At 37.0% G+C, this 72,089-nt stretch overlaps 3 protein-coding genes, 4 long non-coding RNA genes and 1 pseudogene across 38 annotated transcripts; 1 reads left to right on the top strand and 7 right to left on the bottom strand.

Moving 5' to 3' along the window:
• Window positions 1-7,610: 7,610 nt before the first annotated feature.
• On the bottom strand, window positions 7,611-10,089 carry LOC130469448 (protein MAINTENANCE OF MERISTEMS-like). Its single transcript, XM_056838771.1, has 6 exons — window positions 9,279-10,089; window positions 9,038-9,196; window positions 8,635-8,952; window positions 8,412-8,552; window positions 8,233-8,340; window positions 7,611-8,148 (listed from the first exon to the last, which is right to left on the bottom strand). The coding sequence occupies exons 1-3, from the start codon at window positions 10,044-10,046 to the stop codon at window positions 8,665-8,667; spliced, it is 1,215 nt and encodes a 404-aa protein (XP_056694749.1). The 5' UTR covers window positions 10,047-10,089; the 3' UTR covers window positions 7,611-8,148; window positions 8,233-8,340; window positions 8,412-8,552; window positions 8,635-8,664.
• A 3,742-nt stretch (window positions 10,090-13,831) lies between these two features.
• Window positions 13,832-14,671, bottom strand: LOC110776183 (uncharacterized). The gene has a single exon (XM_021980741.1). It carries the CDS (start codon window positions 14,669-14,671, stop codon window positions 13,832-13,834), a length of 840 nt encoding a protein of 279 aa, XP_021836433.1.
• Window positions 14,672-15,971: 1,300 nt separating this feature from the next.
• On the bottom strand, window positions 15,972-37,143 carry LOC110776181 (uncharacterized). 29 transcript variants are annotated; one of them, XR_002530039.2, is made up of 15 exons: window positions 36,991-37,143; window positions 32,902-34,164; window positions 30,021-30,096; window positions 28,760-28,838; window positions 25,670-25,797; window positions 23,674-23,743; window positions 23,397-23,546; window positions 23,215-23,309; window positions 23,027-23,072; window positions 22,307-22,389; window positions 22,090-22,241; window positions 21,650-21,707; window positions 21,472-21,566; window positions 17,241-19,332; window positions 15,973-16,268 (listed from the first exon to the last, which is right to left on the bottom strand). It is a non-coding gene; the product is annotated as an uncharacterized lncRNA (long non-coding RNA). The 29 variants fall into 29 exon arrangements; XR_002530040.2 differs by having other exon boundaries at window positions 22,090-22,246; window positions 22,328-22,389; XR_008931182.1 differs by having other exon boundaries at window positions 22,328-22,389; window positions 23,027-23,309.
• A 3,090-nt stretch (window positions 37,144-40,233) lies between these two features.
• On the bottom strand, window positions 40,234-41,294 carry LOC110792774 (uncharacterized). Its single transcript, XR_008929994.1, has 3 exons — window positions 40,804-41,294; window positions 40,412-40,594; window positions 40,234-40,319 (listed from the first exon to the last, which is right to left on the bottom strand). It is a non-coding gene; the product is annotated as an uncharacterized lncRNA (long non-coding RNA).
• Window positions 41,295-41,622: 328 nt separating this feature from the next.
• Window positions 41,623-48,871, top strand: LOC130470128 (COP1-interactive protein 1-like; annotated as a pseudogene).
• Window positions 45,157-46,261, bottom strand: LOC130470551 (uncharacterized). The gene is made up of 3 exons (XR_008931162.1): window positions 45,728-46,261; window positions 45,335-45,517; window positions 45,157-45,242 (listed from the first exon to the last, which is right to left on the bottom strand). It is a non-coding gene; the product is annotated as an uncharacterized lncRNA (long non-coding RNA).
• Window positions 48,872-49,409: 538 nt separating the features above from the next.
• On the bottom strand, window positions 49,410-50,992 carry LOC130470550 (uncharacterized). Its single transcript, XM_056840866.1, has 3 exons — window positions 50,508-50,992; window positions 50,282-50,333; window positions 49,410-49,558 (listed from the first exon to the last, which is right to left on the bottom strand). The coding sequence occupies exons 1-3, from the start codon at window positions 50,806-50,808 to the stop codon at window positions 49,540-49,542; spliced, it is 372 nt and encodes a 123-aa protein (XP_056696844.1). The 5' UTR covers window positions 50,809-50,992; the 3' UTR covers window positions 49,410-49,539.
• A 330-nt stretch (window positions 50,993-51,322) lies between these two features.
• Window positions 51,323-56,422, bottom strand: LOC110776182 (uncharacterized). Of its 4 annotated transcripts, XR_008931159.1 has the most exons (3): window positions 56,144-56,405; window positions 54,472-54,746; window positions 51,371-51,705 (listed from the first exon to the last, which is right to left on the bottom strand). It is a non-coding gene; the product is annotated as an uncharacterized lncRNA (long non-coding RNA). The 4 variants fall into 4 exon arrangements; XR_008931160.1 differs by lacking the exon at window positions 56,144-56,405 and having other exon boundaries at window positions 51,323-51,705; window positions 54,472-55,705; XR_008931161.1 differs by lacking the exon at window positions 56,144-56,405 and having other exon boundaries at window positions 51,323-51,629; window positions 54,472-55,705.
• Between the last annotated feature and the right edge of the window lie 15,667 nt (window positions 56,423-72,089).

The raw sequence follows: 72,089 nt of genomic DNA, 5'->3' as shown, positions 1-72,089 counted from the left end.
AATGTTTAATCCTAGACAAAGAAACATGCCCCAATCTAGCATATAATACACTTAAATTTTGCTTCATACTAGTCATTGCATTATTACTGCTAATCAAGCTACTCTTCACTTCATTTCTCCCAAAGTCCAGCTTATAAAGCCCTTCTTCACTTCTTCCTTGAGCTATCACATCCTTACTGATAGGGTCATGTATCACACACCCATTTTTGTCAAAATTCACCAAGCAAACTTCATCCTCTATCAGTTTGCTAACTGACATTAAGTTATGTTTGAAATCAGACAATAATAACACATTTTTTCAGCATAATTTTAGGAGTTAATCTAATTGAACCCATCTCCTTCTGTAGACACCTACTTTTGTCCCCATTCCCGAAAGGGAAAGGTTCGATGATAAAAACATAAATCTCCACTTGACAACGCATCTCCTATAAAAATAACGAATCTCAATTCCCCTTTTCATTTCACCCGAAACTTGCTATTTATAGAAACCTGTTATTTATGGAAACCTGCTAAAAATAGTAACTGTCGTAAAAAGGGTAGCTTCTAAAAGTGGCAAGTCATAAAAGATAGAAACCTGTCAGGATTAGGTGTTGCACTCCAACATAAATCCTAAATGACATAGAAAACTGCGAGAATCCTATTCCTAGTATGATTCGGAAATAAGAGTTATGTATTAATTAAAATCCTAACGAGCCTAGAGTTCGTAACGGGCCCAGACGCATTCCGTCATGAAATTGATACGCACTAAAAGACTCGATTAAGTCTCAAACACTATGGATTTCAGGAATCCGAATCTGACTAAGAAAACAGCCCAGACCCTATTTTCAACGCCTGGCTCTGGGCGAAGAAATCTTCGGCGCCCAGGCCTGGGCGCTGGAAATACCTGGGTACGTGTTTTTCCCTAATTCTTTGTGGATTAGGGCTCTGCAATTCTATCTTTCCACAAACTCTTCCCTATAAATATTGCCCCAAATTCGACGTGAAAAGAAAACACACAATTCATATTCTGAGTATTGACTCCAATCCTTAGCCTAAGCCTCACACTGCGAAATTGTTCACGCGTTCTGTCGCAATCGATCCATAAATCGAACAGAACGTATCCTGTCCCATAATTTGAGATTCGTTAAATAAAAAGGAGAAATAGCAAATTCAAAGTGGTTAGTTTTCTGAGAACCGTGACGCACCTCTCAAGGGTGCGTCGTAATGTGTCCCTTTTCGATGATTTAATTGCTTTCCTCGCCCTTTTTATGAACTGTTAAACTAACTAAATCTGATTGTTCTATCACGCCTAACAAATATAATATTTTTGGGAAATCGGATTATCATGCTAGGTCCCTTAATGCTATTTAAATCAGATAATCGCGATTGATCTAGTATTATATGTTGCATATTGCTAAAATCAACTCAGATTAGTTTAATAGTTAACGCATGTCCCTTCAATTATTTATGCTGAGCTAGTAAGGATATCCTGCCTCTGGAGTTATCGACGAGCGAGTACTCCTCTCGGTAGTTACAGTCCCCCGAACCCTCAATCTCTACCTTGCGGGTGTATGTTGAGAGATCCCCACACCAGGGATCACAAGGGAACCTACGGCCGCCGTGGTCAAACATAATTGCACTCCCTTTATGTCACGATAACCGGGTTTTGTCAGTTTTTCTCATTGTCGTTAAAAACTGAATGGCGACTCCTATATTACTATTCAATTGGGTGTATACTCACAGGAAATCCAATTACACTTGATTGAATAAAAAAGAATCGTCACACCCACGAGGGACGAGGTCACGCATTAGCCTCGTGCTTTTTCGACCCCCTCACAGTGGCGACTCCACTGGGGATAGTGAAGGAAATACTCGTGCTTGTAGGTAATCAAAATAGCCGAAGGGTGAAACGATCCTACCCCGCGTTTATTTCCCCATCAAGTTGGGACGACCTCAAAATCAGCATATTAATGTGAACGGGCAGAACAGCATAACGAATCTCGGCTCCCTCGGGAGTTGGGACTAAGGATACCTTTTTCGCGAATAGGGGGGTGCATACGCCGCGCATGTTGCCCACTCGGTACTTGTGCAGGTGGTACACCTATCCCGAACCCAGTCGCTCGCTCATTAGGTCCCTCTCGCCTGCATGCCCCCTTGGCTTGCACTTGCGGGTTGGCCTCTTGAGCGAAATTCGTCTGTTGAAGACACTACCTCGACCGGGGCATGTGTTGGATCTACGATAGAAGCGGTACCAAGCCAGGCGCAAATAACTACCCATAGAAGCCTATCATAAACTACATGACATGTTATTATCGCCTCATGATGAATGTTAGTTATGTGTAGCGAAATATGTGATTGTGTGTGACAAACTATCCTAGAAAACCAACGACCTTAAAAATTGCCCAAACATTCATAGACTAATTTGCCAAAGAGTTATACCGAAATACGTGTTCCGCAAACCCGAATGATCGCCACAAAAATAAGCGACGCTCGGGATGGCCTGTAACGAATCCCACAAACGCTGCACAATGCGTAAAGGACGTTATTAGGCAAGCAGGCAAATCGAAGTCGCATAAACAAAAGTAGACGCAAACAGAAAACGAGAATCAACCAGGGACGCATTTTCAACGCCCTTGGCTGGGCGCCAGAATTTCTCACGCCCGACGCTGGGCGCTGAAGTTGCTGCTTGGCCTTCTGGTCAGGCGCAGCAGCCTCGGTGCCCGCGCGAAAGGAAAATACGTAGCACAAAAAAATGTTCGTAAAAAGAATTGCTACGAAGGCGTAAGAAAAGCACTCGATTTCAAAAGCGACTCGTAAAAAATCAATAACTCTTTGCATCGTTGTTAGGCCTCCTACGACGACAATGCTCGGCACTAAAAATCGAACATGCAAATAATTATGAATGTCACACGGGAAAAGATTTTCGAAAATATAAAGAGTTCAAAGTGCACACATAGCAGTCCAAATATACTAGTCCGACTTAAGGGTAGTCATAGAATGTCTAAAAAACCGACTCACGAAACAAACTAATGTGTCTCCTACTCCACAACAATAATGCAGGGCCCCTGAATACCTGCCCGTGATAGCCATCAAGGAACGCGATGGAAGAAGCATATCCCGAACATCAATACCTAGAGGTCGCGCAAACCCAAGAGATGCATGCTCTGGGACACGACCCTTTACGTTCTCAAGGGCCACTCGCCCCAAAGAATCGTGCTATGCCAAAAACGCTCCCCAACTCACATGCTTTCGGGCTATTGTTTGGGTTAGAAAAGAAAAGAGCGAAGAATGAAACAGAAATTATGGCATTAGCTCTTCAAGATGAAGTGTTCGATCCTACTAAATTGATCGCTCCATCACCCTCAAAAGATGACCAAATCCAACGAGGGTGGCGCAAGACTTTCAAATGGACTAATGCTCGTGGGATGAAGTCAAGATATCTGCGGGAGAGGGTCCGATGTACGAAGAATTAGAGTCTGAATCCGAGTCTGACTCCGACTCCGAACCTAGCAAAATTGTAACCCCTCCCAAAAATGGTTTAGACCCGGAAATCTCTACTCCGGGAGATCTTTTTGATGTAATGCTTCATGACTTTAATAAGATAAACAAAACTTTTGAGTATATGCCACTTAAAAATCCGAGTAATAACGCAGAATGTCTCGCCACTAATGAGCACAAAAAAGAGCCAGAAAAGGAATATACCGAACTAATAAAAGCTGTAAATGAACAAGAACTCAAAACTCCTATAATTGAGGACACAGAATCGGTAAATATTGGAACAGAAGAAAATCCTAAAATCATTAAAATTGGCCTCACCTTAACTCCCAATGAAAAGGCCGATCTAATCTCCACTTTGCGTGAATTCGAGGGTGTCTTTGCTTGGTCCTACAAAGACATGCCAGGAATAGATCGAGAAATCGCTGAGCATAAAATTCCGCTAGATCCCAAAATGACGCCAGTAAAACAAAAGCTACGGCGGCTCAAACCAGAGATAGCCTTGAAAATAAAAGAAGAAGTCACTAAACAATTAGATGCCGGCTTTATAAAAGTCTCCAACTACCCAGAATGGGTGGCCAATATTTTCCCCGTAGCTAAAAAAGATGGACGAGTGCGAATGTGCGTAGACTTTGGAGACCTCAACAAAGCCAGTCCCAAAGATGACTTCCCTCTACCTCACATTGACATACTAGTAGACAACACCGCAGAGCACGCGCTCCTCTCCTTTATGGACGGGTACGCCGGATATAACCAAATACTCATGGCAGAAGAAGACATGGAAAAAACAACTTTCATTACCCCTTGGGGTACATATTGTTACACTGTAATGCCTTTTGGTTTGAAAAACGCGGGGGCCACCTATCAAAGAACAGCCACCACGTTACTCCATGACATGATACATAAAGAAATCGAGGTCTATGTGGACGACATGATCGTCAAATCTAAAGACCGGCACGGTCACCTCCAGGCACTTAAAAAGTTCTTCACCCGAATCTTGAAATATAACATGAGACTAAATCCACAAAAATGTGTGTTCGGGGTGACCTCTGGAAAATTTCTAGGATATGTTGTTAGTACGCGAGGAATCGAGATTGACCCATCCAAGATCAAAGCCATTACCGAAATGCCCCCACCAAAAACTGAAAAACAGATAAGGGGCTTCCTAGGAAAGCTGCAATACATTAGTAGGTTCATTTCCAAGCTTACTATGACTTGTGAGCCAGTATTCAAAAAATTAAGAAAAGAAGAAAAAGTCGAATGGGATGAACAATGCCAAACTGCCTTCGATAAAATCAAAGAATACCTAAGCAAACCACCCGTCCTCTCCCCGCCTTTGCCTGGAATCCCTTTACGTCTATACCTAACCGTCACGGATACTGCAGCGGGAGCTATGCTCTCACAGTGTGTACATGGATCCGAGCGAGCCATTTACTACTTGAGCAAGAAGTTCATACAGTACGAGACGAGATACACAGAACTTGAGAAAACCTGCCTCGCCCTCGTCTGGGCATCCAAAAAACTCAGACATTACCTATTGGCCCACATTGTTCATATAGTGTCACAACTAGACCCCTTAAAATACATGTTCGAAAGCCCGCCCTAAATGGTCGCCTGTCCAGGTGGCTAGTCATGCTCTCAGAATTTGACCTAAAATTCATGCCAGAAAAAACAATCAAAGGAAGAGTGGTAGCCGAATTCTTGGCCGAGCATGCCACGAATGAGGAAACCACGGAAGCTTACCTCCTCCCTGACGAGGAACTTCTGATGATACGAGATGACTATTGGACACTATACTTCGATGGCGCGTCCAACCAGAAAGGATGCGGCGTCGGAGTTCTCCTAGTCAGTCCCGAAGGGGCCCATATACCAATTTCTGTCAAACTTGACTTCGAGGCCACAAACAACGCCGCCGAATACGAGGCCTGCATAGTTGGGGCTAGAGGCCGCAGTTAGCCTCGGAATCAAACATCTACAAGTCTTCGGGGATTCTTCCCTAATAATAAACCATATATCCAAAAGATGGAAGGTCCGAAGCACTAGTATCTCAAAATATCAAGCTCACTTAGACCAAATAGTCGAGCAATTTGAAAAAATCGAGTATACGTACTTACCAAGAGACGACAACCAATTCGCGGATGCACTAGCGAAGCTAGCTTCAATGCTCAACATCCCGAATGAATGGGACGGGATGACCCTTCGGGTCGAGCGAAGGAAAGAGCCGGCTTATTGCTGTGCCATAGACTTCGAACCTGAAAACACCGAAGAAGAACCATGGTATACGGACATCCTTCGTTACAAAACAAGTGGGGAATTCCCCCCAAACACCTCCCCGCGAGCACAAAAGGCCCTACGCCTCCTCGCTTCACAATATAGCATAATTCTGGGAGAACTATACAAGTACACGCCGAATAAAATCAAGTTACTTTGTGTCCACCAAAACCAAGCCCAAAGACTAATGGAAGAATACCATAACGGCGTGTGCGGACCCCATATGAACGGAAAAATGCTATCCCAAAAAATATCCCGCTCAGGGTACTATTGGACCACTATGGAAACCGATTGCCATCACTTTGTAAAAACTTGCCCAAAATGCCAAATCTTCAGTAACCTTAACCATTTGCCTCCCTCGGAACTATACACCTTCACTTCTCCATGGCCCTTTTCCACCTGGGGTATAGATATAATCGGCAAGGTAACACCAACAGGTGTAGGGGGACACGAGTACGTTTTAGTCGCAATTGATTACTTCACTAAATGGGTAGAGGCAGTCTCCTATGCAAAATTAACGACCAAACATGTCGCTCGATTCCTAGAAAAGAACATATTCTGTCGATACGGGGTTCCACATGAGATCATAAGTGACCAAAGTTCCCACTTTAGGGCCGAAGTCCAAGACCTGCTCGAAAAATATCATGTCAAACACCATAAATCCTCTCCTACAGGCCGCAAATGAACGGCGCGGTAGAGGCGGCCAACAAAAATATTAAAGTCATAATCGAAAAAATGGCCGAAAATTATAAGGATTGGCCCAACAAATTACACTTCGCATTATGGGGCTATCGAACGTCAATTCGCACCTCCATTGGAGTAACACCCTACTCCTTGGTATACGGAATGGAAGCCGTTCAACCGATCGAGTTGGAAATTCCCTCCCTCCGGATCGTCCTAGAAAGCAACCTACCCGAGGCTGATTGGGTTCAAGCTAGGTACGACGAGCTCGTCCTTTTAGACGAACGGAGGTTGAGAGCTTTACATCACGTGCAAGTGTATCAAAAGCGCATCGCAAGGCAATTCAACAAAAGAGTCAAACCTCGAAATATCAAAGAAGGCGATTTTGTATTAAAAGAAGTCCGCGCACCTACTACGGACCCTCGAGGAAAATTCCGGCCTAACTGGACAGGACCATACTTTGTGAAGACCATCCTACCTGGCGGAGCAGTCCAACTAGCTGACATAGATGGAGCGGAATTCGCTAACCTCACGAACTTAGACCAATTGAAAAAGTACTATATTTAATAAAATTCAGTCCGGAGTTAAGGCATCTAATAAAACACGTTAAGACTCATAAGCAAGCATTCTGCACATTACTCTAAGCAAACGGCATAAAACTCGATAAAGTAGAAAAAGGCGAAGGACCATGTTTTAACGCCCAGGATTGGGCGCTGTTATTTTTCACGCCCAGGCCTGGGCGCCGATATTTCCTATGCCCGTGTATGGGCGTCATTCTCTCTTGCCACCTATCCTCCCGCTTCTGCAAGTGTTCGTACTCCTTTTTCGAACCATCAAAAGAACCACGAACACTTGGGGGGGGGGGGGGGGAAGCAGACGTGTAATGAACACCCTTTCAAAAAAATTTCAAAATGCTAGAACTACGCGCGACCTGATTCTGACAAGATACGTAGGCAATCCTTATCAAGGATTCGGTCCAATAAAAATTAAAAAATAATAAAGTCATGCAACGCATCAAGAAGAAAGGATATTGCAAAGGGCACTATACCCTAACCCATGCACGGGCAAGATCAAATAGAATGAAAAACAAAGCCACAAGAATCTTCAGGAACAAGCCCAACAAAGGAGTATGGCACGAGTCGGCAAAAAAATGAAAAATAGTGAACATGCATATGTAATATCCAAAGTAGTCGGTTAGTCTAAAAATATGTGTGCACTCTTGTATGAACTCATTATTTTTACGGAATTCTTTCTCTTTTCAAAATTCGTCGTTGGTTTAGAAAGCTAATATTACTATAATATGTTAAAGAAAAGCCCACGGAAGGCTCAAAACATTCTTGCACCAAAAAAAAAATCGCAAAAAATATATATACATGCGGAATACAAGAATGAATATATACAAAACAGGAGGTAAGCCTAACACTCGTCATCGGCTCCATATCTCCAAGCCTCGCCGGTCCATCCACTCCACTCCCCATGGTATGAGGGCCCCCAGCCAGAATCACCCCAAAAATGAGGCTGTGACTGCAACTCGGGGCTAGGCTCTCGGGCCATCGACACGGAACGTCGCCTACGCTCCGGCTCGGACCTCTCCCCGGAAGAACTCACCTCCGCGTCGGAACGGCGATGCCGTAGGGGCGAGTGCCGCGCCCTCTCTCTCTCACGACCGTGTCCCCCGCCCGAGGGACCCGCGTCGTCGGCCCCGGCTCGTCCAGCACCCGTCTACAAGAAAAGACAAAAAGAGGGTGAGTAACAGAAAGCCAAACAAAAGGTAAACAGATCAAAAGAAAAAAGAGGGCACACTACCCGAGTATAGTGGGGGCTCCTGCAAGAAAGTGCAGATCGGGCCCGAACCAACGCGGACTTCAACTGGTTGATCACCCCCACCATCGCGTTGGCCGTACGGGCCGGAACCTGAAACAGGAATGTTAGTAATAAAAGAAAAAAAAAGATATAAGAAGAGTGCACAAATAAAAGGTGCATACCGCCTGTACTCCCTCGGGGAGCGGAGCATGGAAAACCCGGTCTTCCGGGAAGGTCTCCACAATCTCGGATCCACTCTCTCCGGTATACGAGATCCGAGCATCGGGAAGCACCCATCCCCCCAACGAAGGGTCAGGACACTCCTGCACAAAACACAGTAGACATAAACACATGGGCACGAGCATGAAAACACTAAAATCAATATGAAAAGAGAGGGCAACTTACAGCGCCAGGCTCCGGGAGACGAAGAGAATCCTAGATAAACTGATAATAGCTAGCTCCCTCTATCACCAACTCCGTCGCCGGCACGCCAGTCCTCGAGTGGACCCTCCACGACTCGCCTATCGAACGAGTAGACAGCATGGTCGCAGGCGGAGGCCTAGGCACCGAAAAAGCCCCGTCCGTCTGCATACGTACCCGCTCTCCCAGGTACCAGACAGGGTCCCGGCGGCCGACGAACAAGACCCGCATCTGGCTCAGGGCATGACTATCCCTGACCGAAGCATAAGTACCCCTAAAAGAGAGCCATGGGGTCCAAACCACCTGTTTTTGTACAAACACGGTCAGATCTCGCACATAGAAAATAAAAAGAATGACGAAATACGAGATAGAGGATAAGATTCTGCACATGCTCAGGGTTCCCGTCCCGAATGAGATCCCACACGGTATCGGGCGGTGGACGCACTGTCAGCTTCTTCTTCCAACCCCAACGACGACTGGCAGGGTACTCCAAAGGCCTCTGCCCCTTTCGGGGAGCCAGCCAAGGTAAGTGCTCAAAGGCCCACAGCTACAAAAGGAAAAGACAATAAAACATCAAAAAGAAGAGGCCCGGTAAAAGCGAGAAAACAAAAGAAAGTCTAGGCACATACCTCGATCAAACGCGGCACTCCCGCTAATGTAATGACGAAGTGACGTCTACTCGGGTCCGAGTCGCGCACCGCCAAACTCATCTGGCCGACGAGCGTCGCATAGCCCAAATCGCCCCAGCGATAGTCACCCAGTGTAGACAAGTCCTCCACCATGCCTATCCACCTCGGGTCAAAGGTGTCAGTCGGACCCGATAGAAAAGTGGAAGTAATAAAATGGAAGTAGAACAGTCGAGCCTGTCTCGAAGACGACTCCTCTACCCCATGCTCCAAGGCCCACATCAGGTCAGCGAAAGGTATCCCACGGGGCTGGTACGAAGGCAATCTCCTGCCCATCCACGAGCCCAGGAGCCTGGTGCCATCCGACCTCAGACGAACGGGGTTCCCTGTAAAGGTCAAGCCCGTCAAAGCCGTGTAGTCCTCGGGAGTGATCGTCATCTCACCCCAAGGAAAATAGAAGGTGTTGGTGGTATCCCACCACCACCTCATGAACGACCGCAGAAAGGACAGGGAGATGTTAAGCCGCAGTATCTCCCAGAAGGTCTCGACCACCGGAAATAGTGAGCTCGCCCTCACCAAAGCCTGGGCGTCCGAGCTCAGGAAACTAAAAACGGTCTCACTCGTCGCTGCGTCGTAGCCGCGAACCGTAGTCTCTCTCCTCGCGTGAAGGCGGGAAGTCACGTGGTGCTCTAGGTCGTAGTGCAGATCACGACCGTCGTAGAGCTCAGGGCCCACCCATAGGGGACCCGCGCCAGTAGACTGACGCGTCATGCCACGCTCCTCGTGGCCACCAGTAGGAGGTGACGACTCGTCAGGCATGCTGATCAATAATACAATAAGGCATTATACCTTTAACAAAACTGGCACTCACACCAATCATTAAAGGAGTGCATTCCACTCATAAAATGGAGTCATACAATTTTTTGTTCCCTAAGACATGATACTAAGTTCATATCGAGCAAAAAAATTCCCTAAGTGAAATTTTTTTAATTAACTCCAACGAAATGAAAATTCTTCCATAATTTGTCATTCATGAATTATGAGGAGCGCAAGCAATATACCAAAATACCTACATTGCAAGAAAACACTAGAGTCGTAGGTATACTTGGGGGCTAGCATGAAAATGCCCAAATTCAACAAGAATCAACATACTTGCGAAAATTAACATGCACAAACTAATTAACATGTTATGAGGAACATTTCCAACTATCTAATTGAAGGAAAGGGGCACAAAATCAAAAACCCCCAAATCAATTTCATGCATAAAAATACTTGACAAAAATACTGAAATTGACAAAAAAAAAGCTCAAAATTACTGAAAATTACTTACATTGGGAAGACTAGGAAGTGATTTGGAGTAGAATTCGTAAACAAAAGTGAAGAAACGCGCAAGAAATCAGTTGAAAGAGGTGAAGAGCTTGAGCGAAAATGGTGGAAATGGGAAAAGAAGGAGACGGTCCGCGAATTTAAAGACCCGTCTCCCCTTCGCATTTTCAACGCCCAGCTCTGGGCGTTAGAAATTCTCGCGCCCAGAGCTGGGCGCTGAAAATGCTTCCCAGGCAGCGAATATTCGCTGTCGGGCACGCGCAATCCTCTATTTTGTGTAAAATATCTGTTATCTTGATATTTCTTTCCCAAGAACGGTATTTTGCAATATCATTAAAAATATACACAGTGTGGACCCACTTATAGGACACACCTGATCAGGAAATATTGCGACCCACCAACAGTTTGTAATCACAAAAGCCCTTCTACATAGGCAAAATAAGAAATTCAAAATGGGCTCGCCCACCCGCAGCGGGCGGGGTCTGCGTCACTAGCCGCGCAGGTCCTCAGTTTTCGAAAAATAGAATCTTCAAAAAACAAAATGAAATAGGCTCGCCATCTTCAGCCGGCGGGGTCTACGGCGCAAACCACGTAGGTCCTTATTTTCGAAAAAAATAAACACAAACAAATTTCAAAACAGATTCGTCCACTTCTATCGGACGGGGTGTCCACCCTTAGCGGACATGCTCGTCATCTTTAGCCGGCGGGGTCTGCGTCACTAACCGCGCAGGTCCTTAGTCGCTGCAGCGATAACTTTTTTTTGGTTTTCCGTTTTTCCCAAAAACGATGTGGGTAGCCTTTGGTTTTCCGTTTTTCCCAAAAACGATGTGAGTAGCCTATGGTTTTCCGTTTTTCCCAAAAACGATGTGAGTAGCTTTTGGATTTTCCGTTTTTCCCAAAAACGATGTGAGTAGCTTTTGGTTTTCCGTTTTTTCCAAAAAAGAGCGATGTGAGTAGTTATTGGTTTTCCGTTTTTTCCAAAAAAGAACGATGTGAGTGGTTTCCCTCTTTTCCAAAATTTAAAAGATTGGTTTTCCGTTTTTCCAAAAAGAACGATTTGTTGAATTTTCCTTCGTTTTACGTCCCATAAAAACAAGAGGGTTTTCCCGTTTAGCTAACCCTAAAAATGAGAATCTTTAAAAACATTTTTACCTCGTGATTGGGCTTGGCCAGGCCCAATTACACTTTACAGCTTTGATTTCGAAAACATCTGTAGCTACTCCCAATGACAAAGTGAGGGAGTTTCTACGCACCTTTAGATCCTTCCAATGACAAAGTGAGGAAGTTTCTATACTATCAGTTGACAAATCCCAATGACACGTGAGGGATATGTCGACACTTCAAAGTGATGACCCTTAAGTCAAATGTTATCACTCGGGGGCTCGTGAGACCCTCGCAAAATAGGTCACATACACCATGGCTTGTGTGACGCACTCCGTCTAATACTTTGACCATCGTCTCATCCCGAGACTCAGTCAAAGTGGGGGCTAACTGTAGACACCTACTTTTGTCCCCATTCCCGAAAGGGAAAGGTTCGATGATGAAAACATAAATCTCCACTTGACAACGCATCTCCTATAAAAATAACGAATCTCAATTCCCCTTTTCATTTCACCCGAAACCTGCTATTTATAGAAACCTGCTATTTATGGAAACCTGCTAAAAATAGTAACTGCCGTAAAAGGGTAGCTTCTAAAAGTGGCAAGTCATAAAAGATAGAAACCTGTCAGAATTAGGTGTTGCACTCCAACATAAATCCTAAATGAGATAGAAAACTGCGAGAATCCTATTCCTAGTATGATTCGGAAATAAGAGTTACGTATTAATTAAAATCCTAACGAGCCTAGAGTTCGTAACGGGCCCAGACGCATTCCGTCATGAAATTGATACGCACTAAAAGACTCGATTAAGTCTCAAACACTACGGATTTCAGTAAACAGCCCAGACCCTATTTTCAACGCCTGGCTCTGGGCGCCGAAATCTTCGGCGCCCAGGCCTGGGCGCTGAAAATACCTGGGTACGTGTTTTTCCCTAATTCTTTGTGGATTAGGGCTCTGCAATTCTATCTTTCCACAAACTCTTCCCTATAAATACAGCCCCAAATTCGACGTGAAAAGAAAACACACAATTCATATTCTGAGTATTGACTCCAACCCTTAGCCTAAGCCTCACGCTGCGAAATTGTTCACGCGTTCTGTCGCAATCGATCCATAAATCAAACAGAACGTATCCTGTCCCATAACTTGAGATTCGTTAAATAAAAAGGAGAAATAGCAAAGTCAACGTGGTTAGTTTTCTGAGAACCGTGACGCACCTCTCAAGGGTGCGTCGTAATGTGTCCCTTTTCGATGATTTAATTGCTTTCCTCGCCCTTTTTATGAACTGTTAAACTAACTAAATCTGATTGTTCTATCACGTCTAACAAATATAATATTTTTGGGAAATTGAATTATCATGCTAGGTCCCTTAATGCTATTTAAATCAGATAATCGCGATCGATCTAGTATTATATGTTGCATATTGCTAAAATCAACTCAGATTAGTTTAATAGTTAACGCATGTCCCTTCAATTATTTATGCTGAGCTAGTAAGGATATCCTGCCTCTGGAGTTATCGACGAGCGAGTACTCCTCTCGGTAGTTACAGTCCCCCGAACCCTCAATCTCTACCTTGCGGGTGTATGTTGAGAGATCCCCACACCAGGGATCACAAGGGAACCTACGGCCGTCGTGGTCAAACATAATTGCACTTCCTTTATGTCACGATAACCGGGTTTTGTCAGTTTTTCTCATTGTCGTTAAAAACTGAATGGCGACTCCTATATTACTAGTCAATTGGGTGTATACTCACAGGAAATCCAATTACACTTGATTGAATAAAAAAGAATCGTCACACCCACGAGGGACGAGGTCACGCATTAGCCTCGTGCTTTTTCGACCCCCTCACACCTTCACAGTCTTAACCTGCCCATCTGGAAGACCTACTTTCACATAAAATTTGAGAGGGTTTTTCTCAACAAACAAGTTTCTATTTCCAACCATATGTTCAGATGCTCCTAAATCAATTATCCAAGTTCCAGAATAAAAAACTTGGAAATAATGTCCTACGTTTGAGGCCAAGAGATTACATGCAAAGTTGGCCAAGTGTTGTTTTTCACTTAATGCCTTCATCACTTCTTGCGCCAGAGTTGAGATAAGTGTTGTATATGTCTTTGACCCACTAGTCTCACCTTACTCAAGATTCTTCTCAAGAGGAGTCTCCCCTGCATACTCAGTGGTCTGCTTGTTCACATTTGCTGCTGTCCTCTGTGTTGTTTTTCCTTTAGGAGGATTTTTGAACCAATCTGGATAACCCATCAGTTGAAAGCACTCCTCTTTAGTGTGTCCCTTCATTGAGAAATGGTCACACTTCTTTCTCATTTTTTCTTCTTTTGATTCTCTCTTCTGCCAAGTATTCACAAATTGCTTCTTCACATTCATTGCACTCATCTCATTATTCGTATTCATGTTTCTAGTGATCTCCTTTTGCTTGTCTTGTTGTTGCACAAGATGAAAAGCTCTGTTAACTGGAGGCAAAGGCTCCATAGCAAGAATGCTTCCCCTTATATTCTCAAAACCTTCATTGAGAACCATAAGAAACTGAATCAATTTGTTGAGAGACTTTGCATCTGCCAACTTCTTCATCATGTCGCAGGTACACTTGATAATTTCACCACAAGTGCACTCCGGTATACCTTCAATAGAAGAGATATGATCACACAAATTCTTCAGCATGCAATATAAATTCCCAACTGCTTGATTTTCTTGTTTCAAGTCACTTAGTTCCTTCTTCAACTGATACAAGAGAGGAGCATTAGTATGTCCATGCCTCTCTTTTACTTCATCCCATAACTCTTTTGAGGTTTCCATGTATATCAGACTCTCTGCAAGGCTTGTAGTCATCGAAGCTAGTATCCAACCTCTCACTGCATTGTCATTCATGTACCATTTCCCAAAATCAGTATGACTTGGATTTGGCCTCTTAATCTTTCCATCTATGTACCCGAGCTTGTTCCTTGAACCCAACGCCATTCTAATACTCTTGGTCTAGTTTAGATATTTCTCACCAATGAAAATAATGATTCCAAGCTGCTGATATGAGTTACTATAGTCAGAGTTGGCCAAGTAGTAGGGGTCTGCATATGCATTCCCACTTTGGTTTGCATCAGATTCCCTAGAATCTGGCATTTTCATTGCTTAAAAATCTAATCTTTCAAGAAAAGACTGGTTTTGTTAGTGATTTTGAGCGTCTTCTCCTCTGATACCATGTAAAAATAGAAGCTTTAGAAAGCTTTTACAACAAACTTGCTTCTTTCATTTTTATTCTATTGTTTTGTTAATACACTGATTTTGTGTACCAACTTTCTTGTTGCTGCGCACACCAGTCAAGCATATATATCTATATATGCTCATTACAATCCCTAGGAAAAAAAAAAAAAAAAAAAAAAAAAGAGGACAACACATCAACCAACAAGGCCAATGAAACACTGCCACATAACAATAAGCACACTGATCACGTGACAATGTGTACTATCCATTTCTTCAATATGCTACCCCGCATTTGTAATCAACTAATAAAGAGCTTTATTGAAAGGCAATAAAATGCTCATTTTCTATAAATTAATGATGTAATCCCTGGATATAACAACATTTTAGTTCGCTGTGTTAACTCTTATACACAAAAACACTTATGTTTCTTCTCTAGTAAATCAGTACGTACTACAGACGTCCCGGTTGAGGAACGACCAATATAGATTACCTTTGATTATTATTAGATCATAATATGTACGCTATTTGTACTCTATCTAAATTAGAAAATGGTAGACGTGCGTGCATGAAATGATTGTACTCCGTGTAAAAGAAATAATCTACTCCGTAGCTTAGTTTTCAAGAAATGTATGTATACACGTAATATTTTATACAGAAGTCCTCGTGCATTTATCTAACATTTGACTTTTTAGTTAACTACTACCTCCGCTCCTTAATGTTCTTTACGCTTTGGAATATGTGTCCAAAGTAAGAAAACTTTGGCCGTGGATTCTCACTGTTATATACATTAAAATGTTATCATGTAAGATCTTGTTAGATAGGTCTCGTTGTGTATTTTCAAAATATCAAATTTTTATAATTTTTTCACAAACGGAAATGAATATATAAGTCGTTAAATATTGCATTGGAGTCCGTGCAAATAGTAACCGTAAAGAACATTAAGGAACGGAGGCAGTAGTTGTTGGCCCGTGCTACGTCATGTAAATAGGTTTACGTAAAAGATCGGTCTAACAAATGTACGGAAAATATAAACATATTCTCAATGACCAAACTTGAAGTCGGGATAGATACGAATACAAATGATACTTAGGCCATGTTGTCAACAAGGAAACTCATAGTTGGAAAAACGGGAGTACAATATATAAAAACTTCAATTTGAAGCCTTTTGCAGCCTGAAAATCGTGGCCTATTATGAGACATTGCTGGCAAAATGATGGAGACGAATCATAAGTTTATAGGGAGTTGATTATACTCCGTGACTCGGATAACCTCACATCTAGCAACTTCTAAATATGAACTAAAGTTTCAGAGAGGCAGTAGCAACAACATTCAATGAAGCAGTAGAAATATAGTGAATTTCCTGTAAATGCAATTACTATGTCAGATAAGCTTGCCAACAAATCTACGGATTGGAGATAATTTAAGTTGAAGATCTCATAATAACACAGGTATTAAGTTCACGGTTACTATAGCATTACTCCTCAATCAATCTTCACAACTAATTCACATACACAAATTTTTCTAGCAACTAACAAGTTAGTTGTAAATCCCTGTAATCATTGTGATTTTCAGATACTTAAGGTGATGCAGAAACCAACATTATTGAAACTTCAGTAAGAATTTTGGCACATTATCATGGAAAGTGAGTATGGATTTCCGTTACTCCCTCCTTCCCATGGCATTTTCAAGGTCAAAATCAACAACATATGGTCAACCAACGTAGATATAGCTACGTGTCTGAGACTCCTAATCAAACCAGGTGTAAGATCAATGTTTAACTCAAGAAAGTAATCAAACCAGGTGTAAGATCAATGTTTAACTCAAGAAAGGAAAACTGGGTGCAAGGTCAATGATTTAGCTCAAGAAAGGAATAATCGCAAGGCATATTTGAGGCAGGCTAAAAATCAGATTAGCTGGATAATATTCATTTTGCGTATTCAAGTTAGTTACCTCCTAAACAAGTAGATTTCGGCTTTTCTCACAACGATTAATATTTCCTTTTCTAATAATTTACTTTATCTAGATCTCAGCCATTCTACATGTTATTTTATAGTAACAAACATCCAACCACATTTCTTATGAGAGAATTAGAAAACTACTTGTTATTAATATTTATAATATTCATTTCCCCGTCTCTTATACTTCGTATAATGTATTTAAGCGACAATTATATTGTTCAAAAATATTTTAGCTCTCCCAACTCCCTTCACCATTCATTCGGCATATACAACACCACATACCACACACCCTAGGAAAATGTTGATTTTGACTTTTTAAATACTCTGTAATACTATAAGAAAAACTTAAAATTCCAACTTGAATAGAAATTTACCTAGAAAATAAGCCCTTCAAGAGTACCGAGCTTTCCCATAGCCATAGCCATTTGGCCCATATGATTTGCAACATTTCTAGATGAACCAAGAGAACCATTCGACAAAGTTTCTGACAATGTCTGCTATAGTTGCTCCATTCTCTGAGACAATCCATTTGGTTCACAAGCAGCTACAGAGTAAAGCTTCAATTTAAAATGCAATATCATGAAATGGTAAAAAATAAGTCCACACCAAATTACACCGTAACATTTTGTCCGGCCCCTAAGTATCATATTTAGTAAAACTAATGGACATATAGAAAATAAGAAAAGGGCTTAAAAAAATGAAGTCGGAGGTTTATCTATTATTCTCTGAATGTCCATCTTTAGCTACAAAAAATATAGATACAATAACCAGAGATCGTCACTAGTAGAAAAAACACTTATTGCAGCGGGCTTTTAAACCCCTGTTACAGCGTACATCGTATGCTGCAACTGGGGCCTGCAACAAGTCTGAACTTGTTGCAGCATACATTGTTCGCTGCGAAAAGTGTTCTTTGACAGCGTACATTTATATGTACGTTGTAACAAGTGTGTAAAATTAGGCCAAAATCATGACTTGTCACAGCACACAAATTGGTGTACACTGCAAAAGACCCATCCTGTTGCAGCGAACATCTATTTGCACGCTACAACAGGTCATGATTTTGACCAAATTTTACACCCTTGTTACAGCGTACATAGCAACAAAGCACTTTAGGCGGGAAAATTTTAATTTTATTCAGGGATACCTAGAGTGCCTTGCACCAAATATAGAAACCTGTCACAACAATAATAATATCACAACCTGTATAACAATTATAAAAACAATAACAGGTGTTTTGTATACTATATATCCCAAAACAAAGTGCATGTAGTACATTTAAATATATGTACGTTCCAATTTCAACGTACGCATACATTTTAATATAAAAGATTGTTCTATAACATCTAAACCAACTCGATCAAACGCGCTCAGGCGAATAATAAATACTTGCTGGCAAAAGAATTAGCCCATTGTTGTCAAAAATTGACCCGATCCGAGAAACCGACCGACATCCGAACCGAATATATCCGAGAATTAGAGGCTCTTGAAACCAAACCGAACCGATCCGACATCGATCCGAAATCCGATTTGACCCGTAACTCAAAGACCCGAACCCGATCCGCTAACAATCCGAGGAGACCCGTGACCAGATTAGTATCCGACTAGTTTTAACCGAACCGAACCCGCATCCGACCCGATAGCAATCCGAAATCCGTTTTTAACCGATAACTACTGTAATCGACCCGACCCGATAAAACCCGTTATCCGATTTAACCTGCATTGGTGTTAGGTCTGAATGAACCCGTAACCGACTTTCAACCAAACTTTGGACCGAAGGAATAGAATTCTAATAAATTAGTATTTGGCATCTAATATTAGAATTATAAAGTGATCTGAATTTGATAGTGAACTCGAGAGCTACTCGATCCATACAACATAACAATACAAGCCAACCTGATCTTAGCTCGAACCACAAACCGCAAACTCAATCCGTAATTGACCCCGATCGGAGGTGCGACCAGTCCGAACTTGACCCAAACCCGAGACTCACGATCAAACTTGACCCTAACCCGAGACTATATTCGATCTAGACATGACCCATTCTCGCAGTAAATCAGTTAAAATAGTAAATGAATCCGACATACACCCAAATTCGAGACTTATCCGATCCGGACACCACCCGTACCCGTAGTAAGCCGGTAAAAATAGCAACTGTATCCGACATACACCCGAACCGAACTAGACCCGAACCAACTTAAACCGATAAAAAACCGTTTTAAACCCGAACCGGTTCAAACCGAACCGAAATTACCCGATCCGAAACCTACTCGAAACCAAAACATCATATTAACCGACTTCATCCGAAACCGAAGTTATCCAAACCGATCCGAATTGACCCGGGTAGAAACATTAACCCGACATTATCCGATTTCGACAAGACCCTAACCGTTTATAACCGATCCGAAACCGATCCGATGACCCGATTTGACACCCCTAAGCATAAGGCGCATTCCTCGGAGTATAGACCTTCAAAACCATAAATTTGATGGGAGCATTAGATTAAATGTCATTTTAGTCTAAATATTACCTATAACGACCCAATGAGCCTTAAATGTGCGTAAATGGATTGGAAGGAGTCTTGGAAACTTAAAACTAAGCATATTAATCATGTAAAGGGTTTAAAATGAGTCTTTAAGTTCTTTAATTCAAAGTTAGGAGCGAAAATGTCTCATTTTAGCCTAAATATGACCTATAACGACCAAACAAGTCTCAAATGTGCATAAATAGATCGGATTGAGTCTTGAAAAGTTAAAAATAATCATATGAATCATGTAATAAGTTTGAAATGAGTTCTTAGGTTCGTTAGTTCAAAGTTGTGAGCGAAAATGTCATTTTAGCCTAAATATGACCTATAACGGCCAAACAAGTCTCAAATGTGCATAAATAGATTGGATTTATTATTGAAAAGTTAAAAATAATCATATGAATCATGTAGTAAGTTTGAAATAAGTTTTTAGGTTCGTTTGTTTAAAGTTGGGAGCGAAAATGTCATTTTAGCCTGAATATGACCTATAATGGCCAAACAAGTCTCAAATGTGCATAAATATATTGGAAGGAGTCTTGGAAACTTAAAACTAAGCATATTAATCATGTAAAGGGTTTAAAATGAGTCTTTAGGTTCTTTAGTTCAAAGTTAGGAGCGAAAACGTCTCAGTTTAGCCTAAATATGACCTATAACGACCAAACAAGTCTCAAATGTGCATAAATAGATGGGATTGAGTCTTGGAAAGTTAAAAATAATCATATATTTCGTGTAATAAGTTTGAAATGAGTTCTTAAGTTCGTTAGTTCAAAATCGGGAGCGAAAATGTCATTTTAGCCTAAATATGACCTATAACGTCAAAAGAAGTCTCGAATGTGCATAAATAGATTGGATTAAGTCTTGGAAAGTTAAAACTAATCATATGAATCATGTATTAAAGTTTGAAGTAAGTTTTTAGGTTCGTTAGTTCAAAGTTGGGAGCAAAAATGTCATTTTAACCTAAATATGACCTATAACGGCCTAATGAGCCTTAAAAGTGCATAGATAGATTGGAATGAGTATTGGAAACTTAAAACTAAGCATATTAATCACGTAAAATGTTTAAAATGAGTCCTTAGGTTCTTTAGTTCAAAGTTGGGAGCGAAAATGCCTTTTTAGCCTAAATATTACCTATAACGACCAAACAAGCCTCAAATGTGCATAAATAGATTGGATTGAGTCTTGGAAACTTAAAACTAATCATATGAATCACGTAATAAGATTGAAATGAGTTCTTAAGTTCGTTAGTTCAAAGTTGTGAGCGAAAATGTCATTTTAGCCTAAATATGACCTATAACGGCCAAACAATTCTCAAATGTGCATAAATAGATTGAATTGAGTCTTGAAAAGTTAAAAATAATCATATGAATCATGTAGTAAGTTTGAAATGTATTTTTAGGTTCGTTAGTTCAAAGTTGGGAGCGAAAATGTCATATTAGCCTAAATATGACCTATAATGGCCAAACAAGTCTCAAATGTGCATAAATAGATTGGATTGAGTCTTTGAAAGTTAAAACTAATCATATGAATCATGTAGTAAGTTTGAAATGAGTTCTTAGGTTCGTTAGTTCAAAGTTGGGAGCGAAAATACCTCATTTTAGCCTAAATATGACCTATACCAACCAAATAAGTCTCAAATGTGCATAAATCGATTGGATTGAGTCTTGGAAACTTAAAACTAATCATATTAATCATGTAATAAGTTGGAAGTGAGTCCTTAGATTCGTTAGTTCAAAGTTGGGAGCGAAAAAATCATTTTAGCCTAAATATGACCTATAACGATCCAATGATCCTTAAATGTGCATAAATAGATTGAAACGAGTATTGAAAACTTAAAACTAAGCATATTAATCATGTAATAAGTTTGAAATGAGTCCTTAGGTTATTTAGTTCAAAATTGGGAACGAAAATGTGGACACTCACATCAAGGATCTAATTGAAAGTTGCTCTCTGTTATACCAGAGTATGCTAGCATACATTATACACGTGATTCGGTAGTAATCTACAAGCATTCAAATCAGTGACCAAACAAGTAGAAAGTCTTAACTTTCCATTTAGTACAAACCTCAAGAAGAGAGACCAACCTTAAGAGTAGGTATAAATTTGGTGTTGGAGCAGTTATCAATCAATGACGAACAAGGTTCTGGAAGAAATTGTGATGCATCATCCTTGACTGTCACTGCAGTGGATTACCCATGCTTTAAATTTTAAAATGAATGCTTTCTAACATAAGATGGGTGGCAAATGACAGCAGTTGCTTACTTAGTTGCTTACTTAGGTCTGGATGCCTATCAGCACTTTTAAGATGTGATTTGGTGGCCTGAAGAAATAAGATTAATTAGCTCATATGTTTCAGTTATGTACTTCACTTTAATAGCTTCATATTGTTTTTCACTTTTTTGTTCTTCTATAAATAGCGCTTAAGAGCAGTACGGACACAGGATCAGAACATAAGAGCAACTATCTATTTCAGAATATAGTCTCTTAATTATGTTGATACTTCTATTAAGCTCAAATGTATTACAGTGAAACATTTCTAAATCTTAAGCTGTATTAGGTGTTTGAGAATAAGAGCTAGAATGTTCTTGAATCAGAAACTCTGAAAAGAAATCCCGCCTTCATTTGAACAACTCAATAAGCAAAAACAGGACACGAAAGCATTAGAAATAGTGCTTTGAAGTGGTATAGTTAAGAAAAAAAACCTTTATTTAGCAGTGCGTCATTTCAGAAACATAGATGATTTGTTCAACTCCGAAATAAAGCAGTAATTGAGCAGCATCACAAACAAGCTTCTCCAAACTTGTTTACAGGCACTGAGGGAGGATTGAGCGATCCTTGAAAGCTAGCTAGTAATCTGTGCTGATAAAAAATTCAGAATATCATTCATGAGCAGAAGAAGATAATAATGTAGGAAGATACCAAGTTGTCTGTCACTAGCACCATGAGGCAGCCCAGAGCTTGGTCCAGCAGCACTTGAAAAGATCCCACATAAAAATGTAACACTTGAATGACGAAGATTCATGCAAAAATTAAAAATCAGCATTTTGTTGTTAGCTCATCAAAAGTAATGTTGTATATTCTGTGATAGCATGCATTTGCACAGACACAAACTTATATTTTTCCAGTATAAATCGTCAAAGATAAACAAAGTACAGTATGTGAATAGTGCAAAAAAAACAGTGTGTTGCGAGTAAACAGAAACGGAGGAAGTAACATATAAAACAGGGCAGTAAAAGATAATGACAGTCGTACATGATAGAGCATAAACTTAAGTACTTAATCTTTAAAAACAAAGATAAAGAGATTGCCATAAAACAAAGTTAATCTGGTCAAATTTAGGCGCAGGTCCACATAAGTCACGGACTACAAGCTCCTCTTGAATAGACATGTATCTACTTTAATTTTCCAGCTAACGACAACACCAGCGAAATATGATTGTTGTTTTATAGACTAGCGCATACATGCAGCTACTTTAGTTTACAATGTGATAATTGAACAGATGATGATAACGATGATGACACACTGGCGATAACAATGATGACACACCGATGACAACAAAGACGGTAGCGGTAAGAATATCTATAACAAAACGGAATATCAATGAGTTGCAACACTAAAAAACACCAACTCATTACCCACCTATAAGGAATATGTTGATGGGTTGTACTGTCTCTATACTTCTTTGCTAGACCAAAATCAATCATATAAAGTTAGCAAACCGCACAAGATACATTAGAATGAAAGAGTTATTAATTTATCAAAATAGATCCCTAACAGAAAATACACCCAACATAAAATTTCAAATAACACACAGATGGGAGTCATACCTGATTGCACGCCGCCCTAACCCCATGAGGAAGTTATCAGGCTTGATATCCCGATGCAAGAATGACTTAGAATGAACCAATTCAACTCGATTGATCTGACAATGTCATATCAACTAATTAAAGAAAATTTGGTACATCGAAAGAATTAAATGAATATCAACTAATAAAGACAAAAATAATACCATCTGATCTGCAAGCATAAGAACAGTCTTCAACGAAAATGTCCCGCTACAGAAGTTGAAGAAATCTTCTAAGCTGGGCCCAAGTAAATCTATGACTAGAACATTGTAATCTCCTTCAAACACCAAACCCTCTTACATTAGGAATTCCAGCTGCCAACATCACAGAAAATCAGAGTAAGAACAATATCACACTACAGGAAGAAACAAAGCAGCCAGATGATACGTAATATATGCTTTAGAAACAATCAAAACCCAAATTCAGAAGATAAGTTCATACTTCCTCCTTGCAGAATTTTATATAATTTGGACTCATACAGCAGTTGAGGATGCTTTGTTTTCACGTTTTCCTGAGAAGCATAAAAAGAAATCAGAAAGGAAATAACTGAGAAATATGGCATGGCAGACATTGTTTTATTTATCAGGCAGATGGAAATCACATCAATTTTATCATATTACCAAAACACATACAACCCTAGAATGCATTAACATAACCTTCATCAACTGAACTGGCAGATAGATTGAAGCAACTACGACATATTATTTTCCTCACCATGAAAGACTAAAGAAAAAGTGCAAAACTAAATAGACCATGATCTTTTAGACAATATGACGGAATAGCACCACCACAACTGCGAAATAATTTCACGCATCTGCAAGCTCGTAATAAAATCCTTATCATTTAAGTAGCTAAAAATCCGTACTTATTTGGTTAAATCTTCGGATTTTTAAGCTCCACTTGTTGCCCAAAACAAGTTTATCCTTGAATCTCCAACAGTTGACGAATAAAATCATATCTGACAAGACTGGTGCAGCTGTTAAAAGTTTACCAGATAACACCATACCATACCAAGTACTAGTAACGGTCTTCAGCACATTATCTGACGCCGCTTTTGTAATCAAGCTACTGAATCTTAGGGTTGCCAAGGATATGTAGAACAGAAGGAGGTATAACTTGTATAAAGTTGTATTGATGCCTAAGCCAGGAGATCAACGAGGCTAGAAAATTAGGCAAAAAGAACTCAGAGTTCCTACATACCTTCAAAAAAAGGAAGAAAGAAAACCTCACAGGCACAAAGGTCCCCACAGCTTTGCTGGCATATGTACACACTGAATTCACAAATACACCCCCAATATCTTACATTTTCACTTCGAAAAATTCGTCTTTACCTCTTTTTGTCTAGTTAAGTGTAGACATTCTAAGTACAGTTAACTCATAAAAATTATAGACAATCAGAGTGCAATATACTAAAAGCACTGAAATCTTTGATTGCATACTCTGCTCATAACTATAAGACCCAGCAGAGCTCTACGAATATAATGTTTTTTCATTTCTAATATTTGAACAAACAGCAGAACAGCTAGGAAAATTATTGACACAACCAACAAGCAATGCCATCTCGCCTCACTCACCGAAAGATACCCACATGTTCGCAAGAATCAATGTAATTTATAAAATTTCCAACACTATTTAAAATTTATAAAATTATTCATATAAAGTAACTACGAGAGGGAAACCCACTCATCCACGTTAATAAAAAAATTAAACAGAAAAAATGAAAAATTAAAAATTAAAGCATGATATACTGGTAAAAAAGAAGACCTTAAAGAACAAATTCAATCATAAGGTACTCACAACACCAGACCATTTCAAATCTTAAAACTTAAGCTAATAGGCAACAGAAAATATAATCTAGTACAACAAAAGATACAAAAACTGTTTAAACCCATTAATAAATTTCAAAAATACAGAAAAAAGAATCTAAAAAATTGAAGGAAACTGCAAATTGACTACCAAACAAAAGATAGAACAACTTGCCACATAAAAGAAAAAGAAAAAAAAAACAATTACAATGATACATCTTGAATCAGCAAATCAAACCAAATACCAGCAGACCCCAGAGAAACTATTTATTACTGTTGGGCAACCAATTCAGATCCCAGAGAGAACATTCAACAAAAGCAAATCAACCTAAGAAAAATCCCAGAAACATATGCAAAAAAAGGGGGGAAATTCCTGAGAACCCAATAAAAACGGGAATATTCCAGCATTTTGAATATAATTTCCCTCAAATAATGAACAATATCAGTCAAAGATTCAATCTTTTCTGATAATCCAAGATCAAGATGAACCGAAAACCCAGCATTATCAGAAATGTGAAAAAAGAAACTGTTTTTTTAATACTTTTTATGTTTTTTTTTGAGTAAAGTAATCTGGAGAGATACAGGAGCCTAGATAGTGTAAAAAGTAAAACTTGCAGTAAGCAAGCACAAACCTTTGCTCAGACTCAGACTCCAATTTAACCTTCTGTCCTCTTTGATCCGCCAGCTCTATGTTGTAGTCCTAAATCGGCAGTGATCCATTATCATGTCTCGTCTCTTCACGAGCATACCTACAACCAACCTTGTAATTTCAAGACAGAAATTTTTGAGGCATTAGGTCAGTAGAAATTCAGCCAGCAATCAACACATATCAAATTATGTTAAAGCAAGTAATAACCATCCTCATTCTCCTTTACCTCGAGCAAATTACGTTACATTTAAACTGACTATAGTAAAGAAACTTTAGAAAAGCTTGACAAAGTACAAATTTTGAAAGCCAAACCCTAGAACATAGTACTTGAACTAAGCAACTACTTTAAACAAACGATAGGACTCCAATTTCATAACAAGCCAACATTACCGTTGTGTTCATTTCAATTAAAACAGATACAAGGCAAAAGCATCCAACTGAAAATCCAATTTAGATCTTCAATGACCTGGTTATTATTCACAAAGAATCGAGTTTTCTGAGTTTTGCAATTACAGGGTTTTCTTTTTATTCACAAAGAATCGAACAACTCTATCTGCAATAATCAAGTGCGTGGAAATAATTCTAACAGCAATAATCAACTGCATATCTACTATCCTGCCCCAACTTAGTTTGGAGTTTGGACCCAGCCGGAGCCCGGAGGCAATAGAAAACTATCTACTCTAAAAGAATTGAACAAACCCTAATTCGTAAAACAAAAATCAAGAGGGGACAGTGAAGATAATTACTTGCCGCGGTGAGGAGATTGACGGAGAACCACCGACCGAGCAACCTTCTTTCTTGGAACCACCGTTCGAGCAAGCTAACTTCTTTCTTGGAACTGCCGGCCGAGCAAGCTAACAGGTGGAGAGGAGGCGAGAAAAGAGACCAGAACTACTGGCGACTGGCGAGGAGGCCAAAACCACCGACGAGGAACCAGATCCACCGATTGACGACGCAGGGAAAGCTTTTTTGTCTTGGCAAGGAAAGGTTTTTTTTTTTGGAGGGGACGACGCAGCTGGGAAAGCAAGGGAAGAAGAAAGGGAGTTGAGCGGGGACTGAAGTTTTGATTCTCGATTAATTTGTTTTCAATTTGTTACTCAACCAATATTGCAGCTAACAATTTTTTACCCGGGCTATTGCAGGGGGATTTTAAAGTGTACGCTGCAACAAAAACGGGTTATTGCAGGGGGCTTTTAAAATGTACGTTGCGACAAACTTTTTTACAGGGAACAATTAAATTAAATTGTACGCTGCAACAACCCTTTAAATGATTTGACCCGCGTTGACCGACGGGTTGTTGAAGCGTATTAATACATGTACGCTGCAATAAGGGGATTGCAACTGGGGTTTTTTCTACTAGTGCGTAGCCCACCTATGACCACCAAAAGCCCAAATTTGCACGAACAAACAACACACAAAGTTATCATTTGATTAAAATGATAAGAAAACTCCATTAAATGAGAATCAGAATAAGCACATCAAGGTTCTCAAAATATACGGAAACAACATGAAGGGACAATGGTGATTTTTACTATTTCCAAAGAACATAAAATTTGCCAAGCTCTAGCAATCTCTCATTTACATGAAACTTATGTACATTCACGATCAATTTAAACTCCGAGTAGCCCAGCAAAAAAAAAGAAAAGACTGAAGAGAAAAATTACGTGGAATCACAAACATGTATTTTTCTTCAAATATTTCTATAAGAACTCAATACCACCTTATGGCAATATAGATTTATGAAGAGAAAAAAAATAGCATCACTACAAACATTGGCCTGGGATTTTCCTTACAAAATCACGTATAAATCTTCACCATTACCACCACGTTTTAACACCTTCAACAGAGCCACTAAATTTCAGTTAAACAGGTCTATAAAATACTAAAAGAGGATAACAAACTGCTACTTAGATCAGTTGACCAGTGGTAAGAGCAACAAACTTAAACTTCGTCTCCCTCCTAACGCTGCAAATCAAATGATATTAAGGATTTGGGTGGAAAGAGTGAACATAATTGATGGATACCATAGTGTTAGGTTCGCAATATTTCACCCCTCCCCTCCCCTCTCACTTTGTCCTTCTCATTTTAAAGAGGTGTGGGTCTGTGGGAGGACGGGGAGGCTGATGTGTATGATCAACAACCTTTTTTTATTGGACGGTAAGGTGATCAACCCCCAACTGCGTAAACCCTATTTAAGGATGCCTATAAAGTTTTGAGTGGGCCCAGGAGTGAAAGGAATAGAAGGGGGCAAAGGAAGGGGATTCTCCCAACTCACGCATTGTTAATCTCGCTTCTATTTGGTAGTCAGAATCTTAATTAGTATGAAGAGTAAATCAAGTTATTCTTGACAATGTGACATAATTTGTCTAGCTTTTTCTTAAAGGCAGCCAAAAGAGCAGCAACAATGTGAGTAACCCCAAGAAGAAAAGTTATCTTGCATTTTTCCCCATGTTACAATGAATTCAATATGACCAATATGTCATTTCCAACAATAGAGAAGCAAGTTTCATGAGTAAAAAAGAGTATGCAGTGAATCTGAAAGTTCAGTAAGACATTTACTAAGACATCAATGGTTGGCCTCATCATCAAGTAATAAAAACATTAGTTACAGGCACTTTGGAAATTAGGTACATATTGGAGGAAACAACATACTTACAGGTTCCAGCGTTCCATATGGTTTCGGAATTGACTATTCGAGTCAGCCAAGTTTTCTTACAATGTAGACGGTGCCAGACTGTTTTCAGAAGCTTCCCCCCCCCCCCCCCCCAAAGGGTGTCCCCCCCTCCCTCTAATATTTTTTTCTGCTTGGGTTTGTAGTCTATAAACAAAGACGTTGCAAGATATTAGATAAATCACGAATTCTGAAGTACATACTGCATGCATACTCTCCCATTCCAAGTGTGTAGCATAACCAAAATTTAACCTCAGAAACAGGTGATGCAGAAATGAATATTGAATACAACTATCTATCATTTTCATCATGGAAAGTTCCCATTAATCCATTATGCTAGACTAATAAGCGATATGGAGAAATTTTAACAACAAAAACAAAAGAGGGATAGTTGACACTTACCAAGCAAAGAATCCACGGGTAATTGGCTGGAATGTTCTCTTGGCAAAAAAGATCATTGGATATCTTGAAAATTCACCGGCTGCATACCCCAATAATATTAGCTCATACATAATTTAAAACATAATGCATCACACAATCACCATGATGGGGTCCTAAGGATAAGAAAACACATGAAACTTTGTAGTACAAAGATTATAAGTAAGCAACAAGATACTATCCAAGAATACCAACACTCATAACAGTAGGAAGAGGGAATTAGTCATGGACTCATGCTGCAACCACCACCAACAGCCAAAAATCAAGCAATTTACGGGTAACATCTAGGGGTGATGTAATATTTCTGTCTCAATTTTGAAAAAGTGAGCTCCAGCCTCTGGTTAAGAAGATAATTCACTGAAGACATTCGATTATTCGAATATTGCAGGTCCTTATAATAATCGGATCCTTTCAAACAAATTATAAGTATCTTATGTAAGAGTATCTAAATTGGCTAAATATACAGTAATGTAGGAGTCGGGACTTAGGACAAAACCCCACCCCATATGAGAAGCAAAGAATAATACAGTCCTAACAAACTGTTCATATCGGTAACAAGTGCTTAAATGACACATTTTCCTTAAAGAAAATTAAACAACGACATGCTACATTTTTCTGAAAGCCAAAAACTAATAGGACCATAGCTAACAAAGTACCCCCGAAATTTTGCATTTAAAGCTCCATAGTTTTTCAAAGTCACTTAGAGAAAATACTCAGCCGTTTTTCAAGGCCTAAGAATGTTATTCATGAGCCAATTTTCCAAAGGAGAATGTCATAGTCTCTCATGACTCATAAAATATCCTATATTTCCCTTCCCCCTCCCAAGAAAATAGTTGGGATTTTACTCAGCAAGCTAGCAGCCGAAGACAGAGGAAAACACCATATTTTTAATACTTATGGCCATCTTGTTGGAAAATAAAGAGAATCAAGCACATTATCATGTTCGATCTATAATTTGCAGCCACTGTTAATTACAGTTTCAATACAACCTGTCCAAAAAATTTGGCATTCCACAAACTAACAAAGTTTAATCCACAAGAAAATCCATTGATCAATCAATTTAACTAAAATCAAAGAGAAAAAAATGTAAAAACAATTCATAATCAACAAACTAACAACAGAAATCCAAAAAAATAAAACAACATACCTAACGAAACTGATGTGAGCATCGCGCTAACAAATTTTAAAAAAAGCAACGAAATTAAGAGGGAATCCATGGGTTTACCTTAGATCGATCCTCTTAATCGTGCTTCATCGTGTTTACCTTAAATCAAAGTGATGTACATCGATCTTCTCTTAAACTGCTCATTATCAAGACACATACAATAAAATCAACAATTCACAAATCAAACCAATTCGAATTCCAAAAATAATTTCATCAAATAGTGTATCAAAGAATTGGGATTTGGGAGAGAATAAAACCCTGAATTAATCGAACTTTAAGCAAATATATATAGCAATAATACTCGGTTTAGCAACTGAAAGAACAAAAACACGATATCAACATACACAACCCCAACTAAAATTGATCAATGAACAATAACATTAACCCAAATGAATCAACCTTAAAGCAACATATACATAAACTATATGAATTTGGGAGAGGAGAAAAATCTAAATTATTCGAATTTTAAGCGAATATAACAATAATATCCGGTTTAGCAACTGAAAGAACAAAAACACGACATGGTCGGTAGACTCATGGGACGAAATAATGTCAGCCTTCTGCATCAACACACACAATCCCAACCAAAATTGATCAATGAAACATAACATTAACCCAAACTAATCAAATTTCAAGCAATATATACATAGACTAAATGAATTTGGGAGAAGTGAAAACCCTAAATTAATCAAATTTTAAGCAAATGATACACCAAATGAGTCGGCATTTAAACGAAGAAAATCCTAGATTAATCTACAATTGAGCGTAGAGAGAAGAGGTAGAGGCGGAGATAACCAAATTATTGAAGAGATGACAGATGTTTGCGTAGTCTTAATGTTGAGGTCGACAATGATGAACCTCTGCATATATCCTAAATACGATTCTTAAACACTGATGGAGATGAAAAGAAACTCATCATTCTCACTTTGAGTAAGCCCTGGCAGAGGGGAGAGTAAGTGGCAGGGTAGGAGGACAGGGAAGCTAGAGAGGGAAAAACGGCCCCAAAGCAGCAGGGTAAGGAGGATGAGGGAGGAGAGCTTGGTTGTAGGTGAAAGGGACACGCGGCAGCCTCTAATAAGAGACAGTAATTACGTAAATATACTGTCAGTAAGGTAAAAGACAAAAAAAGAAGGAAGAAAACTGGGGGCAATTTCGTAACCTCACTATTATGGGAATAGTAATATCAACTTCTTGCTTTTATAAGTGTTAGGATTATACGCAGCAGATATTGTGCCATAAATATTAATATCTTTGTCTCCGTCTTCATCTTCATCTTCTTCTTGCTCTTGTTGCTTAAAGAGTTGGACGTTGACATTGGCATGAACACCAAATGTTAGAGCAAGATACTCTACCTCAGCATTAAAGGCAATACCGGGAACAGTAAGTTTGTGAAATTGTTCGAAGTGATGATGATGTTGTTAAGGCACCACCAACAAAAGGGATGATCTCTGGGTCATCAAATTCCTCCTCTCATTGGAAAAAAACAATACGGTTGCAGCCTTCACCCGTACGGGCCATACTATCATGGAGATAAACAGTACCATAGAGCTCCAACGCTTCTTTGCTGCTGTCATCCGAAGCGGAATCGTTTAGGTTTTGGTTATGCAAAGTAATAGATAGTACCTCAATAACTGGTTCAGATCTAATAAGCACACGATGGCTGTCAACCTCACCTTGTCAACTTAAAAAAATCAATTAGGATTGAATTAACAGCAAGAAACTACTCTATTAATACTACTATCCATTTGTATATACTTCGCATAAACGATGTCTCATTACACAAAATAAAAGTAGTCCGACAAAAGATTTGTGATTTGGAAAGTCTTTATCTTCTCAAGAAATTATTTTTCAAAAAGACAGTAAATTTTAAAATCCGTCCTTCATTACTACACACCCTAACACACAGAGCTGAAACAATCATACGGAAAATGAAATAATTGCAGAAATAGAAATGAACATCTATTTAAAATCTGTCCGTCATTACTACACACCCTAACACACAGAGCTGAAACAATCATACGGAAAATGAAATAATTGCAGAAATAGAAATGAACATCTATTTATATGACTATAAATGTATATGATGCCTAAATACACAGTGAGTGAAAATAATTTGCAAAACTCAGTGAAATTAGGGAAGTTGGGTGAAGGTGGAAACCTTAGGATTTTGAAACTGGATTGGGGATATAACAACAAGTAAAACTGAGCAATAAAATTACTCTTCTCTATTGTGACTTCTAAACAAACTCTGCCATATTCAGCAAATAGTCTCTCAATCTCTTTCCCGTTTTCAGAAACAATGAGTTTGTTATAAACCGAATCCCACATTTGATTTGTAATTTTGAAAGCCATGGTGAAACGGAATGGATTAAGGTCCACCTACAAATTAAGAGTGACGCAAATAATATACATAAAAAAAGAAATAATTGTGGAGGCAGGAATGAATAAAAATCATCTATTTCAGATAGAAACTACAAGTAATCTAAAAAATCAATTCTAATTTTTCAAAGATATCTCAACACTTCGGGACTCACAAATTTCAGCATCATGAAGCAATTACAGACAAAACGTAATTCAAAAGCTAACCATTGAAAAAAAAAACATAAAAAATTAACACAAAGACAATTAAAGAAAACACATAATGGGGCCGACTTCATTAACTCCTCAATTAAACACAATCACGAAGCAAAAACCAAAAGAACAAAACCCAGAAACAAATAAAACTCCCCAAAAGTAGTATATAAACGAAACTCCCGAGAGAATTGGATTACATTTAGCAATTCAAAAGCGGTTGTTCATTTCATGAATAGGAGGAAGATGGAAACCCTAGAATTATGATATTGAAATAATGTGACAGAAATTACCAATTTCAGAGATTCGCCTTCTTTCTCAACAATAGAACCCTAGAATTATGAAATTGAAATAATGTGACAGAAATTACCAAATTCAGATGATTCGCCTTCTTTCTCGACCGTAGAACCCTAGAATTATGAAATTGAAATAATTTGGGGCTTCTTTTGTTTTGGAGGGTTTTCGACATGATGAATTTAGGGCATGTTAATGTTTCTTTTAAGTATTGGCGAGAAGTGGACGTTATGACGCATATGCCTAAATTGAAATGTGGAGAAGCCGATGATTATGAGGGCAATGATTTTCTAATATTCACAGTAGTTTTAGATGAAAATTTGAAAATAAGCTTTTTGATTTACAAGTCAAATATATATATATATATGTTAGAGTTGAAGGCAAGTGATGAAAAGTTAAGGATTTTACGGACCATACAAGTTGACATTTCCAAGTGTTAAAGAAGTTCATTTTGAGAACAAATACAATTCTATTACGTCTGCATATAGTATAGACATAATTTGGGATAGTGTGAGCAATATTTTCAATGGAAAATTTAATGAAATGGTTATACAGAAGATCATTTCAAAATATTATGTGTATTTTTTTGCGAGAGCATTAGATTTGATATACTATTGAAGTTCTTGGTCAAAATATTGACCAAAAAAAAAAGGAGATATACTATTGACCAAGAGAAAAGATGATCAGAAAATGCATACCCAATTCAATAGTATATCCTCCTTTTTCTTTGGTCAATATTTTGACCATGAATTTCAATAGTATATCAAATCTAATGCTTTGGCAAAAAAATATACATAATCTTTTGAAATAATTTTCTGCATCAACCATTTCATAAAATTTCTCATTGAAAATATTGTTCACACTACACCAAATTATATCTATACTATATTCAGACGGAATAGAATTGTATTTACTCTCAAAATGAACTTCTTTAGCACTTGAAATTGTCAACTTTGTATAATCCGTAAAATCCTTAACTTTCCACTACTTGCTTTCAATTTCCGTAGCTAATATATATATATGACTTGTAAATCAAAAAACTTATTTTCAAATTTTCATCTAAAACTACTTAAATATTAGAAAATTATTGCACTCAAAATTATCGGCTTCTCCACATTTCAATTTAGGTATATTTATCCTAACATCACACTTCTCGCCTCATAGGCAATGGAGTGTCTTGAAAAGAGGATGAACTCCAGATACTTAAAAGAAACATTAACATGCCCTAATTCAGAAGATAAGTATCCTTTTTCGTAACCTGATTTGGATGGAAGATGCCTTTCTTTCTTTTCGAACTTCTACTCGTCTCTCCTTCATTTCCCTTGCCAAGTCCCATAACCTGTTACACAAGATGATTAACACGGTTAAATGACAAAGTAAAATGTTTGTAAGACTTCTAAGACAAAAATGAACCTAAAAGCATAAGAAACATGGTAGGTCAGCTTGTTTCTATGGTTAAAATCAACTAATGTAACTCTGTGTACACAACAATTGAACTACTGTTTCCTCCTTGACCAAACAAATAGATGTTTGGAATACTTTACACCAAAGAGAAGACCAACACACACAAATTATCTAGGGCCCAATTGGAGTAAATAACCCACAACAGGTAAAAGCCTTCTTGAAACTCACCTTGAAAGTACTGACTGATTCATAACGTTAAGCTCTCCATCCTACATCCTACATCCTATTTAAAACTTGACTACTACAACTTCCATGCTATTGCATGCAAAATGAAGTATAACATATCGAACACCAAAACTTACAATTCATTCCAAATCACCGCCAACACTTGAAGGCTCTAAGCTAATCGTATTCGCCCTATATAGTTCTCCACCTCTAAATCAAACATTATAACCAGCAACCACATCTCGGAAAAAAGACGAACTATTGAACCATCATTGAAACAATAAACAGAAATAGTAACTATTGGTGGTATAATAGCTTAACCAACCACAAATGACAATGATAATGCTTTAATAAACGTGATTTACGTAAAAATCTATGATAGAAATACATTACGCCAAAAAAAAATACAACATACCCAATTCTTCCAATTCACTAAGGGCAACTGTATTAGAAACTCAAGTGGATAGGGAGAACGTGTACAATATTGAACAAGTAATGGAACACACTGCCTTTGTACCACCAGGACATGTAGCAGAAGAGGATGAGTACAGGGGAAATGTTGCTAGCTTAGACGAGGACGAACTAAGAAGAGAGAAAACAGGATTGGTTGAGAAAATGAGGGATGAGGATAAAAATGGTCAGAAAAAAAAAAGTCCAGCAAAGGTAACAACTGAAGAAAATGAGGAATCCGGAAATGTGTCGGAAATATCTAATGAGATCGGAGACAAGAACCTTACTGTCATTCCTGAGAACCTGAGCCAAGCATGGGTGGTAAATGCCTAATTACAGAAAATGAAGTAACCCAGCAAAAGATTTGGGATTTATCTTTCCCAGAAACTTTCATCTTTTCCAGAAACTGTTTCCAGTAAGATGGGGAAGATACTAATCCACTAACAGCATAACTAATCCACTGACATACTATCAACAGCTTAAACTAATCTACTGACATACTAATCAACAGCTTAAACTAATCCAACTAACTGTTGAAGCACACGATTTAACAATTGTAACACCACATCCATGCAGTTATGATAGCAATGGCTACATTGGCTCAATACATGTGACATACTATGTTTAGTTGTTTACAACCATCACTACATCAGGCATCAGGTATCGCAAGTCTGTGCCTCTGAAGTTCAACAAGTCCACAACATTAGAAATCAAGATAGGTCTTCAAAACCAGCCAACTGGTCTCTTTTCAACCAGACCACAGTTAGCAGCTTTGGATTGGTCTATGGATCACAGAACACACAATATTTTTTTTGGTAAAACACAATGCAGTACGGATACCTCAAACACTATAATGTTGTAACTTTTGCAAGTAATTGAGTGCTTGCTTCATAAATATATCCTAGCCTGTTTAGTCATCCTTACCTAGCGTATGTGCAATTCATGGCTTATAAATTGGTACTGAAATATATGCCAACCATAATTTTTTTGGGCTCGACAATCAGTACTACTTCGTCTACCACAAACTTGAACGGAAGCATAAACGGGATCCCAGAAGTGAATAATCCAAAAAAACCCACAAAGAGCATTGGCATACGTGGGATTCGTCAATACCTTCGTAAATGGACGGTCTTCATTTGGAAATTTGCTTGCCAACTAAAACAAATAATCAACTATATGCTTGCCAGAAAGGAACATGAATCTACATGTCACGTTAATATATTCAAAGATTGTGATTGTGGTTTTCGTCTAGGAAGAAACTCCAACACAATGCGGAAAGTTGGATTTTTGAAGGTACTTTTTTACAAAATAAGTACTTCCTCTGTTCTTGTGAACAAACCCCTTAGCCACTAATCTTGTACTGATAATTGTGTTGACACTGATACACAACTTCTTCCTTTCCTTAAGCTACATGTTACAAATTAGTCTTGAATTTTTCTAGAAATTATTTCTCATGTAAATTTTTACACACGTCTTTCATACAACAAATCACAATTCCCAACAGAGTGATGAAATAATAATATAAAATGAAATATGATGCCTAAAAACACAAAACGAGTGAAGATAATTTGTGAAATTAAGGAAGTGGGGTGAAGGTGAAACCTTAGAACTAAACAAAATGGAATAAGCTCCACAGGAATGAACAATAATCATCTATTTAAGATAGAAACTACAAGTAACCTAAAAAATCATTTCTAATTTTTCGAAAATGCCTCAACCCTTTGGAACTCGCATTATTCATCATGAAGCAAGTATAGATAAAACGTAATTCAAAAGCTAACCATTGAAAAAACCCACAAAATTAACAAAATGAGGAGTAACTAAAGAAGAACCCATAATAAGGGGTCGACTTCATTTTTTTTCCTCAATTAAAAACAAAATACTAAGCAAAAACCGAAAAAAAAATCAGAAAACCCAGGAAGGGATGAATCAAACAACAAATAAAATCCCCCAAGATGAGTATATAAACAGAATTTCCATAAGACTTGATTATTAGCAATTCAAAAAACTGTTGTTTATCTCATGAATTAGGGGAAAAGGTGGAAACCCTAGAACTATAAAATTGAAAGTATGGGACAGAAATTACCAAATTCAGATGGGTGTATTGACTCTCTGCTTGTGTACCGCCGGCGTGCTAACAGTCCGTCTCATACAGAAAAGTTTAGGGCTTTCGACGGCAAATTTGGAGCTTTATTTTTTTCCTTTCTGGTAATAAATACTTAGTATAAAAGTTTGGGTCTTTCAATGGCAAATGGTTTGTTTTAACGGGGTGGCGATTAGAGCAACTTCAACGGTGAGCTACAAGAGGTTGTGGTTAAGTTTGTCACGTCAAATTTTTAGATGTAGGCCCTGTTTGGCAATTGGCTGTTGGCTGTCGGCTGTTTTACTTGGCTGGTTTGACTGGCTGTTCAAGTTGGCTGCTTTTGTTGGCTGTTTGACTATGGATTGGTTACAAATATGTTTGGTAAATCAGTTGTTGGCTGTTGGCTGTAGCTATGTAAAATGACATTTAAGGACATTTAATGAATTTTATTTCATTTTTCAATACATACTTTGTATTATGTACGGAGTAAAACGTAATTACAAATAAATAAAATATAAATTTAAAAATAAATTACTTTATGCAATAGTATTAATAAATTATTATTTTAATTAATAATTATGGAGTAATAATTAATAACTAATAATTAATGATCAATGATTAATAATTAATAATTAATAATAATTAAATTAATAATAATTATTAATTATTAATTAATCATTAATAATTAATGGTTAATTATTATTAATTAATAACTAATTATTTATTAATTATTCACTTTTAGTTATTAGTCATTAATTAATACGGAGTACTCCGTAATTATTAACTTTTAGTTATTAGTTATTAATTATTAATTATTAATTATTAATTATTAATTATTAATGATTCATTATTAATTAATAATTATTAGTTATTAATTATTAATTATTAATTATTACTTATTAATTATTAATTATTAATTATTAATTATTAATTATTAATTATTAATTATTAATTATTAATTATTAATTATTAATTATTAATTATTAATTATTAATTATTAATTATTAATTATTAATTATTAATTATTAATTATTAATTATTAACTATTAACTATTAATTATTAATTATTAATTATTAATTATTAATTATTAATTATTAATTATTAATTATTAATTATTAATTATTAATTATTAATTATTAACTATTAATTATTAATTATTAATTATTAATTATTAATTATTAATTATTAATTATTAATTATTAATTATTAATTATTAATTATAATTATTAATTATTAATTATTAATTATTAATTATTAATTATTAATTACTAATTATTAATTATTAATTACTAATTATTATTTATTAATTACTAATTATTAATTATTAATTGTTAATTATTAATTATTAATTGTTAATTGTTAATTATTAATTGTTAATTATTAATTATTAATTGTTAATTGTTAATTATTAATTGTTAATTATTAATTATTAATTGTTAATCATTAATTGTTAATTATTAATTGTTAATTATTAATTATTAATTGTTAATCATTAATTATTAACTATTAGTTAATTAGTAAAAAATAAGGACAAAAAAGTAATTTAGATAGTGAAAAGCCAAAAGCCAACTCCAAAAAGCTAGTGTTACTAGCTTTTCATTTTTGGCGGAAAAGCTGGCTTTTCAGCAAGCTAAAAAGCCAGTTACCAAACATATTTTTTGGCTGTTTGACCAGATTAAACAGCCAACAGCCAAAAGCCAACCAAAAAGTCATTTGCCAAACAAGGCCATAATTGATTAAAACTACAAGTTATCACATTGGTGGGCTATAATACTTTGTAGCTCTCTATAATAATTTAATTTAACTAATTTATTTATTAGAGCTATATTGTTTTTGAGCTACGTATCCCAAAATAGCTATAAGGTTTTAGCAGCTGCTTATGTCATTGTTTTACCAATGGTGGGCTACCTGCTCACATGTTCATTTTTTTTATGAGCAGGTCCATTTTGTAACCATTGGAGTAGTACAATTTATTTTATCTTTTAGGAGGAAATTTTTTGGAAACAAATCAATTCTGATTCGGTAAACATTAGAGAAGATACTAGTTTTGAATAGGGCTAAGCAAAACTATCTGAAAATTCGATTATCCGAAAATCCGACTCGCATTCGATTCGATTTTTTGGATATCCGATCCGAAAATTGATTTTGGATCAGATATCCGATCCGAAAAGTGTTAGGTTATGATACATATGATATTACATAAATCATGCGGAAACAACCATTAACCCAGGATTACATATTATTTACACATAATCATATAGCATAATTTAGATGCATACTCTTTGTTGCGTGCCCTCCCTAGCTGCGCCCGAACCGAACAAGAACAAGTCTTTAGGACTCCAAGTGTCGTCCCTCCGTAGATAGTCCACAGCACGTCCGGATCCGCCTTAAGATTGACCAACTAGAATCGCCCTTAAGGTACTAGAATTTTCGGCACTTTTGAGCAAGATGTGTGGCTGAATTTTTCTCTCAAAAACTCACTTTGAATACTTTGAAACTCGTTATAAATTGTGAACCCAGGCCACATATTTATAGGGGTATGGAAAGGGAATTGGAATCCTATTCAGATACAAATTGATTAAACCTAGAATCCTACAAGAACTCTAATTTAATTAATTTATCAAATAGAATTAGGAATTTAATCATTAACCGAACTCTGCACGTTTTAGGAAACGTGCACGAACACAAACACTTACACACGCACACACGGCAGCCACGATGGGCCGCCCATGCGTGCGCACGAGCAGCAGCCCACGCAGCGAGGCCTGCGCGAGCTGCAAGCCCACGCAGCTCCCGCGCGCGCTGCGCGCGCTGTGCGCGCTGCGCGCGCTGTGCGCGCTGCCACGGCCTGCTGGGCCTGGCCTTGCGCTGGGCCTGGCGTGGCTGTTTGTGCGGCGCGCTTGGCTTGCTGGGCGATGGCCTGGCTTCGTGCTGGGCCTCGTCCGGCAGGCCTCGTCTGATGCTTATTCGTACGATACGCTTCCGATTAAATTTCCGATTCCGGAATTCATTTCCGATACGAACAATATTTAACATTTCCGATTCCGGAATTAATTTCCGTTTCGAACAAATATTTAATATTTCCGTTTCCGGATTTATTTTCCGATTCCGGTAATATTTCCGATTCTGACAATATTTCCGTTTCCGGCAATATTTCCGATTCTGGCAATATTTCCGATTCTGGTAATATTTCCATTTCCGACGTACAGAAGAAATAACCTCAAGAATTTTTAAGAATGGATATGAGAATAATGAGATACTTACAAATGGTTAAAGTTGCTCTTCATTTTGTCACTACAAAAGGCTCCTTTGCAACATGTTTTAGTTAAACCTAAAAACAAGAAAGTAAGCTTGCTACGTAAATATCACACTCAGATAAATGATCTCTGAAATTCAGCAATGAACAATCTAGTCTAAAGGTACCTTTATCTTTTTTTTAAAGTAAGCAGTTGTCTTAAACAATATCACTTGAACTTGCATCATCTCTGAAATGCGACAGATTGAGCATATGCTTTTTGCTCCTTTCATAGTTAATAAGCTCCTCATCGAATGTCGGGTCCACTTCCCTCAATGCAAGATGATTACCATCAAAATTCTTATAGCAACCTATATACAAAAAACAAAATAAAAAAGATTAAGGAGTTTCATAGCTTCAATGCAGTTCAATCCAAATGACAACATGCAGATAACCCTAAAGCTAACTTTAATGTTGACAAAATCAATGATAACAAACTCTTCTTTGAGAAGTTGCAAGTTGAAAGCACGACATATTCTAGAATCAAAGGAAAATACGAACTCCTGATAAACTATCTTACCTTGCTCTTATTGCAGTATTTTTGTTTAGCCCTCATACGGGTAATCTTTCTCAGTGATGCCCATGGTTATCTATAACAAACTGGTTTGCGTAGTCCATGAGCCCACCATCACAATCTTCATTTTAGCTTCTATCGCAATCTATTAACTCCTTCTCATAAAGGTTGTCCAGAGAGCTTGTAACCGTCTTGTTTATACCTCCTTGTTGCTGCGAAAGAGCAACAAGCACCTGAAAAACAAAGAAAGGCTCATTTATGAAGGGAAAATAAGAGTTAATTCTGCACAAACATAACATAGCTCCTCAATAATAGCATCCACATCCTTAACAAAGAGCTAATACCCCGTTTGCTTTCTACTTTTCTAGCTACTTAAGTATTTTTACCTAATCCTACATTTCTAGTAAAAGGCACTTCTCCACTATTTTAACAAATCGATTCCAGATAAAGACAAATTAGCATGTCCATGTCATCCAATAAACTAAGGGATAAAAAATGCACATTCAACAGTAGCACACTCAATGCAGATTCCATGCAATCAATAATCAGAACATAAGTACCATAACATATAGACCTATTGTTTAATAAAACAACATATAGAGGCAAAAAATAAAACAAAATGCAAGAACTGAAGCCAAAATTCTAGAAAATATTTAACTTTCAAACCTTTTGATCCTCTTCAAAGGATTCTTATCAACCTCCTCCTTATCGGAAGGGTCATGCCTCTTCTACAACACCTCATGCCCCCACCTTAACCGACCATTGGTGACATCCCCGCACCACGGAATCCCTTTGATCAGGTGCCCTTACCCGGAATCAATAAACTTAGACACAGACCCACCAGAAACTAAATAAATAAATAAAGGCAAATCAACCAAACACTCCATGTCTTGGGCCTATCAGATGTATAGACGCTGAAGCAAATTCGAGGTGAGCTGCTAGTCAAATGACAAAGAAGAGTCACCACACGAGAAATTTAATTAAGTCCTTTGTTGAAAAGCATACTGATCCTGAACATGAGAAGCTGAAAGAAAAAAAAAAAAAAAAAAAAAAAAAGGTATGTTCCTTTAGCATGCAAATCTTTCCTACAAACTGCTGGAAGATCAACTCCCCATGTTTTCGATGGCCTATGCATAATCTGTAAATTATAGTCTGCGCATTTGGGGTGTATGTGCGGGGCTATTCCATAATGAGGGCTCTGCTTATAAATATGCTCTGCAAAGAAGAGAGGTGTAATGGTAAAATTCGGATTTTCTTGATTTGTATGTCATAGAAAAAGACATCCTACGCCCAAATGAAACAAAAAAAAAAGACCTCTCAGTAATTCCACTATATATCTTATTGTGATCAAAGCATCCAATATTTGGAAAGTTCTCACTGTCTCATTGGCAACCAGAAAAACCGTGTCTTCTTGTCCAGGCTTAAATAAGGCCAAGCTAGGACCGTAAGACAGATCATTAGTTGTTTCCTCTGTCAAAATAAGAAAATTATCTCAAGGTACAATCTTAATCCCTGAATTAATGAGCTTACTGTGTATTTTTAGACATGGAGGAGAAGAAGAAAAGATTACTGAAACTTGCGGTGAGCAACGAAGAAAGTGATGAAACAAAAAGGGGGCCTCTTGCTGAACATGTTGAGGATTTCCATAAACAATATGAATCACTCTTTTCTCAATATGATAATGTAACTGGAAAACTGAAGGACAAAATTAACAAGCCACAACAAAAGAAAGAGAAGTTATGTTCCTCCTCAAAATAAGGGTCTGGCTCCGATTCCGATCATTCATCCAAGGGAAAAGACACCAAAAATGGATGAAAGAGGAAAATGAAACACTGATGGACTTCAACAAGAGCTTAATACAGTAACACTTAAAGTTGCAGATCTCGAAAATGAGCCGGCAACAATATGCAATGAGAAAATCTCGATTGAATCAAAGAACAAGACGCTACTGACAAAACAACAAGATTCAGACAGAAAGGCGGAAGATTTGAATGTAGAGGTTCAAAGATTGGATTCCGAGAAATCAGAAATCCTGGAAGAAAAAGAAGAGTTGAAGTCAAAATTAGAGAACTTTGTGAAGACTGAAGCCGAACTGAATCAACAAATTGAAGAATTGATCAGAGATAGAGATAATTAAGCCGAGGAGAAAGAAGATTTTATCAAAAGACTTGAAGAAGGGAACCACATTGTAGATAATTTGAAAGGCGAAGTCAATCAGCTGCAGAGTGAGAGAAAAATCCTTGAGTTTGAATTAGAGACAGCTGCGCAAGAAATCTATCGGATAAAACTGGAGTTAGGCTCGTCGAAGTAGGAAATAGAACACTTAAAGGAGACTGTGAAAGTTGTTGAAGAGGAAAAAGTGGAAAAATTATTAATTATTAATTGTTAATTATTAATTATTAATTATTAATTACTAATTATTAATTATTAATTGTTAATTATTAATTATTAATTGTTAATTGTTAATTATTAATTGTTAATTATTAATTATTAATTGTTAATTGTTAATTATTAATTGTTAATTATTAATTATTAATTGTTAATCATTAATTGTTAATTATTAATTGTTAATTATTCATTATTAATTGTTAATCATTAATTATTAACTATTAGTTAATTAGTAAAAAATAAGGACAAAAAAGTAATTTAGATAGTGAAAAGCCAAAAGCCAACTCCAAAAAGCTAGTGTTACTAGCTTTTCATTTTTGGCGGAAAAGCTGGCTTTTCAGCAAGCTAAAAAGCCAGTTACCAAACATATTTTTTGGCTGTTTGACCAGATTAAACAGCCAACAGCCAAAAGCCAACCAAAAAGCCATCAAAAAGTCATTTGCCAAACAAGGCCATAATTGATTAAAACTACAAGTTATCACATTGGTGGGCTATAATACTTTGTAGCTCTCTATAATAATTTAATTTAACTAATTTATTTATTAGAGCTATATTGTTTTTGAGCTACGTATCCCAAAATAGCTATAAGGTTTTAGCAGCTGCTTATGTCATTGTTTTACCAATGGTGGGCTACCTGCTCACATGTTCATTTTTTTTATGAGCAGGTCCATTTTGTAACCATTGGAGTAGTACAATTTATTTTATCTTTTAGGAGGAAATTTTTTGGAAACAAATCAATTCTGATTCGGTAAACATTAGAGAAGATACTAGTTTTGAATAGGGCTAAGCAAAACTATCTGAAAATTCGATTATCCGAAAATCCGACTCGCATTCGATTCGATTTTTTGGATATCCGATCCGAAAATTGATTTTGGATCAGATATCCGATCCGAAAAGTGTTAGGTTATGATACATATGATATTACATAAATCATGCGGAAACAACCATTAACCCAGGATTACATATTATTTACACATAATCATATAGCATAATTTAGATGCATACTCTTTGTTGCGTGCCCTCCCTAGCTGCGCCCGAACCGAACAAGAACAAGTCTTTAGGACTCCAAGTGTCGTCCCTCCGTAGATAGTCCACAGCACGTCCGGATCCGCCTTAAGATTGACCAACTAGAATCGCCCTTAAGGTACTAGAATTTTCGGCACTTTTGAGCAAGATGTGTGGCTGAATTTTTCTCTCAAAAACTCACTTTGAATACTTTGAAACTCGTTATAAATTGTGAACCCAGGCCACATATTTATAGGGGTATGGAAAGGGAATTGGAATCCTATTCAGATACAAATTGATTAAACCTAGAATCCTACAAGAACTCTAATTTAATTAATTTATCAAATAGAATTAGGAATTTAATCATTAACCGAACTCTGCACGTTTTAGGAAACGTGCACGAACACAAACACTTACACACGCACACACGGCAGCCACGATGGGCCGCCCATGCGTGCGCACGAGCAGCAGCCCACGCAGCGAGGCCTGCGCGAGCTGCAAGCCCACGCAGCTCCCGCGCGCGCTGCGCGCGCTGTGCGCGCTGCGCGCGCTGTGCGCGCTGCCACGGCCTGCTGGGCCTGGCCTTGCGCTGGGCCTGGCGTGGCTGTTTGTGCGGCGCGCTTGGCTTGCTGGGCGATGGCCTGGCTTCGTGCTGGGCCTCGTCCGGCAGGCCTCGTCTGATGCTTATTCGTACGATACGCTTCCGATTAAATTTCCGATTCCGGAATTCATTTCCGATACGAACAATATTTAACATTTCCGATTCCGGAATTAATTTCCGTTTCGAACAAATATTTAATATTTCCGTTTCCGGATTTATTTTCCGATTCCGGTAATATTTCCGATTCTGACAATATTTCCGTTTCCGGCAATATTTCCGATTCTGGCAATATTTCCGATTCTGGTAATATTTCCATTTCCGACGTACAGAAGAAATAACCTCAAGAATTTTTAAGAATGGATATGAGAATAATGAGATACTTACAAATGGTTAAAGTTGCTCTTCATTTTGTCACTACAAAAGGCTCCTTTGCAACATGTTTTAGTTAAACCTAAAAACAAGAAAGTAAGCTTGCTACGTAAATATCACACTCAGATAAATGATCTCTGAAATTCAGCAATGAACAATCTAGTCTAAAGGTACCTTTATCTTTTTTTTAAAGTAAGCAGTTGTCTTAAACAATATCACTTGAACTTGCATCATCTCTGAAATGCGACAGATTGAGCATATGCTTTTTGCTCCTTTCATAGTTAATAAGCTCCTCATCGAATGTCGGGTCCACTTCCCTCAATGCAAGATGATTACCATCAAAATTCTTATAGCAACCTATATACAAAAAACAAAATAAAAAAAGATTAAGGAGTTTCATAGCTTCAATGCAGTTCAATCCAAATGACAACATGCAGATAACCCTAAAGCTAACTTTAATGTTGACAAAATCAATGATAACAAACTCTTCTTTGAGAAGTTGCAAGTTGAAAGCACGACATATTCTAGAATCAAAGGAAAATACGAACTCCTGATAAACTATCTTACCTTGCTCTTATTGCAGTATTTTTGTTTAGCCCTCATACGGGTAATCTTTCTCAGTGATGCCCATGGTTATCTATAACAAACTGGTTTGCGTAGTCCATGAGCCCACCATCACAATCTTCATTTTAGCTTCTATCGCAATCTATTAACTCCTTCTCATAAAGGTTGTCCAGAGAGCTTGTAACCGTCTTGTTTATACCTCCTTGTTGCTGCGAAAGAGCAACAAGCACCTGAAAAACAAAGAAAGGCTCATTTATGAAGGGAAAATAAGAGTTAATTCTGCACAAACATAACATAGCTCCTCAATAATAGCATCCACATCCTTAACAAAGAGCTAATACCCCGTTTGCTTTCTACTTTTCTAGCTACTTAAGTATTTTTACCTAATCCTACATTTCTAGTAAAAGGCACTTCTCCACTATTTTAACAAATCGATTCCAGATAAAGACAAATTAGCATGTCCATGTCATCCAATAAACTAAGGGATAAAAAATGCACATTCAACAGTAGCACACTCAATGCAGATTCCATGCAATCAATAATCAGAACATAAGTACCATAACATATAGACCTATTGTTTAATAAAACAACATATAGAGGCAAAAAATAAAACAAAATGCAAGAACTGAAGCCAAAATTCTAGAAAATATTTAACTTTCAAACCTTTTGATCCTCTTCAAAGGATTCTTATCAACCTCCTCCTTATCGGAAGGGTCATGCCTCTTCTACAACACCTCATGCCCCCACCTTAACCGACCATTGGTGACATCCCCGCACCACGGAATCCCTTTGATCAGGTGCCCTTACCCGGCATCAATAAACTTAGACACAGACCCACCAGAAACTAAATAAATAAATAAAGGCAAATCAACCAAACACTCCATGTCTTGGGCCTATCAGATGTATAGACGCTGAAGCAAATTCGAGGTGAGCTGCTAGTCAAATGACAAAGAAGAGTCACCACACGAGAAATTTAATTAAGTCCTTTGTTGAAAAGCATACTGATCCTGAACATGAGAAGCTGAAAGAAAAAAAAAAAAAAAAAAAAAAAAAAAAGGTATGTTCCTTTAGCATGCAAATCTTTCCTACAAACTGCTGGAAGATCAACTCCCCATGTTTTCGATGGCCTATGCATAATCTGTAAATTATAGTCTGCGCATTTGGGGTGTATGTGCGGGGCTATTCCATAATGAGGGCTCTGCTTATAAATATGCTCTGCAAAGAAGAGAGGTGTAATGGTAAAATTCGGATTTTCTTGATTTGTATGTCATAGAAAAAGACATCCTACGCCCAAATGAAACAAAAAAAAAAGACTTCTCAGTAATTCCACTATATATCTTATTGTGATCAAAGCATCCAATATTTGGAAAGTTCTCACTGTCTCATTGGCAACCAGAAAAACCGTGTCTTCTTGTCCAGGCTTAAATAAGGCCAAGCTAGGACCGTAAGACAGATCATTAGTTGTTTCCTCTGTCAAAATAAGAAAATTATCTCAAGGTACAATCTTAATCCCTGAATTAATGAGCTTACTGTGTATTTTTAGACATGGAGGAGAAGAAGAAAAGATTACTGAAACTTGCGGTGAGCAACGAAGAAAGTGATGAAACAAAAAGGGGGCCTCTTGCTGAACATGTTGAGGATTTCCATAAACAATATGAATCACTCTTTTCTCAATATGATAATGTAACTGGAAAACTGAAGGACAAAATTAACAAGCCACAACAAAAGAAAGAGAAGTTATGTTCCTCCTCAAAATAAGGGTCTGGCTCCGATTCCGATCATTCATCCAAGGGAAAAGACACCAAAAATGGATGAAAGAGGAAAATGAAACACTGATGGACTTCAACAAGAGCTTAATACAGTAACACTTAAAGTTGCAGATCTCGAAAATGAGCCGGCAACAATATGCAATGAGAAAATCTCGATTGAATCAAAGAACAAGACGCTACTGACAAAACAACAAGATTCAGACAGAAAGGCGGAAGATTTGAATGTAGAGGTTCAAAGATTGGATTCCGAGAAATCAGAAATCCTGGAAGAAAAAGAAGAGTTGAAGTCAAAATTAGAGAACTTTGTGAAGACTGAAGCCGAACTGAATCAACAAATTGAAGAATTGATCAGAGATAGAGATAATTAAGCCGAGGAGAAAGAAGATTTTATCAAAAGACTTGAAGAAGGGAACCACATTGTAGATAATTTGAAAGGCGAAGTCAATCAGCTGCAGAGTGAGAGAAAAATCCTTGAGTTTGAATTAGAGACAGCTGCGCAAGAAATCTATCGGATAAAACTGGAGTTAGGCTCGTCGAAGTAGGAAATAGAACACTTAAAGGAGACTGTGAAAGTTGTTGAAGAGGAAAAAGTGTCTCTTTCTTTGATAATGTCACAAGTGACTGATGAGCTCAAGCAGGCCCAAGATTCCATGGAAGAGCTGAAAGCAGAGTCTATCGACTCAAATGATAAATTGGCTGAGCGGGAAAGAGAGTCTTATCCCTAAGGGAGATGCAGGATGCCCATACAACTGGAACATCCGAACAAATGAAGGCTTTGGAAGAGTAGACAAACAATTTGAAAGTCGAACTGGACTCATCAAAACAGGAAATAGAAAACTTGAAGGAATCCAATGAAACCTGCTGAAGAAGAAAACAGTTCTCTCTCTTAGAAAATCTCACAACTGACTGATGAACTCCAACAAGCACACAATACCCTGGATCAGCTGAAAGCAGAGTCTAACAACTAAAAAGAAAAATTGGTTGAACGAGAAAGGGAATTCTCATCCCAAAGGGAGATGCACGATGTACATTCAACTGGAGCTTCAGAATAAATAAAGGCACTGGAGGAAGAGACAAGCAGTTTGAAACTCGAATTAGAGACAATGAGTAGTGAGAAAAGGAGAAAGAGGAGCAGTTTGGCAATAAATCATAGGAGCAGACATGTGGGTGAGGAGGTAGAAGAGTTTATTGCTCTAAATAGTCTCGTGGAATCATACCATCTTATTCGATTAAATGTCTCTCGAATGCACTTTCCATAGTTATGCAGAGAATCAAGGCAACATTGTTTTGCTTTTCCTTGTGAAAGAATGCATTCGGTTTTCCTTGTAAAAGAATGCATGAACTAAAAATTAGGCATAATCAGGTTCCATAATCTAATTCATATTGTATTGAACAAACACGAATAATTCAAAGCGAGCAAGATGTAGACAATATGAGCAAACACGAATATCCAAGTCTTACCAAACTGTCAAAACAACCAGAGAAATCAGGTTCCATCAGTTGATCGCGCAAACGAATAAATCAACAGCAGCAACATCCACAATATGCAACGAATAAATCAGCAGCAGCAGCCACTTCTTGGTTTTTTCAAAGCTTCTCCTTGGCATTTTCAAGCAAAGGCTGCAAATAAAATATTAAAAATTACACATCGTCCTTTTAAGTATCGAGAAGATTAAAACTCTTCGAAGAGGTTGTCTAATGAGAAAAGCTCATTCAAACTGACAAGTAACTGAGAATCCGAAGGAGATAAGCAATAAGTTAATTAGGTTTGTCTTGTTATAGTGGATACAAAAATTAGAAAAAATCCGACCTGTGCAGATCGACATGCAAGCAGATGAAGAGTCAAGCCTAATGCCCTCAGTTCTTGCACACGATGTTGAGTAGGCTTCGTTTTCTGCATAATAATACAAGAGTCACAACTCACCCAACAGACACAAAAGAATATGCTCTGAGAAAAAGAGACATTAGCAAAAGTGGTATGTGATAGAAGATATTGTCAATCAAGGATATTAACCGCCACAAATCCGAACTCTCTGCTCCTTCCAGTCAATTTATCATATATAACCTTCATTAACCCAACAACTATCTCTTATCAGTTTTACCCGAATGATAAATCTTTCAAGTATTACCCAAAATCACATTTAAACATCAAATATTACAAAGTATAAGCATAATCTTGACAAAAATACATAAACTCTTCAATAACTGTTAACATTAAACCAACATTAACAATTTACCCATTAAAATTAAACAAAAATTTCAAAACCAACTTATCCACAAATTCAACAACGACGAAAGGGCAACAATCACTCCAACAAGAATTACAATACCCAATTGAAAATAAAAAAAACTGTAAATTAAATAAACAAACAAAATCATCATACAAACACAAAAAGCCAGAAAACTTCATCATCAACTTAAATAACCCAGAAAAATTATCATTCAAATTCACTATAAAATTCAAAAAAAAAACATTATAACATGAAATCTACGATTAAGCATGAATTAACATTGATAAAGATGAAAAAATTTAAGAGAAACTTACATTGTAAATCAGAGGATTGTTCCGAGTTTTATTAGGGGTTAAGGGAAAGTGGCAGAGTAGGGAAGCAGGAGTTTGGAGGGAAGAGAAGTTAATGGGTTTGAGCGTTGATAAACCCTAAATTGGACTGAATGGCAAACAAATTCAATAAATAACATATCTTTGGGAACTCACAAATTCAATAAAGAACTGTCAGTAAGAACAATTAGATTAAACCCTAACAACGTTATCTTATCGTAAACTCACCTCAACCATTTCAACGGTACCAGCAGCACCGAACAACCCATCGCGCTCAGCACTGTCAACATTAAATGGAAGATTACGCACCAAAATCTTAAGGTCAGGGAAGAAGTGAGGTTGTTGTCCGGAATCAATTTGCAAATTCAACTAAAATCAACCCTAATTAATTCAACAATTACAAGCGAAAAACATAACCCTAATTTTAATAAAAACACAGAAGAGAGAATCATACCAGGGAAAAAGAAGACAAAGTGAGAGTGAGGAGCTTCAGAACTCGGAAGTTTCTGATCCCATCTTCCATGGCTGAGAGTGCACAGAGAAAATAATGAGGAGAGAGGAAAGAGCTGATAAGCAAGAATGCAGGATAGTAGAAGACGAAAGGGGAAAGAGTCAGAGCTCATCCAAGAAAACGGAAGGGTAAGATGCAAGAACGTGGCATAATCTGGCAGAAGGGCAAACCAGTAGTAAAGAGTGAGAAGCGGGGGCAATATCGTCACAACACTATTGCTGCAATAGTAACTTGAACTTTGCATGTTTTAAAGTGTTAGGATATTTATTTTTCTATAAAAGCATTACTAAACCTAAAACTCTCCGTCCTCAACTTTGCTACCAGGCACCACTTTCTCTCAACCAAATCTATACAACGGTAGTACGGTACAACACTACAACCCCCTTAATATCATCTCTATGATTCCATCCAACAAGGCCATACCTCTTTCTCTCCTCTAAAATAAAGATGAAAATCTAAATGAATTACTTTAAATATTTGTTTCTCCAATCTCCATCGCTGGAAAATTCAAGAATAAAAGTTGATCTCCATGGTTGAAACATCATATAGTTGGAATTATATATGGATGTATTATTTACAAGCAGGGGAAACGACGAGAGTTGTATCTAGAGATTATATTGTCAGATTTGGAAAATTGGGTCCAGGTTTGCTAGTTTGAAATAGATTAATATGCATTTGTAGGAGATTTAGCTTTTGTACTTACTAGTTGTTGGCCCGTGCGCGCTCCCAATGTATAAAAAATAATTACCAAAACACAATGCAAATCCCGAGCATATTAGTATATGAAAATAGTTGAACAAAAAAAGTCGGTTATTTTGTTTGTTACTTGTGTTATAATCGCATGAGAAAATTCTTATGACATAGAAAAATGTACTTAGATACATTCATCATTCTATAGACATAAATTGAAAGAGCTTCTCTCTCGGACATGTTCCACAAGCTAGCTTGATCATCTTCAAGTAGCAGCCCAGTTAGATGAAAGCCTATTAGAAACCAGAGCTGGTAAATTTCTCACATCAACATCCATTGGCAACATATGGTACTCGATATAGTGATCCGACTTACCTGAAGCCAGATAATCAAACCAGGAATAAAAAAAGCTGCAGCCACTAAATTCACTTAATTTGGATAAGTATTAACCCTGCATGTGCAAATGATTGAAAGACTGGTTCAACCAACTTTAGGATCCTTGCATAAGTATCTTTTCAACGTACAAATAATCAATTAGTAAAATCAACTTTGTCTAAATAAAAATCAGTTTCAAATCGGTAAAAGTAAACCCACTTCATTAAAATCAGGTGAAGTGATCAAAATCGTAGTTAGGACTCAGTTATTAACATCCAATACATTTCTCGAAAATAACAGATTCTTATAGATGACTGCATATCTGCTAACCATTTTCTACTGAGAAACTTTGTTAAAGATTGGGCTTGAGTAACATATTCATATTACTTAAGTTTGTACAGATTAAGAACAATGATACCCTAAAGACAAATGCAGTTCTAACCAATGCGCATATACAATGAGAAACACCACATTTACAATATGAAGTTCTTCTTCTACAAATTTCAATTCAATGAGATCGACATTCCCTTAGTCTTTCTCTCCGTCATTTCTAGAATCACAAATTATGATTTACATCTACGGACCACTACATTAAGAGTAATTTGTTTGTGAGATGATGGCATAAAAGCACCAAGATATAAATATTGCAACCACTCACCGTCGATCTTCAAAGATTTGTTGTCACTGACTTCAATACTTAGTGGTTTATGTTAGATTTTATTAGATCTGAACTAATGTAAGTATCTTTTATTTGACTTTCAAATGGAGATTAAAGTAACGTTTGGTTGATTATTTTTGTAGAAACAATAGCATATATTTATATTTGTAAGTATTAATTTTCTTGGGTTACGTAGTTATAGTTCTTGATTTCTTGTAAGTCTATTAGAAATTTGTGTCAATAAAATTCAATTCGTACCGATTAACATAATTTTCATTCATGTGGTGGATACATTAGTCTTTGCAATGATTCTGGTATGAATATGTGAAAAGTAGAAAAAAAAATGGATGAAATTTCCGGATAAACGGTCGGATCGAATTCGGAGTCGGACTTGGCTTAGTTCGATGGATGCAGAGTCGGATGTGGAACTTTCGGATACGGACTCGGAGTCGGAGTCGGATATCAGGTCCGAAAATCAATCGGGTCGGATATGGATTTTACTAAGTCTGACCCGAGTCTGATCCATTGCCATTCCTAGTTACTACTATCAACATCTCCTTCAAACAGATTTATTGTCATGTGTGCTTCATCTTCTATAAGAAAAACACAGAAAAACATAACAAGAACACAAACTACTACATAAGATACATCATGACAGGAGGACAATGACATCTAACAGAAAACTCAAGGAGAGGATAACAAGATAATAACATAAGAGGATTACTACGAAACAGATAGGAACAACAAGCATAAGTGCATAACCAAACACAAATTGCATAATGAACTGCTAAAAAGTAGCAAGTCTATGTGCAAGACCTCATATACATATAGTCATGCAATATGACAATATCCCACTTGATAAAGTTGATATGAAATACACTTCTAACATACAACCTACTTCTATATTCTAGAAAAACACTATCACTGTATCACACAAACAATCAAACTACAAATAATACTTTGATTATCGGTTATAGGTATTCTGCAATGATACTCAAATATCAAGAACCGAGAACTGGCTTACTTAACAACTAAATAAGCATGATAGTCTTGTAAAGGACTGGGGTAGGTCTGCAGACAAGGGAAAACATGTAAATCACACAAGAAAGTATGACTATAATTAGATCGGTAAATAAAAGAATATGTAATGCAATGAAGTATGAAACACTTCACTTAAGTATGAGGCACATAAATCTCAAGCACTAATAATCAAAGGCTTCTCTATGCTTTAGACTAACCACACCAAACCTTTCTATATTTTTTATAATGTATTATTTTGGTTATGTACTTATGTTGCATAGTCTGTATATGATTCTGTACATAACTCAGTATGATTCAAACTACCCAAAGTAATTATAATCCTTACTCCAACCATGAACCTCTCTAAGGATACATGTCTGGAGCGCCGTGAAAGGATTAGACGTGGCATTTGTACCAATAATTACCATAATAATGCAATAAGACTTTTTTGTCTTACACCTACAGCTGCAAAGAAGCTTATTCTCGGTGTACACTGCAAATGGTCTACTATGTGCTTCCCAATTTTCTAGGCCCATAAGATTCATCATAACATCTCTAGTGGTAACAAACCAATCTCATTTGCGTATAACCAGGTTTGAATCTAAAAGAAAAAGAACCTGCAAATCTTACTTTGACATGATTTTTTGTCAATCCATGGCTAATTTTCTATGATAATCTAACAAGGGATTGCATTTGCATCTAAGTCCTCCTTTTTTTGATACCTTAAGTTCCCAAAGAAACATAGCAATAATAGTAATAGTAAATGCAATCTCACGATGCATTATATATTAAAGTTTGCCAATTTCTATGATGCTCTATATTCTTTAGTTAAATCTTTAAAATTTTAGCTACAATCAGATACTTGATCTTTTCCCTTGCATCTTATCAGACACAAAAATTCAAACAAGATCCTCAAATAGCATTTAGTGATTTCACATCAGACAAGGCTTTGCTTTATTAAACATTATAGCTAGCATTATCTCACATCAAAAGGAACATCATAAAACAAATTTCAAACATTCAGGGATATGAATCTTCTAAATGGACATGAACCATTCTCAAGAAATGCATCATCAAAGTTCATGCTCTAAAATCAAACAAAGACATAAAAGAGTATTTTAGAATATGATATAATAAGATTAAATTTTCTTATAGAAGGTTTACCTCCCATTTGAAAGGAAAGAAAGAGACATTGAAGGTTGGCCATTGGCTAAACATCTCCCAAAATCAGAAGGAAATAATAGCAAATGCAAAGGCTGCACTAATGCTATTATGAGGATTATGCACCCTAAATTTCTTTGGAAGCTGATGCATAAGAGTGACAAGGACCAACTTGTTAATACGGAGATGAGAGGGGGGGTAAGAAGAATACACATAACTGATAAACTTATGATCCCAACTTATTGCAAATTTAATTAGCCTGTTTAAAGCCAGTAGCCCTGCAATTAACATTGTCGATAGTGTCAGAACTCTCAAATTCGAGAGTGGTGGTTTTTCCGGTAAGAGTCTTGACGAAGATTCACATCCGTATAAGATCACAAACAAATCAATAACTGTACAAATATACTATATTGTCAAGACAAGCAACAATTAAACAAACTATTGATCCATTTATACCAGCAACTTTTGCAAATTAAACCCTCTTTCAATTAAACCCCCATAATATCTTTCTTCAAATTAAGAGCTTCCTTCACCTTCAAACTCTTAAAAAGTCCAGTAATCAACGTTGAAAAAGTTACCTCATTCGGATGAACCCTCCTCTCAAGAATTTCATCATACACCTTCCATGCACCCCTCAAATCATTCCTCTCCTTATAATCATTAATCATTTACTAACATTTGGGGAAGAAAAACAAAAACCCTTTCCAATTTATCATATTCCCAGCAAATCAAAAGCCCATTTAACAAAGTATTCAAGGATTTCAGCGTTCTTGGACACCGATAATCAGGAATTTCACCGAACACCTGGATTTCTCTTTCGGGCAAGTGAGCCCGGGCATAGTAAGTAATAATATTGCATAAAATGATTTCTATGGGGGTGTAAATCGGGTTTCTAGCTTCAATTTGATAAAATTTGGTCCAATTCGTCGTTTAAATAATGGGCTATTCAACAAATCCATGTTTAATCTAGCCAATGCAGTAACAAAAGGTCTTGCGCGCACAAGGTGTACAATAAATTTATTTTACACCAACATAACTTTACTCATTTTTAGTAACTTTAACCTAGTTTTGATTAACTTTTATATTAGTAAAAAAAAGTTGATAGATAAATATTTTAAAGGGTTAAATGAATAATTTTATATATTGTTAGTGATTTTGAAGAAATAAATTTTATTAAAATGGAAAAAAAATTCACTAAAAAATAGATAACTTATATATATATATAAGCTTAACTTTTAAGTATGTACAATATTTATTGTACAACCCTTGTAAATAAGAATTTGTAAACCATCTAAGAATCTAACAGTCTAGCATCTGCAACTTAAAACCAAAAATTACAACAGCCAATACGTGAAGATTAAAGCCACTGCCACCAATTAAATACCTAAGAAGAAAACAATCGAACACTTTTAATACGATTATTATATGAAGAACAAACCCAAAATTGATTTAGGTCGAGAAAAAGAAATAAAATTTACCAGCTGGAACAATTAAACGTACCGAAAAAAATTACTGAAGGTTTTACATCCTAATATTCTTTATAAGATGATGCATAAGAGTGACAAGGAGCAACCTATTAATATACAAATGAGAGAAGGGGAAAAAAGAAGAATACACATAATTGATAAACTACCATAGAACGCTTGATGGAGATGAGAAAATTTACATAACTCACCAATCTCGCTGCGAAGAAGCCTTGGGATGAGGAGAGAGAAAGCAGCAGGGAGGAGGGGATCGAGAGCCGCAAGGTAGAAGGAGGAGATGACAAGGTTTGAAAAGGATTAGGGCTTTGAACTCTGTGAAGTACGGTAAGCTAGTATGAGGAGGAAGGCAACACGTGTAAACGAGGGACACATGGCGTCATCTGAATACCTAGGGTAAAATGGTACTTACGCTGTTTATAAGGAAAATGACAAAAAAAAAAAGAAAAAAAACAAGAAGGAAAATTGGGGCAATTCAGTAATTCTACTATGTTGTGAATAGTAATAGCTCACTCCTTGCTTTTAAAAGGGTATAAGATTGAAGGAGAGGAGACCATTGACTTTTTTGTAGTAGATTATACGGAGTATATTTGTACTTATCTCTATAGTCTATTTGGACATTGCTACATTTACCCAGTGGGTAGACAACCCACTACAGGGCCGTCTCCGGCAATTTGTAGGCCCTGTGCTAAATACAGATATTCGGCCCCTACAAATTTTTACGGGCAATTATTTAATGTAATAATTATTATACTAATATTGTTTTATTTATACAAAATATAGAGTCAAATTAATAATATTGTTTAACGTTTTGTTTGTGATGGTTTGAGAAAATTGATGGAAAAGTTTGATGGGCATGAAAAAAGCAAATAAAAAAGGATTTAGGAGAATAATTGAACCCTGGTCTTAGCTCCCACACTTAAGAATCCTTACCAATTGGGACAAAGATTACATAATATATAATAAAACATCTGTTAAATATATAATATTTGTTCTTGGGGGTTTAACCAACATAATTCCTTTTGGGGCCCAAAATTTTGTGGCCCGGTGTTGTAGGTCCGACTGGACCTCCCTTTAGCCGGCCCTAACCCACTACTAATAAATTAATAAAAAATCAATTAATAAAAATGACGTGGATTCCACTACCACTATTCTCTATTAGTGATGAATAGTTTACTCGGTGAATATACAAAGTATTTTCAAATCTAGATAGATGATGCATGCATATAAGTAATTGAATTGTTGACAACCGTCCACAATTCTTGTTCTTACTCGATGTTCTTGACTTATTATTGGGGTCGGACCACGGGATTGGATGACCACCAATTCAACATCATTGTGGATTTTATTGTTTTTGAGATTAGATGTTAACATTCACAATTCAAGTTGAACAACCTGTCTCTTTTGTACTCTATCCGTTTTTCTAAGTTGTACTCCGTACTTGTTTTGAGGTGTTTTATTAAGTTCTAATTACTTATGTCAATCTTTTTATTCATTCGTGTACACACATAATACGCATTCAATCGTATTAAAAGGTTTTACACACATCTGATGAAGATAAGGAAACAAAAGGGGTCTAAGTTATCAAAAATTTCACCATTTCGGGTCTAAGTTTTTTTTTTTTTTCACCCTTTGGGATCTAGCTACAATTTTCTAGCAAATTAACCATATACTTAATTAGCCCTTAACCATACATGAATTAAAAAATATATATATATATATACATAAATTAACTAATAATAAGTAATTTTTCCATTATTTTCCATTACTTTTTGAGATTATTCAATTAATTGATTACCTAGAGTCAAACTAATCAGCCAAAAGAGTGAAACTGTAGTACAAAAGGAAAAAAAAAAAACAAAAATTACCCATTGCTATTCCGAAAGAAATTACCACCTCCCAAACTACTTCTTCTTCTTTGGGGTGCTCTCTTCTTCCTCTCTTTGAATTCATAGCAAATTTTTACTCCAAATTCAAAAGGTATGTATTTAAACTCTTTAATTCTTTAATTTTTCTTATAATTGAGTTGCTTTGTCGTTGTAGTCATCATTCTGCTGCTATTTGGTGAGGTTAGGGTTCTTACTTTTTTCAAAAAAAAAACACAATTGACAATAATTTGAGAACAAATTTTGGCTACAATCATTAATAAAAGGCAAATTTGTCAAAAACTACCTTATAAAATATGATTTTTGCGAAAAACTACCTTATAAAAAAAATGTTGTAATAAACTACCTTATAAAAATGTTATGTTGTTAGATACTACCTTTGGCTAGATTATGAGCATTAATTCAAAATTACGACGTTAATTTTACTAGGTGCATATTACGCGACATCTAACGGGAAAGACGTAATTAAATGGCACGTGACATATATATGGCAAAGTCAATCCCGGAATTTCGATGAAACGTTCGTAATTCGGGAAAATGTAGTTTCTTACAACATAAATTTTTTATAAGGTAGTTAATTGCAACATTTTTTTTATAAGGTAGTTTTTTACAAATAATTAAATTTATAAGGTAGTTTTGGACAAATTTGCCTTAATAAAAATTATCGGCTTCCCTATTGAGTTAAAATTGGCTACAAATGACAGAATTTGTGTGCAAAATTTCCTATGAATTGTCAATGGAATATGATCCATCTGCAGTTAAGGGGCTTGGATGTGTTATGGTGTTATGAATGATGTAATTGTTTTTCCCGTATGAAATCTATGATTGTTACGATAAGTATACGGAGTATATTTGTTAATATTGTATGATGAGATAGAGTTACGTAATTAGCCTTCTCATGTAATATATATACGGAGTTGAATTAATGAGAAAGGACGAGTTGGAGAATTATTTTATCATGGTATCATGAGCCTAGGTTAAACCTAGTTTTTTTTCTCTTCCGCAGTCATTGAGAACAGCGATATTCTGAGGTATACCCATCTTCCTTTGAGCGTGAGTTTGTGCGTTCTTCCAGTATTATGGGAAAAGACGGAGAGGAGGTTGATCTAGACTATTATCTTGGCTCGAGTGATGGACCCGGGGTGGTGATTACGCCCGTCAAACTCCGTGGGACGTCCAATTACGATGAATGGGCTAAGGTCGTGCGGCGATCGATGATCTCTAAATTCAAATACGGCTTTCTTGATGGTTCCATTCAGGAGCCTAAGACGGATGCGACCAAGATGAGACATTGGGTCGCTGTGAATTCAATGCTAGTGTCGTGGATCACTAATACTATTGATGAAAGTTTGCGATCAACGGTAGAAGATTTTGACATTGCTGGTGAACTATGGACTCATTTGAGGAAGAGGTACTGCGTAGTTAGCGGTACACGAGTCTGCCATATTAAATTGGCCTTAGGTGACTGCAAACAGTCAGTTTCGGAGAGTGTTACAGTCTATTTTGGTCGCTTATCCAAGATATGGAAAGAGTTTGTTCAATATGCTAGAGTACCTAGATGCACCTGTACAGGTTGTTCATGTAATATAGCCAAGCAGGTGGGAGATATAAGGGAGGAAGATCATCTACACTATTTTTTGATCGGTCTGGACGACCATTATGAAGCTATACGTGCGCAGTTGCTCGCACAGACTCCATTACCCTCTGTAGATGAAGCATATCAGTCTGTTGTGAACACAGAAAGTCTGCGTGCCAAGGGGGGTAAGGCTAAGGAGGGTGTCATGGCTTTCAAGGTGGAGACGAAGTCGCGTCCGAGGTCTGGTGATACTGCTGAAAAGTTCTGTAATCATTGCAATCGGGAGGGCCATGAGGAAGAGAGTTGTTATCAACTCATTGGGTTTCCCGACTGGTGGGATGAAAAAAAACGAGGGGGCAGGGGGCCAGGCAGGGGCGGCAAGACTGTTGGACATAGAGGAGCTAGAGGTGGACGGAGCAGTGGCTCGTCGACAGTAACTCGGGTGGCCAATGTGAGTGCAGCAGGAGGCGTGGTTGGCTTGTCTGGAGCAAATGGGGCAGCAGCTACACAAGGCTTGTCCGGTGTGTCAGACAATCAAGTCCAACAGATCATGGACATATTAAATAAACGTACGCATAAATTACAAGGTAAGGTCGCTTTACAATGGATTATTGACACAGGAGCCTCTAATCATGTGACGGGTGATCTTGCAAGTTTGAGTAATGTCAAGACATCGGATAATTGTCCGGTGGTGTTACCGGATGGCCAAATGGCGAATTCTAATCAATACGGTTCAATAACATTGGAGGGTGGTTTAGTATTGGATAATGTTTTGTTTGTACCAAAATTAAATTGCAATTTAATTTCTGTAACTCAATTAAGTGACGAATTAAACTGCTCTGCTCAATTTACTAACAAAATGTGTGTTATTCGGGACCATTCGACGAAGATGGTGATTGGCGTGGGTGATCGAAGAGAAGGACTATATTTTTTCCGTGGGGTTCCGCAAGTGAGGGTGCTAGCGGTGGATTGCGTGGTTGACTTATGGCATCAGCGTATGGGGCATCCTTCGGAAAAAGTGTTGAGGTTACTCCCTCCTGTGAGTAGTACTGCTAGGAAGCAAAATAACATTTGTGATGTATGTCCGCGTGCAAAACAATGTAGAGAGAGCTTTCCGATTAGTGATAGTCAAGCTAGTAGAATTTTTGAATTAGTGCATATTGATTTATGGGGTCCTTATAAGACACCTTCTTCTTGTGGTGCAAAATATTTTCTTACCATTGTTGATGATTTTTCAAGAGGTGTGTGGATTTATTTACTTAGCAATAAAACCGAAGTTGAGTCCATGTTTCTTAATTTTATTGCTATGGTCAAGTGTCAATTTAATCAAAACATCAAAGTTGTTCGGAGTGATAATGGTACGGAATTTAATTGCTTGCAAGGCTATTTTTTTAAGCATGGTGTATTGTTTGAGTCGTCGTGTGTCGGGACACCCCAACAAAATGGGAGAGTGGAGAGGAAACATCAACATATTCTGAATGTGGGTAGAGCATTGCGATTTCAAGGAAATTTGCCTAAGAAATTTTGGGGCGAATGTATTCTTGCTGCTTGTTTCTTGATTAATCGGACCCCTACACCTCTTCTTCAAAATAAAACGCCTTATGAGATGTTGTTTGGTAAACCTCCGTCATATGTGTCTATAAGGGTGTTTGGTTGTTTGTGCTATGCGTATAATCAACGTAGTAAGGGAGACAAGTTTGAGTCACGGAGTAGGAAATGCGTGTTTCTTGGTTACCCATTTGGTCAAAAAGGGTGGCGAATGTATGACTTGGAGACTCATGAGTTTTTTGTTTCTCGTGATGTAAAATTTCACGAACGAATGTTTCCGTATGCAAGTGGGTACATTGAGTCGTTGGGGCATGCTGGTGAGGATTGCGTTGCACATGAATGTGAGTTTGTGGGTGGTTTTGATCACTGGAATATGGATGAGTGTGAGGACAGGTATGCTTCTATGGGGACAGCAAGGTCTTGCTCACAAGGGGTTGGGAGCAGGTATGTTGCTGGTCAGGCAGAGGGTGCTGATGTGCAGGCTGAAGTGAATGTTGAAACTGCAGTGACTGCAGAGAGCTCTGCGAGAAATGAGGCACAGGGCGATGGAATGCAGGAGGCGCGGTGCGAGGCGCTGCTGGGGCGCAGTGGGGCGCTGTCTGAGGCGCTGCAGGGGCGAAGTGAAGCGATGCAGGAGGCGCAGGGCGAGGCGCGCCCAGTTGTACCCAGCCATCTTGCGCCTCAGCAGCTGACTGCTTCTGTGGAGGGCGAAGCTACAGCTTCTGTAACTGCTGTACCTACTGGGCAATATCAGCAGGTTATTTCTGGTAATGTGCAGCAACACATTGGAGGTGTTGTGGATAGCACACGTGATAGGAGGGATGGTGATACGGAGTTGGGGAGAGGGAGACGTGAGAAGTTTCCGTCTACAAAATTGCGGGATTGTGTGCTTCATACAATACGAAAAAAATATAGCACTTCTGAAACTTCACCCACGGCAACATCCTCTTCAGGTACTCCTTATCCTATCACATATTTTGTTAATTATGAGCGTTTTTCGTCGAAACACAGAAATTTTATTGCAGCGTTGCAGGAAGAAAAAGCTCCAAAAATATTCAAACAGGCTATGCAACATGAGGGTTGGCGAAAAGCAATGGCAGCTGAGATTGATGCTCTTGAAGAACAGGGAACTTGGACATTAGAAAGTTTGCCGGAAGGAAAGAAAGCACTTGGAAGCAAATGGGTGTATACAGAAAAGCGTGATGAGGACGGAAATTTACTTCGTTTAAAAGCACGCCTAGTCTGTATGGGAAATCATCAGGAAGAAGGGCTAGATTATAATGAAACGTTTGCCCCGGTAGCAAAAATGGCGACGGTCCGTACTTTTTTGGCTGTCGCAGCTGTTAAGAATTGGGAGGTGCACCAGATGGATGTTCATAATGCTTTCTTGCATGGAGATTTAGAGGAAGAAATTTATATGAAAATCCCTCCTGGCTTTCAGAAAAATGCCTTAGATAAGGTCTGTAGAATGAGAAAGTCGTTGTACGGGCTTAAACAGGCTCCGAGATGTTGGTTTGAGAAATTGTCTACGGCTCTGAAGACATACGGGTTTAAGCAATCACTTTCCGATTATTCTTTGTTTACCCTCACCAAAGGTGCGTTGCAATTGAGTGTGCTTATTTATGTCGACGATATGATTATTGCAGGAAATAATACGTTGGCTTTAGAGAGTTTTAAGGCTTACTTGAGTGAATGTTTTAAAATGAAGAATCTAGGTGCTCTGAAATATTTTCTAGGGCTTGAGGTGGCTCGGAATAGTCATGGATTTTATGTCTGTCAGAGAAAATATGCATTGGATATTATTTCAGAAACGGGGTTGTTGGGAGCGAAGCCCGTAGATTTTCCGATGGAGCAGAATCACAAATTGGCCTTGGCTGAAGGACCGGTGTTGGCAGACGGAGAGAAGTATAGGCGCTTGATTGGGCGCTTGATCTATTTGGCAGTCACAAGGCCCGACTTGGCGTACTCCGTTCACATTTTGTCGCAATTTATGCAAGCCCCGCGAGAGGAGCATTGGGAGGCCGCATTAAGGGTGGTTCGTTATCTGAAAAAGTGTCCGGGTCAAGGGATTCTCTTACGTTCCGACAGTACATTACAGTTGGAAGGTTGGTGTGATTCGGATTGGGCAAGTTGCCCGTTGACGCGTCGTTCGTTGACTGGTTGGTTTGTGTTGCTTGGTCTATCTCCAGTGTCTTGGAAGACCAAGAAACAACATACTGTTTCCCGTTCATCTGAAGAAGCAGAGTACCGTTCGATGGCGGCATTGACGTGTGAGTTAAAGTGGTTGCAACAACTACTACGAGATTTGGGAGTTGAGCTTAAGCAAGGTATGAACATGTTTTGTGATAGTCAGTCAGCTTTACACATTGCCCAGAATCCTGTGTTTCATGAATGAACGAAGCACATTGAGTCAGATTGTCATTTTATTCGTGACGCGATCAAGGAGGGGATCATTTGTCCCTCATATGTATCAACGAAGGTGCAGTTAGCGGATATTTTCACCAAAGCGTTGGGGAAGGCGCAATTTGAGTTTTTTCTAAACAAAATGGGCATTCGAGATCTTCATGCTCCACCTTGAGGGGGGATGTTACGATAAGTATACGGAGTATATTTGTTAATATTGTATGATGAGATAGAGTTACGTAATTAGCCTTCTCATGTAATATATATACGGAGTTGAATTAATGAGAAAGGACGAGTTGGAGAATTATTTTATCAATGATGGTAACAATATTATGTGAAAAGCATAACGAGTTTCTCATTGAAAATTCAAATGTGGTTATGAGAATAAAGTACTGCTATTCAGAGAGCTTAGTGTTAAGGTTATGAGTGTTGCTTAGGGCATGCTTGGATTGAGGGTAATGTATTAAAGGGGTAATAAAAGTCAAACTAAGGTAATTAAAGGTGATAATGAGGGGATGAAGTGGTGGCAAAGGGAACAAGCTAGTGTTGGCAAGAAGAAAATAAAAGGGAAGGGGGAACAAATACCCTCATCATGGGGGGAATAGTTACCCACCATCCCACTAGGGTGATAATTACCCTCATTTGGGGGGTAATTACTTCCCCTCTTCCTCCCTTCTCCTCACAACACCACCACTATCACAACTTCTCATCACAATACCACCACACCACCCTCCTTGCAACCAACTTAATTCACCTTCATTGTCCTTTTATTATGGTGGTTTGACTTTTATTACCTCCATTATCCATTACACCCAATCCAAGCGTGCCCTTAGTATATATATAATTCATGCATGGTTAAGGGTTAGCTAAGTATATGGGTTAATTTGCTAGAAAATTGTAGCTAGACCCCAAAGGGTGGAAAAAAAAAACTTAGACCCCAAAGGGGAAATTTTTGATAACTTAGACCCCTTTTGTTTCCTTATCTCGCATTTGATGTACAATAAATTCATTGTACATCATGGTAAATTTTAATCAATTTTTGATAACTTTATACATTATGAGTGAGTTTAAAAAGGGATAATTTTATTAAAGTGAAATTTTTTATCACAAAAAATAGATAATTTTTACGGAGTACATGCTATCAGGTTTACTTTTAAGCAGTTTGAGTTAACATTTATTCTAATATACAATATTTATAGTACACCACCTTTGATTAAGAACTTGTTCATATTTAATAATCCCACTTCGCTCTGTGGGACCCAATCATATTTAATAATTCTAAAGCACAAAAGAAATCATTTTTCGAAAATAATAAAAAAAGTGGGAAGGAAAGCTGCTAATTTTTTTTCCCAGGCCCCTTCACCCACCCTTTAGAATTCGTCTGAGGGATTAATACGAAACCCGTAGGGTTTTAGGAAGATGCCAGAATAAACAATTTTGATTGGAAATATACCTCTAATGAATTCTCTAGAAACTTTTAGAGCAAGTCGGTTTATGTGCTGGCATAATTCTTTTTACGTGTAAAAGTATCTAACTAGTGGTCCTAGTTTTGAATTTCCTTTGATTTATGTTGCTACATTAATTGAGTAGAACTCATAAAAACAGAGGTAGTACAATTTAATTTTTATCAAAATTGTTATGATATACGGAGTACGTAGTACTACGTACAAATATACTGGATGACCTGGTCTTGATACGAAGACTTCAAAAGTTCAAATACTTATAAATTTATAATGCTTGACTAAATTTCTATTTTGGATATCCTGTAATATTTCGTTATTTTGTGTCTTAAAATGCATGTTAAAAGTTAACCAACAACGGCAACAAGGTAATTGTTAAAATTGTTTTCTTTAAAAGCATATCGAATTATTAAGTGGAAATTTTCAATGGTAACCCTAAACTTTTGTACATTACATTTGGTAGCTAAACTAAATTGAAAATCTTCCAAATAGCCTTATACTCTTTAGTTTTATATAAAATTACCTTAATGATGATTTTGGATTAAGTTTCTGTTAAAAGTAACATTATTTTGTTAACCAAGGCTAACTAATTCAATAAATAAATAAAATTCTTCTCTTTTAACTCAATGACACATACTTTGTACTAGACTCTATCTTCAGCAAACTCTGTCAGTTTCCGTTTTCCACCATTTCCCTGTAATCAACCACCATAACCTTCAAAATCTAGAGATCAACTTCTTTCATTAGAATAATCAACAACCTCACATAACTTCTAGAACCATCTTCCATCAACCATTGTCTAGTTCTGAACCGCCCTGTACCCTTCTCAAATACTCCCTCTGTTTCTTTTTCTTTGTTACGTATTCCTTTTAGGGTGTTTCACAATGTTTGTTACGTGAGATAATCTTTCCTTTTATAAACTTATTATACTGTCATTTTTTGTGCTAGCTTTTAATTTTAATTGGTCCAATTTTTTCTACTCAATAATTTTTTTTATAATCCTAACACTTATAAAGCTTCATACTTGCATTACTATTCACACAATAGTGATATTACATATATGCCCCCAATTTTAGTGTATTTTCGTTTTTTGTCTTATTCTTAATAATAGTGTGCATCCATTTTTACCCTTACTCCTCTCCTTGACATGTGTTCATCAACTATAGACTTTTATCCTCACCTTTTTTTGCAGAAGGTCAGGGGTTCGAGCTCTAAGTCATGCATTTTTGCTTTTCTATAATTTTTTACAAGTATTCTTTGTGGAATTATTTAGGAAAAATAAAATTTTCTTTTTAGGGAACTTATAAAAATTATGGAGTATCTATTTTAAAACCGTTTTTTATTTTCTTTATTATTTTTACTTATATTATTTACGATTTACAAAAACGAATTAAATTGTTCGGCCCCCGTCAAGATAGGTTCCTGGCTTCGTCCCTACCCGTCGCAAAACCCTTTTTTCGACGGGGGTAACAACCAAACAAAGACGGGAAACAACCGCGCAAATGTCTTTTACAACGGGTTAACGACGAAATTTTTCATTAATGACAACCTCCTTTTATGACGGGTTCACGACAAGAAATCCCGTCATTAATCAACGATTATTGACCTTTAGTGACGGAATTTCTCGTCGTTAATGGTACAATTTCTTGTAGTGATAATTGTAGTCTTATACTCCTACATACACCGTAAAATACATAATATTATAATCGTTGTACTTACTTATGGAGTATGTAGACTTGTAGAGTGCATAGTATTGTAAAGAAAGAAAAAATTACAAAAGTTACGTGAAGAAGTTGCATTATTTTCATGATAATTACTAATGTGCAGTACTATCAATGAAAAAATTTCGATCCATCCTTAAAAGTAAATGTCATTATAACCCGTTGACCAATAATTTATTTTGTATAGGAGTACACTAAATTTAATTATTTTCTTTCCCTCAAAATAGTTATTCCATAAATATGGATAAATATATGTCAACAAACAAAATATTTATTGAAGTTAACTTGTTTGACCACAAACGTCGAAATATATAAAAAAAATCAATCAATTCAACTTGAATTTCAAAAGGAATATACCTTTTATATATATATATATATATATATATATATATATATATATATATATATGTTTTCTCTAACACCCTTTTTTCTGCTCATCTGAAATTCTAGATTAGCCTTGATGTGCCTGAGTTGGTTGTTCATGACTCTGCAGAAGATTGGGGAGATGGGGGAATTATGAATTGTCTAAAGGTAGAGATGAGCTCTCGTCCAGAATGCATACCCAGTTTTTTGGAGCTCCTGAAGATTCGGCCCGAGGTATACATATCCACATTGTTTCTATTTCCTCTTGTTGAGTTGTTGACTTGGGCTTCGTTCTTTCACTATAAGACTTTCTTGTGATGATTTTATGGGGATCGGGAAGAATTAACATTAGTGATTGTAAAGGGGGAGCCTTCGGTTACAGATTAGAGGTGTAAATGGGTCGAGTCGAGTATTATCATGTTCATATTTAAGCCTATTCAATTTAGTTGTGTGTACAAGGCTTTAAGCCTGAGTTTGGGTTTTAGACTGATCTCCAAATCTCGCTTATCATGAGTGATTATAGGGGGGGGGGGGCTAGGTGTGTAAGCAACTTGAGTCGAGTATATTATGTTCATGCGTAAGCTTTTCTAGCGTAGTTATGTTTTTAAGTCTTTAAGCTCGAGATTGAGTTCCAAATCTTGTTGAAACTTAGCTCATTTTTTGATTTAGAATATTCCAGCTCAGTGTGTTTATCACTTGTATAACTTTACATATTCAAAATGCTTTTATACGTTGTAGGTTGGCATGAACGTGCATGATCTGTGCTCGTTTTGGTTTGTTATATTTGCATGCTGTCCTATAGAAAATTTGCATATTACATTGTTGTAATATCAATTTTTTAATTGTTAATGAATTGTTGGTTCTCTTGTAAAGAATTCTTGCAGTTCAGGTGTTCACCTATTGGGTGTCATTCAGTAAAGCTCTATTATTGTAGTCCTGCATTTTTTAGAACTCTCTGATCATTACCTTTACTAATCAAGAGCCTTCATTTGAGCTATTTCCAAATGATCAGGTTGTGTATGTTTCTTATGTACTATTTTGATTCGTTTGGGTAAACGTGTTCAAATCCGGTAGGAATTTGGTATTGTAGCCTTGTAGTAGGTGTTTTTTTAGCGATACAACCTTTAGCTAATATTTTTTTGGGGAGAGGTTCCATTTTCAATAATCCTAAAGCTAGGTTGCACCTAATTCCTAGGATTTTTTTATAACAATTAAAGACGGTAATCCTGATTTTCCATTAAACTCTTCCTGTTTTATTTTGAAAATTAATCATGGAATGCTTTTATCTGTATATAATATATGATTAGTTTTTGTGCACTTCAATAGTATTTTGATTTGTGTTTTAGGGATCTGGAGTTTTTTTATTCAATTTAAGGATTTGTTTGTTTCTTTCTTTGTGTTTTAGGGAGCTTGAGTTTTTGTATTTAATTTAAGGATTTTTTTTTTCTTCCGACCTTAGTTGCTGCCATGCGCCTACAAATCCCAGTAGTAGTAGGTTGGTCACGAGATTCAACAACATCCAGATACATCCAGGTACTATTCTTCGGGTTTAAGATTGAAGGACATAACCTTCTTTCCTCTAAGTATTCGAATAAGAAGACCCGTAGTGCCTTTATTGTTGCGATTTTTGCTATGCGAAGATATTATGCTCTTTCTGCCGGCCACGGTCATGTCAGAGTGTCACAGTAGAGACACTTTACTAGACTTGAGTACTTATTGTGCTTCTGTCCGGATAAGGATTGTATCTTGTATTCCTATACTAGATTAGCTCCCGTGCGATTTTAACCAAAATTCTTTGTTAAGATTTGTATAGGAAGATATATCATCTACATGCATTGTTAATTGTTAGTTGTTAATTTTCTTATTGAAGTTAGATTAATCGAATAGATTAATCGAATGTTATAAATCCTCGATAAAAAAATGTTTGACATGATCTCTGTGATTATTTTATTTATTTAACCTGCTAATCTAACTTAAAGAAGAATAGTAGCAATTTATAAAACATATACTTCTTAGATGATAAAATGAAATTTGAATTAAGACATCAAGTATGTGATCATTATTTGATCACAAATTTGAAACAAAGCTTTTGTCTAAAAATGCGAGTAACAAAAGTTATATTGTTAGAGTGGTAGTTGGATAACGTATTACTTTATTAACACAAAGATCATAGGTACAAATTGATCTTAGCAATCATTAATTTTATCGTGTTCCTTAAAATCGTTATCATTAGTTCATTATAATTAGACCATAAGACACAATGTTTATCTTGTTTCATCGGGCTAATTAACTTCAAAATTATAATTTTGACTGGGTTAAGTTGCACCCTCACATTAACCAAATTTGTACCAAGGCATTAGAAAATAGCCAAAAAAATCCAATCACAAAATTTAGAGGCAGTCCAAGCTAAAGATTACAAAAGAAGAAAGGCTGTAATGTCTCTTTATCGCTGTCAACATTATAACTATTCTTATCAAGATTTTTAATGTCAAGAAACTCCATATCACACTCAGAAAACCAAAAATTAAAAAGAAAAAGCCCAGCCGACAAAAATAACAAATTGAGAATTTGAGATAGAAATTTATAAATAATTCCCAAGAAAACTAAAAAAACAGAAGTAAAAATTGAAATTAAGTAAACGTTAAAACGAAACTCAATATTTTTTATAGGAACAAAACATCTTCTCTATATTTCAAAACTAATACATTTAAATTAGAAAAAAAAGAGGAGATTTTCTCACAAAATCCAATCTTTTCCTAGAAAAATTATAGTCAAGAAATAATATGACCTTCAAGGATCAACGACCTGAGATATTCACCAAATTGAAGTTTAAACAAAATTTAGCAAAAATAATACCAGGAAACTGATAAAAGGAAAAAAAAATATCCAAAATAAGATCGTTGGAACTGTAGTCTCCGGCGCAGCGAGATTGTGCCTGATCTATCCAGATGAAAAAAAATCTCAGTTCATTCCCTAAATTGGATATTGTGCTTGAATTTGCAAAATAATTTGTAAAGTATTTAATTAAAAAATTAGAAAAGTTTGATGTGGTAAGATATGATCCTATACTATAGCTTGAATTTTCATTAGATATTTGAGGAAAAGAAAGCGAAAAGAATGGACATGGAGAATTGCAGAGGGAGAAGGAGAATGAGCGGTCACTTCAATTCCCAGAAGAAAGAAAGAAACAGTTGTGTTCTACTCCTTGAATATTGTCCAGTGAGAGCCAAATACTCCACAATCCATATAACACACCAAAAAGGAAAAAAAAAAAAACTCGGTAAAGATTAAGTTTAGGCGGGAAAATATTAAAGGAGAGAGTGACATGTGTACAGTTTGGAGGGAAGGATGATGTCAGCGGTATTTCTTTTAGTAATAGTTATAGATGCTGCAAGCTTTTGGAGACAAAATGAAGCACTGACAAATGCATATTCAAATGCATATAAATGTGGATTCGAATCCTAGGTTGGCTATCCAGAATGGGAAAACCCAAAAAAACAATGTAATCCGGTTTTTTATTTTTAAGAATTACAATAAGATTTTATTGGATAATGTAATGTAAGTAGTACAAGGCATAATAGCATGACCCACATGTAATCAGGTTCGTATTATCAACTACGTGCAAATAAAACATCAGCATTGTTTTTCAAGCATTTATCATAAATTTGTAATGCTCGTTTATTACATAATATCTTTATAAAATAATTTTTTTATACCTAGGGGGATCGTGCGCGCTAGCGCACGATCCAACAACTAGTTTCCAAGTATGTTAAGTTAGCAATCTGTGTGTTTTTCCATTATTGGCTCATTTTGATAAATAAAACAATTTTATTAATGGTTGTAATGATTAGTGGATTGAGGTTTTACTTGAATTTATTATTTTAATATAAATGATGGAATCTAAAGCATTTAAAATAAAAAAGAAAAAGTATATTTATTATACGTTAATAAACGTGCAAAAGTCCAACGTAACAAACAAAAAGAAACGAAGGAATTACTACATTGGATTTTTCTTTTTCCGATAGACACTTGCCTCCATCGCGGGCAGATCAGAGAGATACAAAAATGCGGCTCCCATACTTTTGTTGTTCCTAAATTGTGAGTGGTAATCAGGCGATTCAGGCCATACATAAAAAAAGGATGGAATTAAGGGAAGACTAGTAATGGAGGAAAACAGGGATAGATCGATTTGGATGAGGGTGAAAATGATTCTAAAGTTAACAATGGTAAACAACTATTAATCTATGGTTGTTAAACCAAAAATCATCATAATGTCATATTATATAAAATGAAGAATACAAGGCTATTAGTAAGAATTTCAATTTTTGCCGGCTACCAAATGTAATGTGCACAAATCCAAATCTATCATTGAGAATTTTCCATTATTAAGTGTTGTAATATTAGTGAAACGGGAGAGTACAAAGCATGCATGCTCTGGAATTTATATGAATACTAGATTAATCCCGTGTAAGCAAGTATATTCAAAAATTATTATTGGACCATCTATTTTTCTTATAAAATACTAGTATAGTACCCCTGCGATTAACGATTTTCATATTTTAACTTTAAGTGCAAAGGTAAATTAATTGTGGAAAAAAAAAACATAGAAAAATACGTAGATTTTTTTATTCATTTTCGTGCATCACCCATAATTTCATGCTAGGTATAAAAATCAGTTATCATCATATACTATGAAAATTGTCAATTATCAACCTAAATCGTTGAACCCGCTGGGTTGATCCTATCGTTGATAACCCGAACCGTAAACTACCCGTGAGCTGGAACCCAAAACCCAATCCGATTATATTCAACCCAAACCAACCGGAAAATATTAACCCGATTAAGATACTAAACCCGATAACAAACCGTTCCGCGCAACCGACTCGTTTCAACCCAAACCGAATGGATCCAAAATCCGTTAGTGACTCAATCTGTTTCAATTGAACCGTTTGAACCTGAGGAAAACTCGTTTACAACCCAAATTGGTTTAGCTCGTAACCCGCTTAACTTGAATCGTTTAAAACTCGTAACCCGTTAATCTGAATCATTTATAACTCATAACCCGTTTAACCCCGCTACCGATCTTAAATTCTTAACACGTTTAAAGTTAGTATTTCCTTAGACCCCTAATTAAGGCCTCTATATTATAATTTATAAACGTATTAAAAATTGTGATTTTATAA

This window comes from Spinacia oleracea, chromosome 3 (assembly GCF_020520425.1).
Source record: "Spinacia oleracea cultivar Varoflay chromosome 3, BTI_SOV_V1, whole genome shotgun sequence".
Taxonomy (NCBI): Eukaryota; Viridiplantae; Streptophyta; class Magnoliopsida; order Caryophyllales; family Amaranthaceae; genus Spinacia; species Spinacia oleracea.
Note: the sequence above shows the minus strand (reverse complement) of the source record. Positions and strands in the feature narration are given on the sequence as shown.

Coding starts and splice junctions, on each gene's coding strand:
- LOC110776183 (XM_021980741.1), bottom strand. CDS start 14,671: ATGGCGTTGGGTTCAAGGAACAAGCTCGGGTACATAGATGGAAAGATT.
- LOC130470550 (XM_056840866.1), bottom strand. CDS start 50,808: ATGCAAAGTTCAAGTTACTATTGCAGCAATAGTGTTGTGACGATATTG. Junction 50,334..50,507: donor CTTTGTCTTCTTTTTCCCTG/GTATGATTCTCT, acceptor TAATGTTGACAG/TGCTGAGCGCGATGGGTTGT.
- LOC130469448 (XM_056838771.1), bottom strand. CDS start 10,046: ATGACGCGTCAGTCTACTGGCGCGGGTCCCCTATGGGTGGGCCCTGAG. Junction 9,197..9,278: donor GAGTGCCGCGTTTGATCGAG/GTATGTGCCTAG, acceptor TTCCTTTTGTAG/CTGTGGGCCTTTGAGCACTT. Junction 8,953..9,037: donor GGGACGGGAACCCTGAGCAT/GTGCAGAATCTT, acceptor GTACAAAAACAG/GTGGTTTGGACCCCATGGCT.